General features: G+C 31.5%; 7 protein-coding genes across 37 annotated transcripts; 3 read left to right on the forward strand and 4 right to left on the reverse strand.

The window, feature by feature from the left end:
* Positions 1-10,536: 10,536 nt before the first annotated feature.
* LOC112706516 (NDR1/HIN1-like protein 13) lies at positions 10,537-11,307 on the forward strand. Its single transcript, XM_025757861.3, has one exon. The coding sequence runs from the start codon at positions 10,537-10,539 to the stop codon at positions 11,305-11,307; it is 771 nt and encodes a 256-aa protein (XP_025613646.1).
* Positions 11,308-17,113: 5,806 nt separating this feature from the next.
* LOC112706518 (serine/threonine-protein kinase BLUS1-like) lies at positions 17,114-18,900 on the forward strand. The gene has a single exon (XM_025757865.3). The coding sequence runs from the start codon at positions 17,261-17,263 to the stop codon at positions 18,752-18,754; it is 1,494 nt and encodes a 497-aa protein (XP_025613650.1). The 5' UTR covers positions 17,114-17,260; the 3' UTR covers positions 18,755-18,900.
* Positions 18,885-20,209, reverse strand: LOC112706520 (LOB domain-containing protein 22-like). Its single transcript, XM_025757866.3, has 2 exons — positions 19,259-20,209; positions 18,885-19,170 (listed from the first exon to the last, which is right to left on the reverse strand). The coding sequence occupies exons 1-2, from the start codon at positions 19,929-19,931 to the stop codon at positions 19,124-19,126; spliced, it is 720 nt and encodes a 239-aa protein (XP_025613651.1). The 5' UTR covers positions 19,932-20,209; the 3' UTR covers positions 18,885-19,123.
* Positions 20,210-20,485: 276 nt separating this feature from the next.
* LOC112706517 (beta-galactosidase 17) lies at positions 20,486-25,209 on the reverse strand. 4 transcript variants are annotated; one of them, XM_025757862.3, is made up of 19 exons: positions 24,771-25,209; positions 24,593-24,694; positions 24,290-24,485; positions 24,122-24,210; positions 23,794-23,874; positions 23,589-23,683; positions 23,275-23,345; positions 23,041-23,131; positions 22,852-22,969; positions 22,673-22,768; positions 22,531-22,579; positions 22,235-22,422; positions 22,082-22,153; positions 21,789-21,938; positions 21,595-21,645; positions 21,358-21,511; positions 21,004-21,149; positions 20,849-20,914; positions 20,486-20,711 (listed from the first exon to the last, which is right to left on the reverse strand). In XM_025757862.3, the coding sequence occupies exons 1-19, from the start codon at positions 24,963-24,965 to the stop codon at positions 20,607-20,609; spliced, it is 2,115 nt and encodes a 704-aa protein (XP_025613647.1). In that variant the 5' UTR covers positions 24,966-25,209; the 3' UTR covers positions 20,486-20,606. The 4 variants fall into 4 exon arrangements, with proteins under 4 accessions (XP_025613647.1, XP_025613648.1, XP_072056981.1 ...); XM_025757863.3 differs by having other exon boundaries at positions 21,367-21,511; positions 24,771-25,106; XM_072200880.1 differs by having other exon boundaries at positions 21,367-21,511; positions 24,290-24,492; positions 24,771-25,106.
* Positions 25,210-32,646: 7,437 nt separating this feature from the next.
* Positions 32,647-33,471, reverse strand: LOC112705125 (serine/threonine-protein phosphatase 7 long form homolog). Its single transcript, XM_025755985.1, has 2 exons — positions 32,801-33,471; positions 32,647-32,707 (listed from the first exon to the last, which is right to left on the reverse strand). The coding sequence occupies exons 1-2, from the start codon at positions 33,469-33,471 to the stop codon at positions 32,647-32,649; spliced, it is 732 nt and encodes a 243-aa protein (XP_025611770.1).
* A 13,564-nt stretch (positions 33,472-47,035) lies between these two features.
* On the reverse strand, positions 47,036-50,298 carry LOC112706521 (protein indeterminate-domain 11). The gene is made up of 4 exons (XM_025757867.3): positions 49,273-50,298; positions 48,793-49,192; positions 48,059-48,726; positions 47,036-47,205 (listed from the first exon to the last, which is right to left on the reverse strand). The coding sequence occupies exons 1-4, from the start codon at positions 49,352-49,354 to the stop codon at positions 47,201-47,203; spliced, it is 1,155 nt and encodes a 384-aa protein (XP_025613652.1). The 5' UTR covers positions 49,355-50,298; the 3' UTR covers positions 47,036-47,200.
* A 518-nt stretch (positions 50,299-50,816) lies between these two features.
* On the forward strand, positions 50,817-55,184 carry LOC112706523 (probable serine/threonine protein kinase IREH1). Of its 28 annotated transcripts, none has more exons than XR_011864656.1 (11): positions 50,817-51,402; positions 51,468-51,530; positions 51,675-51,949; positions 52,174-52,251; positions 52,523-52,623; positions 52,880-53,007; positions 53,236-53,326; positions 53,475-53,517; positions 54,115-54,166; positions 54,275-54,331; positions 54,943-55,184. XR_011864656.1 is itself a non-coding variant. In XM_072200885.1 (11 exons), exons 7-10 carry the CDS (start codon positions 53,258-53,260, stop codon positions 54,326-54,328), a joined length of 264 nt encoding a protein of 87 aa, XP_072056986.1. In that variant the 5' UTR covers positions 50,817-51,402; positions 51,468-51,530; positions 51,675-51,949; positions 52,174-52,251; positions 52,523-52,623; positions 52,880-53,007; positions 53,236-53,257; the 3' UTR covers positions 54,329-54,331; positions 54,943-55,184. The 28 variants fall into 28 exon arrangements, 18 of the variants coding, with proteins under 18 accessions (XP_072056986.1, XP_072056994.1, XP_072056991.1 ...); XR_011864653.1 differs by having other exon boundaries at positions 52,523-52,580; positions 53,429-53,517; positions 54,115-54,155; XR_011864654.1 differs by having other exon boundaries at positions 52,523-52,580.
* Positions 55,185-72,089: the final 16,905 nt, after the last annotated feature.

A 72,089-nucleotide genomic window follows, 5' to 3' on the forward strand; every position in this document is an offset into this window, starting at 1 on the left:
CAAAAAAAATATATTTACATAAAGACAATTATAGAATTTTTATTGTAGTATCCATCTTAATTTAATAGGTTATTCTAGAATGGAAATTAAAAGAAGAGTGTAATAAACATAAACATGGGGAAAGAGGCCAACCGGATGAAATCAAATAAGTTAACAGTGGGCATATATATATTGAATGCAAGTTAGGTGTGGATTCATTTCCATTTCCCATCACCTTAAACTTATTATTACTTTATTTTAAATCTTATAATGATTAATAACATGATTATATATTTAGAAAGTTATTTAGATAAAGATGTTAAAAATATTTTTTTAAAGATATTTTTTAAAAATTAAAATTTAACATATATAATCAATTAAATTGTGTTATCTACTTAATATACTAAAATTGGGTTTTCTCCCAACTACTAAAGGTAATGTGTCGATCTCTCATGCATCTGTTTTCCATTCAAAACGAATAAATTTTTTTTCTATTCTAAATTATTTTATTGTAATTATATTATAATTAATACTAAATGAATAATATATAATTATACTAATTTAGTAACATATCTTCATTATAATTATATCAAATCAATATTTAATGCACTATTAAACTACTTATCAATTATCAATTAAAAATACTTTTAATAATTTTAATGATAATAATAATATCAATAATAGTAATAATAATAATAAAAAATCTTTGTTACCCGATTCACGTATATCAAATAATTTTTTTAAATTATTTTATAAAAAATATCTTTAATATAATTATATTGTAATTAATATTTAATGAATAATAAATAATTATACTAATTTAGAAACATATCTTCATTATGATTGTATCAAATCAAAATTTAATGCATTATTAAAAAATTACCTTAATAATAGGTAATTTACATATTTATTTTTGTTTTATTAAAGTCTATATATAGTGTTTTCCTATAGTACATGAATCTAAATTTGAGAGTCAATTCATAATTTTATATTTAGTGTTTTTTTTACTACTTCATAGAATAAGAATGTATTCTTCGTTTTTTATTGAAGTTGATTCTTTTAAGGTACAATTTATAATTTTTATAATATTTTTCATATACTCGTTCTATTATATTATTCTTTTGATAATTTTTTATTTGTTGTTACTCTGAGTTATTCTTATCGTCTAATGTTTCAGTTCGATTGTCTTTTGCCACAATCATTTATAATGCATCACATCCATGAAATACATCATCAAGTTGTCTTAATTGATTCGGGTTCCAACTACATGGATGTAAGCGTTCAAAGAAGAGGCAATAGTTTCTACTTTACCGAAGGATGGTTGGACCTACTCACTTATTATGACCAACCCAATGGAATGTGGTTCAAGTTAGATTTCTTAGGAGGTGCTCGATTTTTGATTGAGGAATTGCATCCACGGAACTTTATAGGGCAAGTTCAAGTTCCATCCCCTCCATGCTTTTTACGTCTGCTCGAAAATCTTCGAAGTGGAGCACATAATGAAATTGAATTCCCTCAGTTTCAATTCAGTTTTGCTAAATTCGTGACAAATTCAGATATGCAATTTCAATTATTGATAATATATTTAAATTTTCTTAGTTTAAGCCGTTCATTATTAGAATAATTTTTTAACATATTTTGATTTTTTTCAAAAATTACCAGCTTTCTTTTGCATGCATGCAATGCCATTGAGGGGAATAAGAGTTAGTTTGGTTTCTCGGTGTGACAATTCTATACCTTGCCGCATTGCATGGATAGCGGATGATGAAGCTTATCTAACAAGAAGATGGTCTGATTTTGCACGAATTCTAAATATTAAAACTTACGATGTTATTTCAGTTGGTTGTCGTTACAAGAATGATTCTATACTATACGTGACTAAGGACTAGAATATGTTCAATATTGTTTAGATAATTTAGTTTTACTATTAGTATTTGATTAAATTATAATTATAGAATTTTAAATTATTGCCTCAATTTATATATTACGATTATTTTTTGTGGATGTGCTATTTTAAAATAATTTAATAAAATAAAGTAGTGTCAGATATTATTAAGTTTATTTTTATCCTTTATTTTTTATTTATATTTTTATTATATTTGACAAAAAATGAACCTACATATATATTAAATCGTTGACCTAAAGACAATTTATTTGCCAATAATCGGTGGATAAAATTAAAATTGCACCCGTGTCATATAATTATAATTGATTAATTGGTATAAAATGAAATTATACCCGTGACATGAGTAATAATCTAAATAATTATATCTTAAAAAAATATAATTTAAAATAATTTATAAACAATTATCTTAACAAAAATAATTATTTAATAATTGATTTAAAAATCAATGCAAAAAATAATTATTAATAATAGTATTATTAACTGGGTAAATAATATAATTTTAAATTATTACTTTAAATATAAATAATATATGAAAATCTATTGAGTAAATCAATGATTTTGTACCTTAATAATTTGATAATTATTACTCAATTAACCAGTTAATTGAATTAGTAATAACAATTTTCAATTTCAAATTTTGTATATTAAGTAGTTATTAAAAACTGGATAATAACAATTTACACAAAAAAATCATTGATAAATCTAATTAACCATATAGAAGATAATATACTAACAGTTTTAGTATATTATTTAAAAGGCAAGCGAAATTATTTCCTCATATTTTCTATTAAAATTGAAATTAGTAATAGTTTAAAAAAGATTTATTAATAAAATTACTAATAGTCACATTTTTATACACAGGATATATGTTTTCTATATATTATTTAAAAAATATAATAAAACATGAATAATGAATGAGTATGTTATTTTTTGACTAGCTAATTAATGCAAAATTGAGTATATTTTTTATTCGATTGATGTCATATTCTGTTTGTTGAAAGTTTCAATCACCTTAATTAAATCATATATTTGTGCCTTAACTTATACAGGTAGTAATATGTTACATATTATTTGGTATATCTAAATAGTTATTTTCCATAGCGAAAATGTAAAAAATCATATTAAGGTTTATTGTCAAATAATTAGTGGATGAATAATAATAGATTATATTATTTTGGGAAAGTATTTTCATTATAATTATATCAAATCAATATTTAATTATGATAAAATATGTTAATTATAATTATATCATAGAATTATAATAATTACGATATTTATGTTATATATTTTAATCATTTATGTACGTAAATAATTAAAAATCAATCAAATCAAATTATCACAGTAAATAATATGTTGTATATTATTACGGAAAATAATCCGTAGATAAAATTAAAATTACAGCCGTGTCATATAATTATAATTGATTAATTGGTATAAAATGAAATTATACACATGTCATGAGTAATAATCTAAGAGTGTGTTTGGTAACATGTTTGAAGGAAAAAAGCACGTTAGAGCTTCTTGAAAGCTTCACTTTTTTGTTTGGCTAATTTTCTTCTCTACAAACGCAGAAGTACTTTTGTTCCTAAACCCACGTTTACAAGAAGCAATAATTTCTAGCTTCTCCGTTGCACTAACGTGCTTTTAGGTAATACCTTCCATATTTATTTTTATTTTACTAACTTTATCCTTTATACATATTATTATATTATTTATAGAATTCTTATTATTCCTCTCTATATGAATTCTTTTTTATTATTTTTTATTAATTTTTTTATTTGACATTATATATTTTTATAGTTATAATTTTTGTGTATTATATTTATTATTATCTTTTTATAATAAAATTTATTGATCCCATTAGATAATAATAATAATAATAGTTAAAAATTATAATGTACTAAAAAAGAGTACTAAGAGTATTAAAAATATACTATATAAAAAATATATAAGAAAAAAATATAAAAAAAATTAAACATGTATAAAAAAATAATATTATAATTTAATGTCATGTTCTTTTAAGTAATTATCTATCTAAAAGTGATTTTAACTAATATTATCCAAACAAAATTTATTTTATCAAAATCAATTTTGGTAAAGAGTTGCCAAACATAAATCATGTTGACACAAACTTACTTCTATCCAAAATCAATTCTATAAAATCACTTTTATTCAAACTCCAATTTGACCAACCACAATCCAAACACACACTAAATAATTATATCTTAACAAAATATAATTTGAAATAATTTATAAACAATTATCTTAACAAAAATAATTATTTAATAATTGATTTAAAAATCAATGCAAAAAATAATTTTTAATAATAGTATTATTAACTGGGTAAATAATATAATTTCAAATTATTACTTGAAATATAAATAATATATGAAAATTAATTGATTAAATCAATGATTTTGCACCTTAATAATTTCACAATTATTACTCAATTAACCAGTTAATTGAATTAATAATAACAATTTTCAATTTCAAATTTTGTATATTAAGTAATTATTAAAAACTGGATAATAACGATTTACACGGAAAAATCATTGATAAATTCAATTAACCATAAAGAAGATAATATACTAACAGTTTTAGTATATTATTTATGGCAAGGAAAATTATTTTCTCAAATTAAATTTTATATAATTATAGTAAGTTTCTATAATTAAAGCAATATAAAACTGTTTCATATATAGTAATAATATTATACATATTTATATATTTTTTTATTTTTTTTTTTAAATATTGGCATATAATTAATGTAGAAAATATATAATATTAAACTATTTTGTTATGCATATATATGAATTTATATAATAACCCGTATAATTTATACGTATGGCATAATACATATGGCAAAAAAAGATTCCATAGTTTTTGAAAACTACTGTTTTGTTATATGAAATTGAAATTAAAATTAAATAATTTTTATTTATATAATTTTTTTATTAGTATCAAGTATCTCCATTAAAAATTCATATCGTTTGTAATTAGTATATTATTTTTCATCTACAAAATTCGTATATTATTTGTATTTCTTTTTCTCTTTATTATTTTCCATACCTAATGGCTACAAGCTATGATTCTATCAACAGTATTATCAGTACTAGATTATGTAATGAAAAGGTTTGAAAAATAAAGGCAAGCATTATAAGGTTATGGAAAATTCCATCCAAATTTGACAAGAGTAAGACAGTTTATCTAGAAATGGTTCTCATGGATGATAAGGTAGGTTGATTAGTCTACATGATTTCTTCGAGTGATACTAGGTCCAGTTTATATATATTTATTGTTCACATTTTAACTTTATTTCATGAGTAAACTCTTGGAGGAATCAACCACACTGCGATTCAATAGAGTTGTAAGTGCTAATAGTCTTCGTTTTTAATTTGTTTTACAGTGTGATAAAATTCATTGTTCAGTGAAGAATTATTTGGCAAAGATGTTTGAGAATGATCTGATCGAGGGAAAAGTTTATGTCTTCTCAAATTTTTTGATTGGAGAATCAAGCGAAATTTATCTTCGGACTACACATGTGTGTAAAATAACCTTTAAGAAGGAGTCACGTATAGTAAATACGATCGATGATCGTAACATTTCTGATAATCATTTCAATTTTCTCGATCATGCTGATATATTGAGACAAACAAATGAAAAAGCTAACTTATTTTGTGCTAGTTAATTTGTATTATTATTATTATTATTATTATTATTATTATTATTATTATTATTATTATTATTATTATTATTATTATTATTATTATTATTATTATTATTATTATTATTATTATTATTACGTTGTTTCATTTATTGCCGGTCAGGTTTCAAAGAAAACGATTCCCAGTTATCATGTTATTTGCAATGACAATAAATAAGTTCCAGAGACAAACTCTATCGAAAGTTAAAATTTATCTTCCAAGGCCAGTTTTCACCCATGGTCAATTGTATGTTGCGTTATCAAGGGTAACGAGTAAAGATAGTCTGCGAGTGCTGTTGCAAGATCATGGACACTTGGAAGATAACTGCACGATGAATATGGTATAAAGAGAAGTTTTTGAGAGCATATAATAAAAAGGTAATAACAAAATGTCTTACTAAATTTATTTATTTATTAAAATTTATTACTATCACTTAAAAAAATTTAGAAATTCTAGGAACTAATAGATGAATTCTTATTGTACATTAATAGTTTGAGAATATTAAAATTATCATAAAAATTCGTATAATTTTATTCTCTTGACAAACAATTTTATAATTACGTTAATCATATAATTTTATATACAAACATTGATACAGTGTTGTTTCATGTATATATTTTGCAGATATCAAAGGATAGCATTGAATTGTTATTCAATAGGTTTAAATTATTTATTGTTTATTACAAAATTTTCTGCATTAGGATTCTCTATTAATTTGTTATTCATTTTGAGCTGATTTTAATATTTTCTTACTTCACAGTAAACCAACATATAAAACTTTGTTAGTAGATTTAAGTATTACTAGATTATTTATGGTCATATTGAGTATATATGCCTGATTTATTGAAAAAAGTAGATTAAATAACTATTTTATAGTTAATACAATTAACACTATATTAAGAAAAGAAAAACAACGCATACAAGTTATTTTTTTATTAATTAAATTATTATAATTAAAATAAAATTTAACATAACAACTTAAAATTATAATTTCAATCTTATCACGTGCATGACACGGGTGATTAAACTTATTTTTATTAAAATTAGACTGAATAAATCAGTTTAATAAAAAATTAATAAATTAAATTTTGAACCAATATAAATTAATATTTTTTACAAAAAATAACTACAATATCCCTATTATAAAAAATAACTAAAATACTTCTATATATATATATATATATATATATATATATATATATATATTGAAAACTCTAAATCCTAACCTCTGTCACGACATAAAAAAAAATTAGAATTTAGGATTTTTAAAATTAATATATAATAAGAATATTTTAGTCATTTTCAATAATAAGAGTATTATAGTCATTTTTTATAAAAAACAATATTAATTTAGACCAATTCAAAATTTGATTCACTATTTTTCAGTTAAATTAATTTGTCTGGCCTAATTTTGACAAAATAATACGATTTAATTGATTATATTTATTAAATTTTAATTATTAAAAAATATTTTAGACATCTTTATTATAATAGCTCCATTTATTTGATGGTTAATATATAAGTTCTTTTGAAAATTGGTCCATCATTTAATTTCATTGATCCTCAATATACTAATAAGGGTTTGATTTTGATGCAATATTAATTATGAAAAGCAAAATATTTTAGAGAGATATTTATGCATTGAGACCTCATAAATAAAGACATTCAACTTTATATGTACTTCTAAAGCTTTTTATATTAATTAATGGCACGTCCGATCCAAATTCATTTGTATTAATAATTTTTTGGTTAATTATATATGTACACATTACAATGAGAATGTTTTACTTAATCATTCATTACTTCTGTCTGTTCTCCAGATTTTTGCGATTGGTTTAAGGAAAACAATAATTATATATAATTAAAAGAAACTCTTTTCTCTTAAAAGGAATTCAGCAGAAAAATTATTTATAAATAAATAAAAGTAAATATTAAAATGATGATGATGTATTTGTGATGGAAACCTAGGAACTTACTAGAGGTAGGTATATGTTAGAGGAAGGTCCTAATCAGGGAGTGTAGGGAATCAAATCATGACCATCTATCATTGCATTCTTTCTAATCAATATAATTTAGGGGATTTGATTTACCATCATGCATTGCATGGCACAATCAACATGGCCATCAATTTCATAGTTCTTTTTCTTTATTCGTAAAAATTTTTGTGTCAGATCTTTTTATTTTTAAAATTTTTTATTAAATTAAAATTTTTTAATTTTATAAAAATAAAGTATAAATTTTTATTTTAGTCAAATTTATTATTTTTTATTTTAACAAATAAATATTAAAAAATACGACGAAAGAATTTAAATATCTTAATTTATAAAAATTAAGAATCTCAATATAATAAAAATTTATTAGAGATGAAAATATTTGATATAATTTTTTAAAAATTTATTTGAATATATATTTTTTTATTTTAATTATTTTTAAGTAATTAAAATTATTAATAATAAAAAAATTTAAATATTTTATTTTAATAAATACACCACGAATACATTGAGAATTTAAATTTTATATTATTTTTTGTAAGAAAAAATTTAATTTGTAACTTTAGACGCAAATTAACTAAATCCTTTTATTTTATATGGGCACGTTGTAGAATATAATTCCATGTTACTAACCATACGATAACTGCATAGGTAATAGGAAGAGAAAGATAGAAGAGGAGGTAGCATCTCACATCAAATTCAAATCACGTTCACATCTCTTTAGAATAATGCTTCAGGAATCAATGAATCATATCATCCACGCGCCGCTCTCTCTCCTCTATTCCAATTCTATCATTAATCTTTACTAATAAAATAGTAGCATATGTAATTCTAGTAGTGCTAAGATATATACATATTTACTTTTTTTTTTGACAGAAAGAAACCATTTTCAATTATAGAAAAGCTAAATGGCACTTATAAATTTAAAAAAAATATCAATTTTACATAAATAATAAAAAGACAGATATCTTATATATTGAACTAAAATTTGGTAAGAAGCCTAATATTTGATTTCTAAAAATCTTTAAAAAAAAACAGAGATCAAACAGAATTTTTTTTATTTCTAAATTTATACATATGTGCTGCAAGCTAATAAGATACATCTTCTTCTTCTCCATATAAATCTGAATATTTTTTAAATTTAAAAGTTTTTCTGTAAACGAAACTATTTCTTCATTGAATTTTTCTTCAAGATCTGAAATGATATGCATCATCAGAACACTACCAGCAACTATAACGGAAACCAAAACGTCACCACAAACAAGAGGAAAAACACCACATATGAGTTATACAATCAGGAACACAGAACTAAGCTCAGGTCTGAAGGAAATTATTTTAGATCTAGATCTGGATCTCAAATCTAGATCTCTAAAAGAGCAGCAGAAATAGAAATTAAAGCAAAAAAAAAGAAAGCAAAGAGAACAAAGAGGAGAAGTTAAAGAGGTGACAGAACAGAATGGGTGAAGGTGAATAAAAACTAAAAACAGAAAAGAAGGAGAAAAGAAGAAGAAGAAGGGATGACAGAAGAGACAAAAAGGGAGAAAAATTAAGTAGACAGGAACAGAGAAAAAGAAATAAGGAGAGATAGGAGCATCGAAGGGCCACCGCAACTTAGATCGAGGCGACGGCGATGGCCCTCAAAAAAAGTTTTAGGGTTTACTTCAACAAGAGAAAAAGAATCAACCAGAGTAGTACGCCCTAATTAATTATTTACTAGTTAGTTACAACTACAAGTGAGATTTTTGTTTCTTTTCATTAATTATACTTAATATGCTTAATATAAATAAAATAAATCTGTCATAGGTACTATACTCGGTTAGGTACTACATTTTCTCTATGCATTATATTGGGATGCCAGCTAATTTTTGACCTAACATTCATAATTAATTTTTGGAGTACAATGACAAATTAAATCCACATTTATTTAGTTTCTTCAAATCTCCGTTTTGAATTAGCTTCATATATTACTAACCTTCATTTCACATGAAACCTTTTTTTTTTTTTGGCAAGAACAACAATTTTCTTTCATTGTTTATAGAAAGGAAATATTATATATTCTAACTTTGTATATATTTTTTTCGTACTTTATAGATTATAAAAATACTTGAGAAAAGTTACAAACATTATTTTCTTATAGAAATATATAATAGTAGTATATAACTATGTATGAAGTAATGTAGTAGCTGAAATTTGAATGAAGAATAATGAAAAATGATCTAGCTGTACCGACTAGTCAATCAATCTATATACATAATTGAAAAATGAATACAACTCACTCCTTTAGCTAAAAGACCCACCATTATCAATCATATAATTTGCATTGGGGTATATATATATATATAACATTTATTTTAAAACGTAGGATTATTCCTCTTTAACCTAAACAAAGAACAAATTCGATGACTCTGAAAGACAGAAACTAGCTAGCTACTTGAATTATTAACTTAATTACATGCATGTTGTAACTTCCTTGTCGGTGAGTAAATACAAAAAAAAAAAACACCATATTATCTATTCAATTAAGGTGGCCCTCACAAACAATAACAAGTTGGTGTAGTTTGTCAAAGAGTTGGAAAATAATTTGCATGTGGGTTAAATACTTAAAAGAAAAAGAAGCTAAATAAGTTGACTTGAAATTAAGTGTGTAGAAACAAGTGAAGATACGCGCCAAGAGTGAGAGCTGGACACAGCTAAAGAAAGAGGAATGGTTAGAACGTTCACATCTTTCCACTTTCATAATACAACACACCTCACCCACTTCCAAATCCTCATTTATCACTTTCTTTAATTAAATCCCATACTTTACTCTAAATACTAGCTATACCCTCTCTTAAATTAAACTCCTATATTTTCTTTCATTTCCTTTCTCTTCTATTCATATCAGTATCAAGTTTCAACACACTCTGGAAATTTAAGTAAAGAAAAAAAAAAAAAGAAAAAAAGAAGGAAGACAGACATGACCGACAGGGTTTACCCTTCCGCCAAGCCCGCCGCCAACGGAGGCGCCGCTGCCGGAGCCAATCCGGCATTTCCAGCTACCAAGGCTCAGCTCTACGGAGCCACCCGTCCAACCTACCGTCCGCAGCCACTCCACCACCGGAGGAGCCGCCGTAGCTGCTGCTGCCGCTTCTGCTTCTGGCTGATCCTCATCGTTCTCATCCTCCTCCTTCTGATCGGTATCGCCGGCGTCGTCGTTTATGTACTCTACCGTCCCCACCGCCCTGACTTCACCGTCACGTCCCTCACACTTTCGTACCTCAACCTCACCGCTTCTTCCACACTCAGCTCGAAATTCGCGATCAGCGTAACCGCTACAAACCCTAACAAACACATCTCATTCTCCTACGATCCTACCTCCGTCTCGATCCTCTCCGGTGACATCGACGTCGGCGACGGCACTGTCCCCGCCTTCGACCACGGCAAGAAGAACACGACGGTGCTGAAGACAACGATTTCGAGTTCCGGCCAGGCGCTGCAGAGCGACGATGCGGCGAAGTTGAAGAGCAGCATGAAGAGTAAGAGCGGGTTGCCGTTGCAGGTGAAGCTGGAGACGAAGGTGAAGGCTGTGATGGGGAATTTGAAGACACCGAAGGTCAGAATCAGGGTTTCTTGTGAAGGTATCAAGGCCACACTTCCCTCCGGGAAGAAACCGGCGACGGCGTCCACCTCGAACGCCAAGTGCAACGTCGATGTCAGATTCAAGATCTGGAAATGGACCGTTGGATGAACAATATTATCACCATCTTTAGAACAAAAAAATTGCAGAGAGGTTTGTTTTTTTTTTAATATATATTTTAGCTTATGTTAATGGTGGACTTTATTTTATTCTATTTGATATATTATTTTTGCTGAATTTGTTTATATTCATAATAACTGGTTGTAAATGGAAGAAAGATTTGATGATGAGGTTTTTTATTTTTATTTTTTTTAGTGGGTGACAGGTGTTTTATCTTGTTGTGTACTACTCTGTTTTTTTCTTCTTCTCTTTGAAAAAGGCTTTGTATTTTTCTAATCTTACGATTTTGTTTGAACTTGTTCTTTCAGTTACGTCATGGTTTCAACTTGTTATAAGTGTAAATCTTCGTCATTGCTAGAAAGACGTAATTAGCAAATGTTTATTGGCAAATTAATTAAAAAATATAAAAATTTTAATCCACACATTAGTACACCGACAAGGAAATTTAATTTGATCATAATATTTCTTAGAGTATTGCTACTGCTGTACTATATATCGTGCCTAGCTACTACTATTATTGTATGGTATAGTAGGTTTAACGTAAATAGCCATTTCATTTAGGTGGATAAGTAAATTTGGGAAATTCAGGTTAACTTGAACATACTTACAATAAAATAATAGAATGAGTAAATATAAAAGAAAAATATTATATATATTATTTTGGTGACGTGTACGGTGGTAGTTGAGTGTAGCAGTGGAAGGAATGATAGGTGTATCAAAAATCGCTATCGCTTTGGAAGAAGCCATAAACTTGTGCATAGTTTTGTTTTCTTGTCTCCTCAAGTAGCCTTCCATTGCTACCTTCCTCTTCTCACTCTCCCTTCTTTGCCACCTTATTATTTTCTTTGCACAATTTCGTATTAAAAGGGTTTTTTTTTTTTTAATGATAGTATAAAGAGTGTATATGCACATTAAAAAGTTAAAGTTAGTTTAAAGATTCTCCTCTTCTTCTTTTTCTCTATTTTTGGGTGGGACCAGATTCTCGTTTTGACTCAGGTCCTTTTTCTTTCGAGCTATAAGACTCCACGGAAAATCCAACACCTTTAACATCATAATAACGTTAGGTCTTTATCACTTATATAGTTTATAAGTATTTTTATTTTATTTTATTTTATACGTTCCTCCATTTACTTTCCTTTTGAACATTTTAAAGGCTTAAAAGTAGTGATCCAAAATACAAAATAAAAAAACTCCGTAAATAAATATCATAGAGAGAGAAATACACATAGTACTTGTTTCAAGTAGTATAGAAATTGGTTTCGATCGAACTGTATAGCCTGATCTACCAGACTATTTTCTCTTCACAAAAAATATTATTTATTCCTAATGTGTTTTTAAAAGACGCTTAATCTTATTACTGGAACAAACAACATATATAAAATAAAGCATATGTAAATGCAACATAAAATATGCAGGATGACATAATTTTTTGGACAATTCACTTGAATAAAATAAATGGATCAAATATTTATCCAAATGCAACAATTAAAAATTGATTACTTATTTATCTTATTTTTTATTGTGTAAACCATGAAATCCCTTTTATAGTTTACAAAGAGAAATTTGTGTGCATAAAACATGGTACCTTTTTACGGTTTATGAAGAACTAAACATATATATAATCCGCAAGACCGAATGATGGATTATATTGTTGGGTGTAAGAGTTGTTGGAGGTGAGAGTATTTGAGAGAAAATTCGAGAGCATAGAGACTCTAGCATGGTGGGGTCATGAAAAATCAAGATTGCATGTATCGATTGAACGGCGTTGTTCACGTAACTGAAAACATCAACTAAGAGGTTAATTTTTTATATGTTAAAATTTCATTAGTAAGGAGTTAATTAGTTTTTGTTAATTTATGTGTTAGAATGTTATGTGTGCTTTGTGTAATTCATAAATAATTTATAGTGTAGTTATTTGTACGTTAAATTTTGATTAGTATCGAATTAATTTTTTCGATAATGAACCATATTTTTTTTTAAAATATGATTAGTGTCGAAATAATTTTTTCTTCCACATGTTGCAACCGACTAAACGTATTTGTAGTGTTAAGAGACAACAGAATATGCCTCTACATGAACAGATCAGGCCGTATTTGAAAACTGCGAGTTTGTATCACTTGGCTAAACTGATCAGTCATTAGTTATGGGTTGATGAGCCTCTACTTAGCGCATTCATTGAGAGGTGGCGTCCTAAGACGCACACCTTCTACATGTCATTTGGAGAATGCACTATCACTCTGCAAGATGTGGGGTATCAGCTGGGTTTGCCTATTGATGAGGAGGCCATTAGTGGATGCCTCACTAACTTTGAGCAGTTCATGGACAACGGAAGACCAGCGTGGGAGTGGTTTCAGAAATTATTCGACGAGCTACCGCCACCGAATAAAGTCAAGTAGATGATGGTTCACTTCACATGGTTCCATGAGAGGTTTCGGATGCTCCCATCAAATGCGAGTGAGGAGACAGTACGTATATACGCGCGTGCTTACATTATGATGTTGTTGTCGACTCAGCTGTTTGAGGACAAGAACGCGAACCGGGTTCACCTTCGATGGTTGCTATTTTTAGCGTCGATGGATGAGTTGGAAAAATCCAGCTGGGGCTCAGCTGCACTGGCCTGGTTGTATATATGTATGTGTCCGGTGACAAACCGAAATGTCGTTAACTTGGCCGGACCACTTCAGCTACTACAGTCCTGGATTTTCTGGAGGTTTCCCATGCTGAGAACATTTGAGGCCCAATTCAGGCGAGAGTGGGTACAACATGCAATGGCGTGACAATATGGGTAATGCAGATTCTGAAAATAGCCACAATTGCATGTATGATCCCTAAGTGAAACTCGATAGTTATCAAGCGAGAAGTTAGTGGTAGGGGTCGTCTCAGCCACGGTATACTCGGACTGATACCTGTCGTACAAAGTGACGGTGAAGCATCTCGAATCTCTCAAGTTGCGTTCTATTGCTTTCACCAATGCCTGACAAAATTCATGCCAAGTCCTCAATTGCGCCTCTGCCGTTTGTTCACGGATAACAAACAGCTTTGCAAGCCTTCCTTAAGTGGACTTCACCAACGCTGTCATCAGGAGATTCCTTGTACCCTTTAACACATAATTGACACATTCACCAATATTGGTTGTCATGTGGCCAAACCGTCTCCTGCTATCCTGATGCTGGGTCTACTTGTCATATTCCATTCGGTTGGCACAATCACACATAGTCGGGTTCTCAGTCCACATAATGTCAAACCAGTAATCAAACTCTGTCTCGGTCTTCGCATATGCAGCATTCTCCAATAGCCTTCTCGCGTCTTGACCTTTGAAGCTCAGGTTAAAATTTGCCGCCACATGATAAATACAGAATGCTCGATAAGCACGTGGAGGTAGCCAACCACTATCAGGGGCCTCAAGGGCAGCCTCAATGCCGTTATGTCTGTCGGAGATAACAAGAATACATTTCTGTGGTGTCACATGCTGTCGTAGATTGGACAAGAAAAGAGACCACACGACTCCGCATTTTCTTCCTCCACAAGTGTGAACACTATCGGCAAGATGTTCGAGTTTTGTCTTGCGCTATAGCCAGCAGCAAAGTACCTCCATACTTGCCATACAAGTGGGTACCATCAATGATCATGAGGGACTTACAATGCCGAAAGGCCTCGTTGCAAGATAGAAATGTCCAGAAAAAACGATGAAAGTAGACTGTAGATTCATCGACTTGATTCCCAACTCTAACCGGAGAAGTCTTCAACACTGCAACCGTGTCGGCCATGGTGGATTGGACCCAAAACATCCAACGTGGCAACTCGGCATACGAGTCTTCCCAATCTCCATATATATGTGCTATTGCCTTCTGCTTTGCCATCCAAACCTTCCTGTAACTAGGTCTAAATCCATAATTTGCTTTTGTTGCTTCTTGCAACATCTTTATCGTAACCGCAGCATCCGTTCTAACTAACGGATAGATCCTCGCACAGATAACGTGGTAATCAAACTGCTGGTGATCGCTCGAAATCGAAGTAGTCAAGCAAGTGTGCGGACCGTTATACCTTCTGACCTCCCAAGTGCCCTTTCGTACACGATGCAAGATGGAAATCAACCAAGTGCATCATTTGTCGAACTCTTTGCATTTTTCATGATACTTTAGATGATCTGACTCTAAGACCTTGTACTCAACACCTCGACGGATGCTATAATCCTTCACACTCAAAATAGCTTCCTCTTTATTCTGGAATAATTGCCTAATCTAAAATTTTGTGGAAGAACCCCCCAACAACAGCATCTCCGTCCGGCTGTTGCCCCATAGCCTCTAAGTTTAGAATTGAAAAGTGCGGAAGGTACTGCTGTGTGCCGGAGATTGATGGGTTATGCTGTGTACATGGATTGGCACCTGCATCATCATCACTGTTTCCAATTATATCAACAGGCTCCTAGTCTGAATCATCCTCCCGCATTGAATTCTCAACTCGATCAGGTTCGCCCAACCCTACAACATCAGTAATAACGCCAAGACCACTAGCCACCTCAACTGTCTGCTGCCGGACCAAACGGTTCTCGAATGGTACAAAACCAACTGCATTCGTACCATCTAAATCAGTCGCAAAGGAAGGAGATACAACGGACAGACGAGCTGGTGCAACCACAACCATCAAACTAAAAGCATCGCCCATGGTAGTCGACTGATGATTCAGAGCTGATGTCCCATAACTGCCGATGTTGACCTCCAACTTCGTATACAGCTCGTGTATTCTGACCTCTGGAAAATTCCTACAACAATGAAACAGAACCCGAAGATCTTCATTGGACGCTATCACAAACGTATCATACTTCCCAACGGTTGGTACAACTGCGATAGGGATCTTATGAAATAACTTCTTCACCCACTTGCTCCCAAATATCTCAAACTTCTGCAATATACTGTTCTTTAGATCTGACAACGTATTCGATGAACTGATAAATACACTCAAAGATTCTCTGTCAGTGAACTTCACACCATATCTCTTGTTTCTATGAATTTTTCCAGAGTAATACACTAGCACTAAAAAACTATGTACTCTCTTTCTCACTTGCCATTGTAAAAATAATACTACTCTTCTGTATAATTGATTTCACCGAGTATATATAGAATTTTTACTCCTCATAAACCATGAAAAAAATAAAACGGATTATGTATGCATGCTTACTATTCATAAACCGTAGAAGAAGTACCACGGTTTATGTTCTACATTTTTCATAAACTGTAAAAAAGTACCACAGTTTACATATTTTTGTAAAAAGTGAAAGAAATTCTACTATTTACATAAAATAAAAATAAGATAATAAGACAAGTATATAAGTAATCAATTTTTAATTATTATATTTAAATAAATATTTAATTCATTTATTTTATTCAGGTGAATTGCCTAACTTTTCATTCAAATTAAATTATCCAATCCTATACGATACATTCTGACCCTATCAAGTAAAAAATAACTGGGATCTTCATGCTGCTTTCCAATATTTATGCCGCAAGTGGAAGACTAGATTGGAAGATTCTGCAAGAAAAAGCTGGGTTGAGGTGATGAGAAAGAAATTTTATACACTTGAGGCAAGACTAAGTTTATAGTTTGCCTTAGTGAGTAATATATTGTTGCAAACTTGGAGGCTGCTAGAAAGATATTCTCTTGTCTGCCCAGATGGATCAGAAACAAATGGTTCTACGTGCCTCCGCTACAATTATTATCTTTTTCAATTAAAGACGAAGATGATTATTTATAAAAACTGTGAATAAATAGAAAAAACTTATTAAAACTTTGTGATTGATTCACATGCATAGTTTGACATCACCGCTACTTTATTTTTGCTTTTCCTCCAAAACCTCACAAGAAAACCGCCATAACGTAACCCACCCTCCACTTTCGTGGCACTTATTAATACCTTGTTGATTATCCATGGCCATGCACACCAACTATGCATCTTCTTCCAATTCACTCAGCTACTCAAATCATGGCGACAAAGGACTCATCATCGGAATTAGAATCACCAAGAAGACTTCAATACCCACTCGACTCCACCTCATACAAGCTCCTCGACGAGATCGGTTCCGGCGTCAGCGCCGTCGTCTACAAGGCTATCTGCATCCCCATCAACTCCTCCCTCGTCGCCATCAAATCCATCGACCTCGACGGCTCCCGTCCCGACTTCGATGACGTCCGCCGCGAAGTCAAAACTCTCTCCCTCCTCTCCCACCCCAACATCCTCAACGCACACTGCTGCTTCACCGTCGACCACCGTCTCTGGGTGGTCATGCCCTTCATGGCCGGCGGATCCTTCCAATCCATCATCTCTCATTCCTTCCCGGACGGATTCTCAGAGCCATGCATCGCATTCATCCTCAGAGAAACTCTCAACGCTTTGTCTTACCTCCATAGCCAGGGACATCTCCACAGAGACATCAAAGCCGGTAACATTCTCGTCGATTCCAACGGATCCGTCAAGCTCGCCGATTTCGGCGTCTCCGCTTCCATCTACGAGTCAATCATGAGCTCCTCTTCTTCCTCTTCTTCTTCTTCAAGTGTTCCTGGTTGTTGTTCGTGTTCTTCTCTCATGCTCAAAGATGTTGCCGGAACACCGTATTGGATGGCGCCGGAAGTGATCCACTCCCACGTCGGTTACAGTTTCAAGGCTGATATATGGTCGTTTGGGATCACGGCGTTGGAGTTGGCCCATGGAAGGCCTCCACTCTCTCACCTTCCTCCTTCTAAGTCCATGATTCTCAAGATCACCAAGCGCTTTCGCTTTTCCGATCTGGACAAGTTTGGCGGCGGTTCCACCTCCCATGGTAAAAAATTCTCCAAGAACTTCAAGGACATGGTGGCTTCTTGCCTGGATCAGGATCCGGCTAAGAGGCCTACGGCGGAGAAGCTTCTGAAGCATCCGTTCTTTAGAAACTGTAAGGGCTCTGAGTTTTTGGTGAAGAACGTGCTGCATGGGTTGCCTAGTGTTGAGAAGAGGTACAAGGAAATCAGCAAGGCTTCTTCTATGAATAATAATAATAATGATGATGATGATGATGATGATGAAGTGAAGCATGGGAAGTTGATGAAGCAAAGAAGGATAAGTGGGTGGAATTTCAATGAAGATGGATTGGAACTTGAACCTGTGTTCCCAAATGATGAAGATGATGAGGCCAAGGCAACAAGAGAAGCTAAAGGTGAAGAAGGTGAGAATGAGAATAATAATGAAAGGTTAAAGGGTATTGAAGGAGTAGCCATGAATGTGAACAACCGTGATGCCATGTTAGCCACACTCAATGTTCTCAAAGGGAGCTTGGAACAAGAGCTAGCACAAGTCAAGGCCTTGATCAACATCTTACGTGCAGATCGTAATCATCATCACGATCTTGATCATGATCAGCAGCAGTTGGAGTCACAACTAGACACCTTCAAGCTTCACCTTTCTTGAAATTTTATTGATTCAACCTAAAGTTTCTTATATATATTTCATATTTCATTTGTGTTGCCATTCTTGTGTGTTGGAGAGAAGCTCAAGAGCTAACAAAATTTATTGATCCAATTTAATCCAACAATATACGTTTATTTTATAGGTAATGATGATAGTCGCTATATTGCTGCAAAAATTTATCAAAATACATAATAAACAAAAAGCTGGTGTAATGTTTGAACTTTGAACTTAATAATCAAAGGCAATACCTAGCTAGTGATGATTACAAAATTGATCTTATGCCATCTTCTCTACAATCTATGTTAAGTTGTAAAACTTTGCTAGCCTAATATTTTGTGAGAGAATAAAAAAAAGTTGCTACAGCTTTTTTTAATCTTTCTGTTCCTGATCTTGAAAATTGTAAATTTGCTTCATCCCTGCATATTTGAGAATAATATGGTATCATATTAACATCAATGAAAGAACAGAGTATAATATATAATCAACAGTATGATGCTTACAAACCTGAATAATGCATGCCCTCCACTGGTGTTTGATGATTTGATTTGGTTTCTTTAAAACCAAGGTCAAGCATAGGCTTCTGATCATAAATATAGCCATTATTATCATCAACTCCAACATTGCCATTTTCATTCTCATTGGTTAATGTCAAAGGTGATAACAACGCAGGTGATTGCAAGTTTTGCATCATCCATGCATTAAGATCCACTTCATGCGTAATGGAGCTATTGCTATCCATGTTAGTAGCTTCATAATATTGATCCGGTTGAAATGGAATCCCTTCAACATTATTAACTTGGTTGCAACTCGAAGATTGCTGCTGCGCTTGAGCTTTGAAGAGGGCGAGACGATGAAGAACAAGTTGAAGCTCAGCTTGACGGTACTCAATCTCAGATTGAAGCTGTTGAATCATTGTACAACAACCGTTAACAGGATCATAGGCTCGCATCTCAGATTCGTAGATGATGGTTTCCATGGCAATGTTTCTCTCGGTAGGACCCAGTGGTTTGATGAGATCAGTCATTCTTCCAACTCCAAACAATTTATGAGCGTTAAGGAATTGTTTTTGGCGATCGTGAGGAAAATATGGTGCGAGAATGCAGTTGGGACCACACTTCCTACGTTGGTGCTTACAAGCAGCGCAAGCCTGTGAGGTTGTGCTGATCTTTTTGCTCATTTCTCAAGAAAAAATAGGGGAGATTCCGGAGGAGATGCAATTAAAATTTTTTGCTGGGTTTCCCTTTATTTTCTGTTCCTTATTTGCAGGAATCAACAAAGTGTTACAGCAAAGATTTTGATAAGAATCTATTGTTATCACCGATGTTTTCGGCCACGTAACTAAATTCTGTTCTGTACAACGTTATTTTCGGATCGTGGAATGAACAAGCTTCTTTTTTTAGAAAACCTCTTTTCAAAGTTTGTTGTTGGAAAAAAAAAATAAAAAGAAATAGAAGAAATGCTAGCTTCATTTTCTTATTTTAAATTATTTTCTAATTGCTTAAGAAAGAGATACACTAGTGTAACAAAATTTAGATTATCAGAATGATTTAATTTTTGAAAGTCAAGTCAAAAACTCAAGATAGAATGATCTAGAATAATGACTTTGGCCAATGACGATTTATTTCTCTCATTTTCTATTTCTAACTTCTATTTCTCTTTTCTGTTATCTTTCGAATTTGAATCTAACGGGAATGTGATATAATAAACTTAAAAGAGAATTATTAAGAGATATCGTCATAACAAAAGCATATTTATACCATATAGCATAAAATCATTACTATGCCAAAAGATAGTTTTTATGAACTAAGCAAAAGCAGCTCATTTTTGTCATGTAATCTTCTATTATTAAAACTTAAAGCTGATGGAGATTCATATTACCAAAACTGCACGTGAAGTCTGGCTCATCAACACTGTGTACAACAAGTTCAGGGTCTGGAGATTCCAACTCCAGGATGACCTGCATCATCGTTGTCGTCGTCGTCGTCATAATCATAATTATAGTTATTGATTTAAATGATGTTTGACAGTAATGAAGCCCATATAATTGGATATAATGTGTGCTAGAGATAAACAATAGTCGGTGCCAAGTCGTACCAGATAATTATTTCCTTGCTTAAGAACTGGAGCAGGAACATAGAGGTTGCACTGTGGTCCTCTCAACTATCAAGAACAATAATCAGTTATCAGTCACATAGTTATAATGACGTATATATAATAATTCACTGAAGAGGGAAAGGAGACTATTTTACCGGCCAATATCTTCCTATATCAAAGTCATTAACAAATGCAATGCCTTTGCCCCAGTTGTTGAATGATATGTATGTATCCTTGACCTCACTTGATTTGTCAATTGAGAAATGACCTGAATAGAATGCAGGCTCTCTTGAAGTATTCTCTGCAAACAAAATGGAGCAACTTCATTACGGATTTTAGATTATCATTTCATAACCCCATCATCAAGTCGAGATAAAATAAAATAAAATAAAGAAGCTGTTTCACTGGGTGATACAAGTTACATGAATCAAGTGACATCATTGCAGGTAGAAGTGACAGGAAAAAAAAGGCATGAAATTTGTTGTTTGCTGCATACTTTTAGTACATACCATACTTACTCGTCAATCTTTTTCCACGTGCAGAATATGCAACCTGCATGATGCCATTGTGGGTTGGCACTTCATTGAGATTGTGCAAAGGAATAGGGAACATTTTCCACCTGTGTAATATTTCCCCGTCCAGATAAACAGAGGAAAGAATGCCCTGTAAGAGTTCTTACAAATATCAGCAAAACTACGATTGAATTCTCAGAGCAGCAACATCATCATCATTATAATGGCCTTTACCTTTCCATCAAAGATGTAAGGTCCATAATTTACACGACCCATGTTTTCCACCTACAACAATGGGGAAGAAAGCTTTATGCAGAAAAGCTCATGGATCATAGATATCCTTTGGAAGTTTATCAGTAAGCAACTATGTAATACTTCAAATGTATATTTTTATTTTATTTTTTCTATATATAAAAGCAGGTATATACCAGAATCAATAAGTTGATGTTAGAATGGCATTTAAGATTAGGAAGGTTGAGTTTGTTATTTGACCATCTTTCTATGGCACCAACATAAGATGGCCTTGCACCAGTTACGTCAGAAGGGCATGATATAAATACTTGAGCTCTGTCATGCAACTGCACATCATAATTGATAATATTAGAGGAGTTAAGTTCTTCCAGTGCAAAATACGGTAGAGTTTCTAGCAAGTAAAAAAAAAGATGATAATATGTGGAAAAAAGTTGCCAGGAAACAATAATGAGAAGAACTCAAATAGCACCTTTGGTATAAGCAAAGTTTTTATGCCTCCATTCGCTTTGTACTGGGTGACATATAACAAGAATCCAAACAACTGTACACAAAGAACATTAAGCTTGGATGATATATCATTTAGGAATAATAATGCATAATTATGAAAAACAATCACTTTTACCTGGCCCACAGACTCCATTGACATTGGTTGTTCAGATTCAAAGACATTGGTGGAACTGGTAAAATTAAATTCATCAAATAAGAAAGTTTTCCGCTGCAAGTGAATTGGTCCATATGCTGTCTTTTGAATATTAGATGGAACAGATGGAAGGGGCACTGAGCTATATCGTGCTATAACCTTCCGAATAGCTGAAACATTTACAAAACAAGAACCAACTTCAATTCTTTCTTGGGCATCATAGTTTAAATTGCATAAATGCAATACTGTGCTTCAAAACAAGAGAACACAACACAAACCATTATATTTTGAGTTGTCAACATCTCCATCTTCTCTAATTGGCGCATCCTGGGAAAGAGTTAATCAGTTCAGTCTGCAACATGCATAATAAAATTCACAATGTAAGGTGAGGTGCAACAGATGGGTCAAAAGATTGCTCACATAATCATATGAAGTTAGGTCAGGCTGGTAATCAGCCTCAGCAGAACCAGTATTTGCTCCACTATAAAACCCAAAGTTTGTACCTCCATGTGCCATCTGAAAATCAGAAAACGTGATCAAAATGGATCACTTGAAATGCTATTCTCAAATATAGTACAAAGCTGGAAGTTCAGACATACATATAAGACTGCCGAACCATTTTTTTGCAGAATTTTCTCAAGGGAAGCTGCTGTAAAATCAGCATCAGTCTTGGCAATTTTCTCCCCCCAATGTGTAAGCCACCCAGTGTAAAATTCACTGATATGACAAGAGCTTTTTGTATTTACCATATCATGAACAAAAGCAATATTCAATAACAATACACATACGCTGACAATGGCGGTGATTTTCCAGGGGCATTGTACTTCTTTTGTAACTCGAATATAGGCCAAGGATCATCACCAGTACTGAAGTCAACAGCTACAGGAGGATAATATGGACAACCAATGTGAGTAGAATATATTCAAGTGAATGATATGTGTTTATGGTAGGGGAGGGAGAAACAGAGGAGGATGGAAAGAAAAATATGTGCAAAAACAGCATGTATAGTATTGGGTTCTCACCTGAATAGACTGCATCCCCACGAATAGTTCCTTTCTCAAGATTTTCCCTAGCCCCCCCATCTGTAGTGTATCTGTACAAGGTGAATATAAGAAAGATAATAAACAAACGAGATATTCCTCAGGTAAACACAGATGTTGTAATTCAATATCATCGTTCAGCTTTAATTGCCTGAAAGATAGAGCATGTACATTTAGAAAAATTCAACAGTTTTAATAAATAACATTGTAACACCATCTTCGAAAACACCCTCCACACAAGGATACGTTAATTTTAGAATAAAGAAAATATGGTTCAAAAACATAAAACTTCATACAAAATGATATCGGGTCCGAGATGACTTCTAGCCAGCACGACAAGGTGTTGGAGATATGCTTTGTCATTTCCATATGAACCATACTCATTTTCAATCTGTGTCAAACAGTGCCACAGAAATCAATCTAATTTTTCTTTCATAAGGTAAGTAGTTTAAGTCCAAAATAGAAGATTTCCATAAATCTCCAGTTAAGGTAACTTCATACCTGAACCATTATTATTGGACCTCCATTTTGATATAGGAGAGGAACCAATTTTGGAAGCAGGTTACCCCACCATCTTTCAACCTTGAACAGGAAACTATAGTAAGTTGAAACTTCAATAACAGCTACACTTAAGCACAGAGACAGATACAGAAAAAGACCACAACCCACAAGTACCTAGATGTTTTAATGAAACCAAAAATGATAGAGAAACAATGTAGGGTTGATTGTTCATAGAGATTATCAGCTCAGTGTTGTATTCCCCAAAAGTAAAAGTGGAATAATCAAGGGTCTATAAGTCTATTAAACATAATCCATGTTGAAAGCATACCAGATGAAGAAAAGTAGGATCGGATGACCTTAGCTTGGGGGATGGGCTCATGGAAGAGAACCAAGCAGGGAAACCACCCCAATCCCACTCTGAAACAAAATCAACAGAAACTGTATGTCATCATCTAAAAAGAATTATATAAAAGAGAAAGGAGGTTTTTACAGCAACCTGCACATATGTATGGACCAGGTCTAAGCATGACAAGTAGACCTAGTTTGTTACAGAGTTTGAGGAAAGATTCAATGTCAGCAAAACCCTCAAAAACATGGCGTCCAGGGCTTGGTTCATGTAAATTCCAGGGAACATAAGTTTGAATTGTGTTCAATCCCAATGCCTTGGCTTTTAAGAGTCTATCTTCCCAGTACTGCAAACTAGAACACAAAACACATCACCGTTTGATTTGAAATGAGTCCAGAGTGCTACAGTTCCCCTAAGCTAACCTAATTACCAAATTTTCAGATTCATATGTACCTGTGGATGCACTCGAAAATAGTGCAAGTCACCGCCAATGATCTGAAAGGGTTGAGAATCTTTCCAGAACATATCGCGGGAAATCTCAAAGTTTCTGTTAACCTGCATGAAAACAAGGTTGAATAGGTGGTAGTTGGTGTGAAGTGGAAATTGAAATTGTAAGAGTGAAGGAAGTTACTTTGTTGTGGTGAGAGGAGGAGGAGAGAGAAGGAAGAGGAGCCAAGACAGGAAGGAAAGCATAGAGAGCTGTGAAGGAGATGAAGATGAGTAAAAGCGTAGCTTTAGAGCTTCGTTTCTTCGCCATTGCCAACAGTTTCGAAGCTGAGGAAGCTGATGCAGCGTTCACGTTTCTCTTCTTCACTCCGATTATCATTATTCTTAAAAACTATTATTTACAATGTTAAACTTTTTTTATTAGTTAGCTAAATTTCTATTTGACTTTGACTTTGACTTTGATTTTGAGCTTTGCGTTCATTTGTCATTACCAACCCTTCTTTTACTCTCTAACTAGTGCAGAGCCCGTAGGGGGAATGCTAAACCAATTTATAAGTCAATACTAGTTTTAAGACCGTGCTAAGCACGGAGACATAGAAGCAACGACTTTGAACCATGAATCTAAATATGCTGGTGTGGTCATACTGAACAATATCACATTCGCAAGCAATAAAGACAGCTTTAAGGAAACGAAATGCAAACAACACCTTGAAAAGATGATAAAAAAGCCAAACAACAAACATAACAGTCACGTGAAATGGCATGAAGGAAATTGACAAAAATATCTCTGTATACAACATTAATAGTGTGATTTGAGACTATGCCATTAGAGTCAACAACTAACATCTTCAGACCAGAGGAACTATTGACTTGAGAGAGTGCAACATAAAACTGTCTATGTGTAAAAATAGGTCTTAAAAGATACACGCCAACAGTTGAGAGTGTTTGTCCCTGAGACTTGTTTATGGTGATTACAAAGCAAAGCGCAATTGGAAACTATCTCCGGGTAAACCTGATTGGTAATTTTTCATTATTAAGGACCATATTTAGCCTCGGAATAAATACAACTTCATCAACATTACGACCTGCTAATATGACGCGCTCAATAACATGATCACCAAGTCGCCTAACTTGCATTTGCATATCGTTGCATAATCCATTAGATTGGTCAATATTGCGAAGAAGCATGACAGGAATACCAATTTTAAAAACTAACATGTGTTGAGGAATTCCAAAACAATTCAACGCATTCAACTGATTTTGTGCTCATTGTGTATAATTCGGATTCTAAGTGACCATCTTCATTAAGCAGTATGTAAGTGCTCAAATAAACCTTTTCATTGCCAGGGAGCAAAGATATCACATGATTGTTAACTTCGATCACAACATCAAGTGTTGGTGCCAATATACTCCTGTCCTTAAAATAATCCACGCTAGAAGTACGTAGTAAAATGTCAGGATAAACAAACAACACCAAATCGTGAAGACCTAGGGACTCAATATCCAATAGCAAGTTTTCTGGTATTTTAATCACCGATTCGCCATCAGTACTGTCTCCCAATAACCCATCACCTATCTGAAGCAGCCAGTCGGCAAATTTCTCTAACTGTACATTGTGAATATCTTGCAGACCACGACTCAGCCTCATGTTTTCGGTCAATTGCAACACCTGGCAAGATTGCCACAGGTACGAAGCATTAATACACGCATGAACAATCTTCTCCCGAGAACCACGAGGAATCACAGGCAACATCTGACGAAAATCACCTCATAGAACAACAACTTTTCTACCAAACGGAGCATCGGGATTAGAGCCATGATTAAAACGAAAGACATCCTTAAGGCACTTGTCGAGCGCTTCATAGCAAAATTTGTTTAACACTTAGTGGAACTTTAAATCGTGAATGAGCAGTTCGCCCATTAGGTAACAATAATTCTGCAATGCCACTGGATACAACGTTAAAAACAATTTGACCTTCTGACTTTATTGAAGCGGATAGCGCATTCCACAGTAAAGTCTTCCCAATTCCACCATATCGATAAACAAAGAAAAAACCACCCATACCACGACTAACTACATTGAATATTGTGTCGTACGCGACACGCTGTTATCGATTCAAGCAGGAAACTAAATCAACAAAAATACTTACCAACTTGGTCTTATTAAAATTGAGCTCATCGAAGAATTTAATTTTAATGATTAAGTTTAAGTCAAATTCGACCAAAAAAGTCTAATTTCCAATTCTATTCTCATGAGTTATGATATAAGCAAAATTATTCTCACTAAAAAAGATTAATGGCAATAATAAAAAGACAAAATAATTATTTCAAACACACACTACATATTCTATTTCAATTCTATTGTTTTGATTCCTAATCAAAGAATTCTCTCTAAAATTAATTCAATTCTCTCAAACATTCTATTTAAGTCTAACTTATTAAAAACTTCCTAACACACTCAAACTAATTTCATTCTTTAAACATTGTTGTTCAACATACTCTTCCTTCTAGTCACTTGGTAACTCGGAACCAAAGGACAAAATTCACGGGATATAAAATTATACACAAACTGAACAAAAAAACATCCTTAATGCCGTATCTCCCAAGTGATGTCTCCATTTTAATTACACCAATGATGAATGCACTAATTGCTTCTCTAAACTGAAGTCATCATAAAAAAAAATTAAGCATTAGCGTGTATCTCTGAAAATACAAAAAAACAAATGTAAGAAGGAGAAGAAAGAAACAAAAAGAAAGAACAAACTTGCAATATTTACCTAAGGCTCATTGGAAGCATCATGTGGACTTTAATCCGGCAGTTGTTTGGCCTCCGAGTTCTTTGGATAAAGAAGCACATATTCTTATGAAGCCATTAGATTTACCAAGTAAAGATCATCCTCTGTAGCTAGCAACTAAACCATGAAACCAACCAAACAATATTTTCTGTGGAATTTGTAATTTGCTTTGGCCACTTAAACAATACTTTCAGAGGCCATAACTCCAAACCATAACAAAGTGAACAGTGTAGAAAGCATTTTCATCAAACATGTCTTGCAAGATGAGGTTCATTACCACTTAAGGCTCAACCTGACAAAGTTGGGTCATTAATCACACTAGTCATTTGAAACCAATCAAAAACAACAATAAATAAACTGATATTTAAGAAGTTCAAAAAAGATAAAAAAAACCTTGAACGCGGCCATGAGATTTGAAAATTGCATCAGTCACAATGGCAATTAGCAATGTTCAATGTAGATGGGATGGAAAGGGACCTTAGGTAAATAATATAATTCAACTATTTTAAACTCTATATCACCTCACTTACCTTATTATCAGTCTAGACATATAATATATGTAAATAACATACAATCAGATTACAATTCTCTTTTATGCATAAAACAAACATTATAAAAGAATAGGTGCGCCAAAGACAAAACTGCATCAAAAGTTCCCAATCAAATTTTTCTTGTTTTGACTTTGTGACAACTCAGTTCTTGCTTTAAACAGAATGAATTGTAAAATAGAAGTTTTGGTTATTAATTAGACTTGGCGTATGATTGGAGGGGGAAAAATGCCTTGACATATCTCTCATATCTTCAGTCAACACACATTAGAATTTTATATGTGAACTACCATAGGTAAGAAATCAGATGAAATCAATAACTTTGATGCACACAATCAAAAGCAGAAAGAATTATTAGGGGTAGATGTGGCATAATAAGCACGAATTAAAGAAGGAATAATGAATTTTCTAATTATATATATGAAATCCAAAATGAAATGAAATAAATACCTGTGTATCATAGCCAAAAAGCATGCCACCAATTCAAGCAGTTTCACTATCAAAGAGACAGAATAATTAAAGTACTTACCTAATAAAGTAATGATGAACAAATGCAAATTCAATAGATCATGCCTCTTAAATAGAAAATATATATATCAACTGAAATCTAAAAGAATAGCAAAGGCTTTGAAATTACTTTAAGATTAGACTCTTCTAAATCAAAATATTGCATAATTTCTTCCCCGTAGGAACAAAAAATGCAGCAAGAATTTTTGAATTGACAAATGAACCAATAGAAGATGCACCTAATAGGCAGAAAAGGTTAAAAACAATCAATGCTATCATCTTAACTTCAACTAATGAAAAATAAACAATGAAACAAAATAGTAGCCACATTGTGCCGTTTCAAGTTCTGAGTTCAATTGTTGCAACAACATCATCAGTTACAAAGTATTCTTCCATATTGACTGTTGCTTTTTCTTTGTAATCCACCAAATCAGGTGGTGGTGTTTACTTTTTCTTTTCATTTGAATGCTCATATTCCTATAGAAATCATATGCACGTGAATGCTCAATTTCTTTACATTCTTTACCTCAGTGCTGTATTAGTTTGGGTCATTGGGATCAAAAGTAAATCTCTTTCAAGCAGTCCACCCCAAGTACTTCTCCCTTGAGCACAACCTGCACAATGATAGTATTAGCCTAAAAGAGTTATTCTTTTATTATTAAAATGATCCACTTGATAAACTATATGAACAATTTAACTATTTAAGACATATAAGACATAATTAACATTTAAACTGTTTCGAAATATAATTTACCAAGATATAATCATTCTATGGTATGTATATAGATTTAGAATACATGTTTAATGCATTTGTCAACTATGATGAATATGTATGATATGGAGTTTAACCCACTAAACAATGGTCCTTTCAAAGTTCTCCCCAAAAAAAATAGAAAACAGACCAAATGATACAAAGGGTTCAGTTCCTAAACCAACTGTTGTCGCTTGACCTGATCCCTATACATGAGAAAGCTATAATTAGATTCACAAAAAAGTTTACTTGGAACGTGAAGGAATTATGATATTAACATCAATTACAAATAACACCTCATTTGGAGCTCCTAAATAATCAGCATAGTTTCCAACCTCTGATGCATATCCTAAATCTCCAACCTAATAAATAAAGATTATATTAGTCACCAAAATTACTACTAAGAGTCAACCTGTTAAGAAAAACTATTTTACAGCCAGTATTGAAGCAAATCCATAGAATTTGCAAATTATAGTATTAGCATATATAACACTTGTAACACAGTAATGCACCCTTAAAATAGAAGATAAAAATTAAAGTAATATTATGTGCTATAGTATATAGACTAATAAATCTTAATCTTTTTAGGACATAGTAAGTGATTCATAATTCTTAATAGCTATGGTCATATACTTTGATAAGCTACATTTCCATACTAATAAATCAATATAGCAATGATTTCAAAAGGGAACAGGAAAATATCACATTTTGTAAACTTGGAAAGAGGAAGGGAATTCAAATGTCAAACCTGGCTGTTTTCATCTTGACAATGATCCCTTTGTAAAGCCTTCACTATCTCATTAAGTGTCTCAGCAGGCTTACTGTGTAATAGCAGCCCTGTCTCTATTTCATCAGCAAGATCTTTCTTCAAAGCACTAATTGCAACATCCAGCCAATTGATTCTTTCGGTCAAAGCACTACAACATATTTCAGGCCATTTCTCATGCTCAGCGCAGGCCAATTCATTTTGAAGGGACGATAGATCCTTTTCAAGTACCTTGATTTCAGTATCTGCCTTGGTGATCAAAATCCTTAAAACCTGAACACAGTACTCCTCATTCAAGGCATCTTCCTCTATCACATCTACAAATTCAATAAAGATATAAAGTAAATCAATACAGTAACAGTGATGCAAACAAAGAAGATTGGATAAATGCAGGATAAAGTAAAATTGAAAGAATACCAGGGTCACAGCCAAAGAAGAAGCCATATAGCCACTCAGGATGATCAAGCAATTATCTTTGTAGGAAATTGAAACAAATAAATTATGTACAAAAGCAAAAACATCATTCAAAAGGAAGCAAAGAGAAAGGGGCAAATTCCATGCAACCCAGTAAATTTAACTGTACATAGCATCATTGAGCATACAGAAATTAATTACAGAGAGATGATAATGAGAGAAAACAAGAAACCTTGGTCGTATGAAGAACCCCATAGATCCCAAGCCATGAATTGAATCTATATCCTGAAACGAAAGCACAAAATGGTGACAAAAAACATCAAAGGTGAGAACAGCAAAAACTCTACAGCAAGTTACAATAAGAAGATCACTTCCAACAACAACAACAACAACATCAATAAACTTCAATTTCGATTGAGAAGAGGAATTACTGCGCACCACCTTGGATATCGGCAGCTAATTAAATGTGGCATCAAGAACGATCGTCACATCAAACTATCATGTCAACCCGTAACCCTATTAACCCAACGCTTCAGTCCAGGAACATAAGTTCTTTCATCTCTGCTCTGTGCTTTGTTCGTTGCTATGAACAGCAAAACATGAAGTTTAATAAGAACATAAATACTCAGTTTAATAAGAATACATGTACATATTAGCAAGATGTGCCAAAAATGAAAGAGGAGGATTGGACATTGGTGATGAGCTCCTTATGGGGCTCTTTTATCTCCTGAGTGCCAGTGTTAAGGACGAACCTTGCGGGTTTTTTGGCGAGCTTCTGCTCCTTCCACTGCTGACCAGTGGAGGCAAAGAAAGGATTCATCTGCTTCTTCATGCTCCCGTACCTGATTGGAAACTGAACGCACCCCATCTGTCGCCACCAGCTACGCTGCCGTCATCAGCTGCAGAAACCTTTCCTTCTAAAATCAAATTTGGGGAATTGCTGCACGCCTGCACCAACATCTTCTTTCAATCTGCTGGCTAAAACACCCCTCTCTTTATTACCTGGATAAAAGGGTACCTCAAAATTTAGGGAGAAAATTACGGCTCATTAATTTGAATATGGAAAGTATTTTGGTGTATTGAGTAAATATGGAGCAGCAGTGTGTATTACAAATGGATGGACGTGTCAGAAGAAGGGGTAACACGCAGGGGGCGTGGTGCCTTCAACACGTGGGGGGCGTGGAGAGCCACCTAAGCAGCACGCAGGGGGCGTGGAGACTAGGTGGCATGCTGCCGTTGAGCCACCCAAGCAGCACGCAGGGGGCGTGCTGATGTGGCGCAGTTTGATAGGCCAGGAGGTGCAGCACGTGGGGCGTGGTGAGTCAGCACGTGGGAGGCGTGCTGACGTGGAGAAGAATGATTGGTCCAAGTATGCAACACGTGGGGGGCGTGATGACTCAGCACGTGGGGGCGTTCTGACACGTGTCAAAGCGTGATTGGTTGAGGCAGGCAGCAATGCTCTATATAAGGTGGAGCTCGAGAGTGTTTTTCATATTGAGTGAGATTTGAGTGTGTTGTGAGGATTCTTTGAGGCTGTTGTTGGTGTAATGGAGGGCACCGCAAATTTGGTGGTGTATCGCAACGGTGAGATAGTACGTAATACTCATGAGGGAGTGAGGTTTGTGTCCCATAATCCGTTTTCGTTTGTGGTTCCATGCACGATGACGTTAATGGAGCTGCAGAACGGCCTCTGTCAAAGCATGGATAATGGTACGTTAATGAGAGTGAGCAGAATTCTGTACCGGAATCCGGTTGTGGTTTTTGGTGGTCTAATACAGTTTGATGCCATGCCGATCACTGATGATGCGAGTATGCAGAGGATGTTTCAAATTCACCGGGAGACTCAGATGCGACACCCACAGATTGAGGTGTATGTTGATTTTGAAACTGTAGAGGCAGTGGCGGTTCAGAATGATATAGATATACATGATGATAGAGCTGCAGTGTACCAAGGAATGAATAGTGACAGCGAAGAAGACTTCGAAGCCACTTATGAGGCCGGCGACGAAGATGAGGATGGTAATGTGGGAGTTGAGGCAGCAGCAGAGAATGTAGTGGTGGGTCCGCCGAGCAGTCAACCGATGGACGTTCCACCTTTTATGCGTGAGTTGGATCTCGAGGCCATGAATGCCCCCGAGTTTCCGGAATATACAAACATAGGTACGTGGTGACGAAATAATATTTTTTTGTCAGTTTATACGTTCGTTTGAGTAATTAACAGTGTTGTCTTTACCGTACCGGACCGAACATAACTATTTACCTCCTGCATGTAGTCTATATCATGCCTGAATGTCTCTACGGTCTTCGATGACCATTGTGGTCCGTTCCGAATGACTCCATCTGAAACATAGTTAATTCAAAACATTTAAATAACTCATCATATGTCAAACATCCACCATGAATATAACACATAACTAAAATAAGACTTATTACCTCTTGGCGACTGGTATCTCGGCCGGTGGAAGCGTTTGTCTCGGTACGGGAGCAAGACACGGCATTCGCTCCCATGCCCAAACAAACAACAGATTCAGAGGGCCATCCATCTCCTTTGTATCATATCGTGATGCACGACATAGTGCTCTGTAAAGATGTGCCAGACATGCTGACCCCCAACTATAAGTATGGATCCGCTCGAAATCGCGAAGTAATGGTAGATATTTCGCATGGGCATATGCGGTCGACTTGTCCGTGAATAGAGTCGATCCTAACAAACAGAAGATCTGACATCTGACGTATCGCCTGATGGACTCCTCAGTGTCCAACAGCTCTGCGTCTCTAATACGTCGAACCCAACCCAGCTTTATATAAGACTTCGCATTCTGACTGACTGATGGCACACGACCGAACACCGCTATGCCCTGACTTTGAACGAAGTCGTTACTACTGTCTGTCCATCCACTGACAGGCTCTCCATCAATGGGTAGGCCGAATATATTAGCGACATCCTCTAATGTCACTGTAACCTCACCGATCGGCAACATAAAGGTGTGGGTCTCAGGCCTCCACCTTTCAACCAGAGCAGCTAACATGGGGTGAAATCCTCTTATGACTCCAATTCTTGAGACGTGGTAGAATCCCGTGGCGCGTAAGTAGTTCTCCACCATCGGATTCCCGTCTGTGGCGGATCCAGTTTACGCACCAACAAATTCCTATTAGGCTGCATCAACAAAGATATCTGTTACATTAATTAAATAATAATCCTTATAAATATATTAATAAACATTCACATATTTATTTTAATATCTTATTTATTAAAATATTCAACATCATAGCTTATATATTTATTTATTTATTAAAAATGTAAATTCCTTATTTATTATAATCTTTATTTATGTTAAAAAAGTCAACACATTTTTTTTAATATTCATAACAACAAAAATTACAGAAAAAATTAATTAAAAAATTACATATTATAAAATAAATATTTATAATATTATTAAATATTATTAAATATTTATAATATTTTATTAAATATTATTAAATATTATTAAAATATTTATAATATTATTTTATTACGTCGGAACGAGTAGTAGTAATAGTAGTACTAAAGTTTATTTTATAAAAATTATTATTATATTATTAAATAATTATAAAATATTTATAAAATACGCACAATAATATTATTATTCTCATTACAAAATATACATATACATAAAAATAGAAATACATAAAAAATAAATAAACTTTAAACACAGAAAAAAAATTAAAATCTACCAACTTACATAAATGGGATGATCCAAATAGTTGATAATATACTCTTCTGGCGTCAAATAATTACGTACCATTTTTTTTAAACCCTTAAACTAAATTTTTTTTTTCTTTCACCGTATAGCTCACTAATATACTCACTATTCCTCTTCAATACTGATCACTATCACTCACACTCTTCTACACGATACACTTCTTTCTCACCTTCTCTCTTGTTTTCTACTTTCTGTGTGAAGCCATGGGAGAAGAACAATGACTATATATATGCCCATGGAGGAGGACACTTGTGCTGGTTCCCGGAGGAGGGGGGGCTGTCCCCTGCATGCAGGCAGGCTGCACCACGCCCCCTGCGTGCTGCGTCAGCAGCATTAGAACTCCGCGGGCGTCACGGGCTTCCAGGCAGCACGCCCCCCCCCCCCCCCCCGGTCGTGACTCACCACGCCCCTGGTGTGTTGCCACGTCCCTCGCCAGCTAGGTCACCACGCCCCGGGCGTGTTGCATGGGCGCAAGCCACGTCCCTCTCCGCATAGCCACCACGCCCCCCGCGTGTTGAGGGTGACCTCCACCCATCGAAAATTCTCCTCCATGGCCAATATCCGGCCAAAACACCATCCATACAACCATAAGAAAAATAATTTCTGGAAAATTACTACTGCTTTTCTTCTTCTTCATAGACCGGTGGCAGAAAAGAGTGGGTGTTGAACTACCAGGTATTTAATTTGGTGTTGAAAGTTGAAACTTCCATCCATAAACAACACGTGGTAAGACTTTGGGGCTTCTATATTTCATAGTTTCATCACGTTTGATGACTTTTTAACACCAATAGAAAAAAGTAAACAAAATTTTCTTTCAAAAGGATATTGTGACACGTGGAGTTTGAAACCGAAATTAGGATATTAACTTAGGATAAGTCACATTTACATCATAATGACGTATATATTATTTTTTATAATTTTATTATAAATATATCACACATAATTATATATTTTATATTAAATCATTAAATTAAAGAAAGGAGAATTACCAAATCAGTCTCCAAGAATTTTAGAATCGGATATATTAGTCTCCAAGAAAAATTAATACGCAAATCAATTCATAAAGTTTTATTTCGGCAGACAAATCAGTCTTCAGTTTATTTTTTGGCAAAGTAATTACCCAGATCAGTCCCAAAAGATTTTAAAAACGGACATTTTAGTCCATAAAAACTAATGTACAAATTAATCCCTAACGTTTTTCTCTATTAGACATAATAGTCTTTCGTTCAAAAATAAAATAAAATAAAATTATTATTATTATTAATTACACAATAATATTGTACTATATTTTTTGTATTTTTTGGACAAAAATAATAAAAAATTTATTCATTAAATTCTTATATATATATATAGTCACTCAATAATAATAATAATAATAATAATAATAATAATAATAATAATAATAATAATTATGGTACAATATTTTATGTAATTAATAATAATAATAATAACAACAACAATAATAATAAAATTATTAAAAATAATTTTACAAGAAATTCAAGGTTAAAACTATTTGATATTTTTGTATTTAATATAATCAAAAGATGTACTATTTTAAAAAATATGTTTGTATTAAAAAATATGTATTTAATATAAATTCAAATTAAAATATTTTTTTTAATACATATTTTTTAATACAAACATATATTTTTTCTTTACATAGGACATCTTTTGATTATATTAAATACAAAAATATTAAATAGTTTTAACCTTGAGTTTTTTATAAAATAATCTCTAATTATTATTATTATTATTATTATTATTATTATTATTATTATTATTATTATTGAGTGACTATATATATATATAAGAATTTAATAAATAAATTTTTTATTATTTTTGTCCAAAAAATACAAAAAAATATAGTATAATATTATTGTGCAATTAATAATAATAATTATTTTATTTTATTTTATTTTTGGACGGAGGACTATTATGTCTAATAGAGAGAAACGTTGGGTATTGATTTGTACATTAGTTTTTTTGGGACTAAAATGTCCGTTTTTAAAATCTTTAAGGACTGATTTGAGTAATTACTCTGCTAGAAAATAAACTGGGATTGACTTGTCTGTTGGAGTAAAACCTTAGAAATTGATCTGTGTATTAATTTTTTTTAGGGACTAAAATGTCCGATCCTAAAATCCTTGAGACTAATTTGGGTAATTACTCTTAAACAAATCAAGATCTCTATTTATAAATAAAAAGCAAGTTTTATGGTATAGATAATAACTAAGTATCTATATGTGTAGATAATCGGTGACAAACTGTGATTACGACAGATGGTATAAATAGAGGACAAATTGTTCAGTGTTTTAGAGAGGTTACAGGAAAAGTTTATAGAATCACACGATGGGAGTCATAATTAGGTTGGATAATAAAATATTATAATAAATAATTAATTTTGGCTAATTAAGGGCCCAAATCTTTGGCTTTTTTTGTTCTTGGACAAAAACGGTTTTTTGTGTCATAGGCAAAAAAGTATAGCATACATTAACATTATTTTTACTTAATATCCAAAAAATCCAAACACCGCTCCAACTATGATTACTCACAGAAAAGATAAAAAAGGACCTTGCCGCCTCTACTAACTCCTACCAAGTTTGGGCTTTCATCCAATCAGCATAATCCATATGCAGAAATTTAATATTGAAACAAGTAATTTTGTCGCATCAAAAAAAAAAAAAGGTAATAATAATAATAATAATAATAATACAGTTAGTTAGGAATAATTTTAATAAAATAGTTTATAGTTAATGTTTAATAATATTAATTTAACAAATCATTTTAAATTAAAATAAAAATACTATAATAGTGAATCAAATAATAAAGTTTGATTTGTTTTGTATTTATTTGGATATCTAAAAACACCAAAATATATAACACGTCCACAAAAAGAATGATTCTTCTCTTATAAAATTACAAATTATATATTTTATTAAATATTATATGAACACATTATTATGTATAAGCAAAAGGAAAAATAAAAAAGAAAATACATAATAGTAAATACATACTAAAATATTATCAAAATATATTGTTGTTAAGATATAATATAAATGAAAAATTATGTATGTATAAATAAATACTAAATGTATACACTTAAACATTATCTTGATGAAATTGGTTACATAATTTAAATTATAAATATTAATTTATTTTTTATAAAAATTTAATTTATAAAAAAATTATTTAAAAATATCTATACACTATACCCAACCAAAAATTTAAAGACGAAAAAGTTATTAAAAAATTGTTATAAAAAAATATTTATTGTTATCAAGTGTTAACGTAGACAAAAAATTGTAATAATAGACTAATAATTACAGTATTTATATTTGTAGCCTGAAATTGTTATTATAGCACATGCTCGAATGGAGAAGTTTAGATATAATAAAGAATCCTTTTAGGCATACTTAAAATTAAAAGGCATATTTATACAAAATTTTGATGATATATTTAATAGAAGCTAATTTTAATCTGCGTGTAGTTATTTTGCACGTGCGATTAATTATGTAATGCTACAAGAGGAAAAAGCTAATTTTTAAAGTAACCACGTAAATGTCATTTAAAATAACAGATATGATTGCACGACTGTATAAAATATTTTGCATTGTAGTTAGTTGAAAATTAAACTGATGTTTCATGAGAACCATGCTTCCTGGGGTAAGCAATAGCTGAAAATTAGGAATGGGTTTCACTCACTAAAATGGCGGATCAACTATTTTTTCTATGAGTCGGGTTTATTTTTTCTTTGTCATAGTGGTTTCAATAACGTTATTCTCCTTGTGTATTTTGGTTACCATAGTTACAATGATTTCTGAATTTTTGGATGTTTACTATAAAGGCCTATGACACAAAAATATATTTTTGTCCAAGAACGAAAAAAGGGCCAAGACTTAAGTCCCTAATCAGCCAAAATTAATTACTCATTATAACATTTTATTATCCAACCTAATTATGACTCCCCTCAGGTAATTCTATAAACTTTTCCTGCAACCTCTTTGAAATACTGAACAATTTATTTCCTATTTATACCACCTGTCATAACCACAGCTTGTCATCGATTATCTACACATATAGATACTAAGTTACTATCCATACCATATAACTTGTCTAAATAAAAGTAATGAATTTTTTATGGTTAATATTAAAATATTAATGTAAAGAACTTCTGTCATGCTAAAATTAATTCCCAACAATAAAAAGGAAATTCAAAAAACTCATAATTATAAGTTAAAACTTAAAATTGAGTAATACATAAATAAAAATATTACAAATATTTAAAAAATCAATTCATTATAAAAATACACATTTAAACACATATTGATTATGTTTTTATTAAGCCATTTCTATTCAATTTTCAATTTTTTATATTAAATGTTGCTTTAGAATAATATTGTTTTTTCGTACATACATTTTTCTACGCAGGAGTATCACAAACTATCATATATTTTACATTTGTGTTTTTTTATGTTTTTTTTTTCATTATTCTTTAATTCATTAGCTGACACACAAAATTTTGTTACAGATAAATTTGTTGAAAGAATATTCTTAACTTATTATTCAAGTTGTCCAACTTCATTTATTAATCTATATTTTATTAGCAATTATAACAATATCACAATGCAAATAGCCACTTTGATAATAAAAAATCTATATTTAATTTGTTTAGGATTTGCTAAGTGTGAAATTACTACTATATTTGGCAATGATAAGAGTTTATTTAGAAAAGTATGTCTACAATCAAAGACATGTTGAGTTCCAGATAATGTTATTATTTTTCGCCTAAAGAAACTTTGTAATTTAACTAGAGCCTCTAGGAGAATAGTGAGGAAATTTGATTTATTTAAATTGTTGATTTGGTAGAAATGTTCAATTTGAGATTTTTTGTGTCTTTTATATATTAGGCTCAACAATACTGAATTTCTTGCATCAAAGATCAAACACAACTCTCTTTTTTGTTTTTTTGTTTTACTAATTTAAATACTTTGGCTCTTTTTTCTTCTTCTAAATTTAATAGCGTTCGTGTACGATGGAATGAAAAAATTAAAAAAAATGTAAAATGTAGTATTAATTTTAATGGTATTCACATGTTCATTATTAATTGAAACTGAGACTTTAGTGTCCTATAATTTACTTTTACGATGTCTTTATCTTTTAAATGGGTTCCTAAAAATTTCTTACTTTTTTAAGATGTTTTACAATTCTTAAGTTTATTATTATTATTATTATTATTATTATTATTATTATTATTATTATTATTATTATTATTATTAGTTACAATGCTAAATTTTGATTTTATTATTTTATTTTATTTTTTTTAGTAGATGTTGTCAGATTTTATTTAGAAGGCCAAAAAAATTAGTTTGAATGTTATTCAGACTCGTGTAAAAATATATTTTTTGTTTTTTTTATATATTTTTTTATTTTTTATTTTTTTTAATTGGATAATAAATTAATTAGTTAAAAATTTAATTATGATTGTATTATGTCTCTTATGTTTGTTCTTGTAGGCTGTAGTTAATCTAAGCCAATTTTAGTTCATCCCTTAAAGATCTCAAAACTTCACAGTTTGAAAATTATTAGTTGTATAAGATCACTAATTTCTTTTTATAAGTTCATTGCTTTCATTTTTTTCAATCTTTTCTCGATTTTTTTTAATTCTTTATTTATTGTTCCTCCCAATCAATTATAAAAGCGGAGCTCCTTTTTGTTGGAAATTGGGATAAATTTCATTCTAAGCAACATGATCATTATTTTTTTGTTTAATTTAAAAAGAAGTTGGGGTTGTATTAAATATTTTTATAATTGTCTCCATTAAAAGAACATCTATAATATTAAGTAGATACACAATTTGATATTATACTAATTGTCTTAATTTGCTATTTTCATGTTTTTAACATTTTAAACGATTTAGTTTTCTTATCATTCTCTATTCTCCTGATTTTTTAGCTAAGGATTATTTTCGAACTCATGAACATGTATATTATTTAGTCGTACATACCTCCACTTGTTGAGTAATAATTTGAAATCTTATACCCTGAATAATCTAATACCAAAAGCAATTATTTATCATATACTATTTTTTTATTCTCTTCTCATTTTGCTGCAAATAAAACGATCATCTATTTAATTGCGTGTTGAATTGTTATTAGAACTCTGAGGGGTCTCAGAAGTAGAACAAGACCTAAAAAATCTTAAAAAACAATTGAATGAAAATTTTTCGATTATACCATTGATTAAGAAGTTTTGTACATTGGATTATATTTGTAATTTGTTCTAAAGTATGTGCTTCTTTTGTTGTTATTTAATGATAAATACTATTCTAAGTCATGAAGTATGCAATGTATTTTAAATTATGTAGTAGCACATTTAACAATGATTCACTAAATGACGATTATACTTTGAATGTGGTGGACAGAAAATTTTTTTCATAATGTATAATACGTATGTTTAAATGTGTATTTTTTTTTTTTTTTACAATGGAATGATTTTTTAAGTATTTGTAATATTTTTATTTATGTATTAATCAATTTCAACTTATAACTACGAGCTCTTTGATTTTTTTTATTGTTGAGAATTAATTTTAGCATATGAAAATTTTTAATGTTAATATTTTTTAATATTAACCATAAGAAATTTATTATTTTTATTTATAAATAGAGATTTTGGTTTCTTAAATTTGGTGACTTAATGTGAAGTGTATAATTATGTGTGATATATTTGTAATAAAATTATAAAAAATAGTGTATGCGTCATTATGATATAAATGTGACTTATATTAACTCATGAATTGGTAGTTTAGCATTTTTCGTACATCGCATGGACTCTACTGGTCCCATAACAAAACATGTTTTTTAAATTTTGTTAACAACTGCTAAATAGTTCTTTTCTAATTTTAATTATAAATTAACCCCATATATTTTATTTAATTATAAAAACTATTTTTTATTTTATAAATTTTTATTTTATCATTTATTTATTATGTTTATTAACAATCAAAATAAAAAATAATAACTAATTAGATCTTCCATTGATCGTAATAAATTTTTTTGCCATTCCAATCGATTAAAAGTTTATATTTGATCCGTGACGTTCATCCAAAGCTGTGAAATCGTGTTTATTTGAAAATCAATCGATTGAATTATCAAAACAATCGATTGAATTTCAAATTTCCCATAACTCAATCGATTGGACTACAGGTTATCACAAAACAATCGATTGAAAGTTGCAAGGTAGCATGATTTTCGTAAAAATCAATCGATTGGTCATATTATCCAATCGATCTAAAACGTTGGTTTTTTAAAATTCAATCGATTTCTTATATTACCCAATCGATTGAATGCTCCAAAACAACTTGAGGTCTCACAATTCAATCGATTGGTTATGTTATCCAATCGATTGAAGTCATCAAAGCAATATGGATTTGCTCAATTCAATCGATTGGTTGTGTTACCCGATCGATTGAATTGTGTATTACGCCGTTTTCAATTTTCTTATCATTTTTATAAATTATTATCTTATTATTCATCTATCTTAACTTTAAAATTTTATCTTCAATTTTTAAGACTTTATTTTGATTTAGATACACTAATCTTATATTTTCTTTAATATTAACATTATAAATTGGTGAATAATCTATCACCCAATTATTCAATCTCACCATTAGAATCGTATATCAATCTCCTTATGTATCATGAGAGAGTGGTGCATCGTGTATCAATCTCCTTATGTATCATGAGAGAGTGGTACAGGCTTATGACTCGATGCCTGGTTAGTTATAATGTCTCTTAACTTACCCTTTTTCAAAATCATGTATTTGACTGGTAATGAATGTTCTTATTTTTTACAGGAAATTCGTTGCTTAAAATGTTCCTCTTTTTTGAGAAATTCATATCAAATACCCCCAACTGAAAATATCGGTAGTGTATGGGATATCGGCGGTGCATGAAATATTCAATATTCTTTCGTTTTAATTGCTTTTTATATCTGCTCAAATATTTTGTATTAAAATCTAATTATCCTTTTGTGCTTTTCATCGTGCAGAATGGCGAATTGCCGAGTAAATGCTGGTGTCATCTCCAGAGCTATGGAACAGATGTTCGATATATTGGAGGCTCAGAATGCAGAGCACAACATGAAAGTACCGTTGTTATTAGAGCTTTAGAATGAGGAAATAACGGATCGTGTGCCTACTGAGAAAACTGTAAAATCTGAAGATGATAAGTCTAAAAGTTCTATCGCTCTAATGGAGGATTGGAAAGAGGGCTTCCATTATTAATCTAGGAAGAATTGATTAAAAATTTGTAATATATATACTTCATATATGTCTTAGCAATATATAAACAAATTATTAAAATGCTTTGATATATATTGTATGGTATTTTTTTTCTAGTCAAAATTCAATAGAGAGGTCAAATCTTGAACAAATGAAAAGAATAAAATAGAATACAAACAAATAAAAAGATATGAAATTTTTTTACATAAATTAATTATATAAAATAAAATATAATTCACAAGACATAAAATTTGTATGACATTATTGTTGAAATAATAAATGAAAATGGCATTACTTCATCATAAAAATATGAGTTTTTTAAACTAAAATATCTTAGAACGCATAGAAATAGAAAAAAATTGTAAAAGTTTTCAATCGACTGAGTAACACAACCAATCGATTGAATTGGGCAAATCCATATTGTTTTGATGACTTCAATCGATTGAATTGTGAGACCTCAGGTTGTTTTGAAGCATTCAATCGATTGGGTAGTATAAGCAATCGATGGAATTTTAAAAATCCCTCATTTTAATCATCGTTCAATCGATTGATTTTTGCGAAAATCACGATGCCTTGCAATTTTCAATCGATTGTTTTATGATAACCTTAGTTCAATCGATTGAGTTATGGGAACCTGAAATTCAATCGATTGTTTTGATAATCCAATCGATTAATTTTCAAAGAAACACAATTTTACAGCCCTGGACGAACATCACGGATCAAATATAAACTTTTAATTATTGGAATGGTTAAAAAGTTTATTACGATCAATGGAAGATCTAATTCGTTATTGTTTTTTATTTTGATTTTTAATAAACATAATAGATGAATGATAAAATAATAATTTATAAAATAAAAAATAATTTTTATAATTAAATAAAATATATGGAATTAATTTATAATTAAAATTAGAAAAGGACTATTTAGCCGTTATTAAAAAAACTTAAAAAATATGTTTTGTTTTGTTATGGGACCATTTAATAGTCCAAACGTTATGGGACCATCAAATCCTTAGCCTACTTAGTACTACTACTAATTTATAGTTTAGATGTTAATATGTATTCTATAAAATAAATTAATTAAATATATTAAATAATTAATAATTTTATTATTTTAATAAAGACATTTTTAATTATATTTTTATATCATATATAATTGGGATATAAAAAAAATTAGTCTACGACTTTCTTTTATAAATTATTTTTTATTATGTATAATTTATAAAAAAACATTTTTTATTATTTTCAAGATTTAGATCTAAAGTCTTGAAGTTATAAGTAATTTGTTATCTCAAATAATTCTAATTTTATTACTTTTATTTGTCATCTATTGATACACTAGTGTGAGTAATTACGTTTTTTCTTCAACTAGACTGGGATTAGCTAGTGATTATTAAACTAAATAATCAAACTTTTCTTTGGGTTCCAAACAAGCCTTAAGGACAGACCCAATCAATGATCCAATCTAAGGTGTCAGTTCATGGATAAGGTGGACCATTGGATCCATCGAAAACGTGTATAATTTCTGTCAATATTAGCAGAAAAAAAAAAAGAAAAGAATCACAAATCATTTTGATAGCAAAGTTCTTCATTAGTTGTAACTTGTAAGTTGAAACCAGAAAAAATTGTTTAAATTAGTTAATAACATATTGCTAAACACTACGTTGTTTAATAGCATGTTAATTGATTTACCAAATAAAATTATTGAGTAGCTATTTGTTGCTTTTTGCATGTACACATTTTTTTTTCCTTTTATTTTTTTGGTTGATTAAAAAAACCACGATTATATATTCAATATGATGGTGTTGATATTGAGTAGCTATTTGTTGCTTTTTGCATGTACACATTTTTTTTCCTTTTATTTTTTTGGTTGATTAAAAAAAACCACGATTATATATTCAATATGATGGTGTTGATAAACCCTTTGATGATGAAAAAATAAGTACTAAAATTACATTGAAGGGACCATGGTATTTGTACCACCAAAGTAGTGTAGAATTCGGAAATCACATCATCACTATGCGACACGATTTGGGATGAAAAACTCTAAGCACTCATCAACATGATACATTATTGATAAGTTACTTTTATAAAAAGTTGATATTTAAAAATTATTAAATAATTTAATAAATTTGATTAAATTATTATCTAACAATATTTAACTATAAATTTCACGTAAAAACAACTAATCTCCTTTGTGAATGACAGGATGAGGATCGATTACGATGGTAAAGAGTAAAGACACACAAATTATTAAAAGAGAGATTTATTGATTCCATAGCAATGTGCATAATGTATGGGTTGGGAGAGGAAGCAAGAAAGTGATGGAGGCTCTCCCTTATTAACTTGGCTTAGTTTAATTAGCTTGACTAAAACAAGAAAAGGTTGAATTATTTCTAGGCAAAGTAGGGAATATCAATAGGCGTTAGCTTTTATAATGACAAGTCAACTTAGATTATGGCTAGATTCTAATAAAACAACACATGTATATAACAAACAAAAATCCATTTCATCATTCTGCCAACTCACTCAGCTTTTTAGAGCTACCAACAGCATTGTCTTAAACATTATTCCCCCTTTTTTTTGTTCTGAAAATAAACATTACTATTCCCTTTTTCTTCTTCTAAATGAATTGATTAGACTTGCCAGACAAAAAGCAACCCTGCATCTAAAGCCAATGTAAATTCATGCTCTATATATTTAGCTAGCTAGGCCATTTCCATTTCCCTTTACGTGTTTTTTTTAGCTGTCTCTCTACATCTATGCCCCACAGCACTTGCATAAAATGACAAATGTGCAATGATATATCTTATCATTAAAAATAAGATTTAATTTGTCAAAAAAAATTAAAAATTAATATTTAATTTAAAAATAAAAAAATAAATCATTTTTAAATATTTAAAATTTGTTATAAAAAATAAATTAAATACTAAGTAATAGACATAATAAAATTTACTTAAAAGTAATTACTATTTAATAACATTTTAATATATTCATTAATTATACTTTATTGGTATTCTGAAAAAAATTGTCAACAAGAACTACTCAACCTAGAGCTATATATCTAGCTAATAGATCTTTTGTTAAATATGTTTGGTCATCATCGCGTGGTTTAATTAATAATATGTTAGTTGTTATTTATTTTATGCTTTCGTTTTCATGAGTAAGATGAAGGCTCACAAGTCATCACAAGAGCATCTCGGGATTCAGAGAGGAATCTTTGGGTGCAGAAATGTTTTGCCTCTGCAAACCAATGAAAAGAGAGGTGCCAACGCCACTTTCAAAACTTTCTTATTATATGAATATATCTACATACACATACACTATTACTGACCTAGCCATTATATAGCATATAGCTAATAATCTTATTAGGGTAACAAGAATATATATGCATAACTTTCTTGAAGTTCTATATTTAAATGAAACTCTAAATTCTTAGCTTGAGTTGAGTTTAACATGTTTAAATAGTGACACTTGAAATGGTGTTGCTTCAATTTGCTCATGGTAAATATTTATAAAGGTAAAATGACAAATTAATCCGCATTGTCAACCACAAAACAACTGAGAGGAAAAAAAAAAAAAAAATAAAGTATATATGTACAATTAATAGGTGTATGCGCGAAAAAGAAATATCGTAGGAACCTTTTTTAATTAACATTTATTTTGTTAGAAAGTATAATATATAAAAGAAAAAATAGGGCAAATGGATTCAAAGGATCAACGCGAGCATCTTTTTTTTTTTAATATATATGTATATTAATTTTTTTTAATTCTCCAAAAAATGAGAAAAACAAATTCAGATAGCAAGCTAACATGCATTATTTCATATAGTCACGGATGCTCCCTAAAATAAAGAATCCAATGCATTTTATGTGTACACATCATATCATATCCTTCCATACACATAAACTAGTCGCAGCATGCATATTATGATTGTATCATTGATCTTTGTGATTATATGATAATGATCATGCTAATAATAATAGTGCTTGTCATTATCTTATTATACTAAGAGATAATTATATATATTTTACTATCAACATCGGTCCACGTGATAATAATGAGAGGATTAATCAAAAAGGTTAATGATTAAGATAAAGATGGTAGGTAGGACAAATTTTTCATGAAGATTCAAAGCTCTCTATCATGAGAAGTCATATATAACTGACGAGTTCAAAAAGATAGAAACGAATCATCGATCCATATGGTAAAAAAATCGGCAGATTTGATCGTTGACTGGCCCACATGATGGATAATAACATTATTAACACGATGCATTATACTGAAACATATAATAGATCTTCTAAAGAAAGTGTTAGCAGATTATAACATAGAAACTCAATCATATATATCTCTCGTTTTTCTTAAGATTTAATGCAACAACACGTATACTCCATTTAATCAGTTTAATGAATATAATGCGTGCATTTGAAATTCTATATAGGTGAAGCCATAGTCCTATAAATTTTTGGTCAATTGGATTATCATTTCAACTTGATTATTCTTTGGATCTTCACGTGAAAACTCTAAATACTTTTTATGTTATATAATAAAGGGGTTTAATTTAACCAGAAGGACAAACAAAAAGGGGGGAGGGGGTTAATTATATTGTTTATGCAGTCAACTTAAAATTAGAAAGAGGAAAAGATTTAGAAAAAGAATATAATAATCGACAGAACTTAATTTACCCATATGATCTTTTCATGTGCTTAAGGCTTAAGCTCAACAAAGGTTCATGGACTAAACAATAGAGAATGTAAAGTAAGTGTGTAAGGACCGACCATGTTATCACAACTAATTCTTCCATTTGAATTTAATCTGAACAAGACATAAAAGACAAAATTTTGTCAGATAACGAATATTGAGGCAACTTTCAATACATATTCTAGAAAAGGTTTCACTCCTTATATCCACTGTTATATCATAGATAAATTATTTATTACACTCTATACCACAGTACAAATATACCTCTCAATCTCACACTTTATTTTTTTATTAATTTGGAGGGAGGGGGTGGAGGTAATAATAATTAATTCATATATATGTAACAATTAAAAAAATATAGATACTTGTCTAAAAGAAATAAATATTAATGTCTAGATCCTCTTCTTAGTTTTAGATATATTTTGAAACAATTATTTGATGGTTCACTTAAGATCAATATCATCAAATTTGATGGGTTTTTCCAACAATGAACTAGTTGAAATTAATCAGCATTTATTTTTCTTAAGATCTTATATTCAAGTTTTGTAGTTACTAGTAAACAAAAAATTTGGCGGTGTGAGAATTTTACGCCTATAGTATATCTAGCGTGATGCATGAAGAGTAAGGTAGCTTTATAAAATTTATAAAACTCAAGACTAACCTTTTCGTTGAATTATTTGAATTTTTGAAAGATTATTAATTAGATGAAAGTGTTTTTATATAAAGCATTTTCACATAAGTAATCCATCTTTTTTCTAATTCAAAGTGCTAATACATAAGCACACAAATTAACACTGCGTGTGTCAGTGTGTGTTCTCAAAATATTGGGATTGGGAAGAAGATTAACGAAGACAACAAGTGAACAACAACAACATCTCATAAACAAAAGTTGTTGAATTAAAATTGGAAATTATACTTTACGGAAAAGGAAGAATAATTAGGAAAGAAAACTAGCAGATAAGCTAACCTTGCCATGGCTTTTGGTGATGATGATGCGGGGAAGAAGAAGAAGTAGAGTTGATGCAGTTACTGATACCAGCAATGGTGAGGATATCGCTATGAGAGAGAGGCCTAAGCCCCAAGAAATCCCTGGTCAATCCCTCGCCACCACCGTCGTTGGCGCCAAAAGCGTCGTCAAAAGAGTTGATGACGTGGTGGAGGAGAGACGGAGAAGAAGCAGGAGGCGGGAAGAAGCCATGGTGAGCGAAAGCAGTAGGGTCGTCACGTGAGGACAAATTCAAACCAAAAGTGTCAGACACGTGACCCTGCGGGTGGGTCCTGATGAGCTGTGACTGTGAGTGTTGTGCGGATGAGCTGACGGTGGTGGTGGTGGTGGTTGCACCCATCTGCGCTGCTTTCTGAAGCAACGCAGTGGCTGACATGTGCGCTGTGGGTCCAATTACACCGCTAGGGTTAGGGTTTCGATTTGGGACTTGTTCATCCAGATCCAACCTTGGAGTAACTGACGAGAAATCAAGCCACGGTGGCATGGTGCTGAAACTACTTTGCTGCTCTTGCTTCAGTGGGAATCCATGGATTTCATGAGATTGAGACTGAGATACAGCTGTCACAGCTCTCGCGCTTTCTTCTGCAAGCGCATCACAAAACGCTCTGTGCGTGATAAAACTGTCCCTCCTGAAATTCAATTCATCAAGACACCAAAGTCGAAGAAACGGTTAGTTAGTTAGTTAGTTAACCAACCTTGAGAAGAGGGTGCCGCAGTCGCATCGGTACTCGCGAGTGCCGCAGGTTTTGGAGTGAGCTTTCCAGTCGGATTGAACGGCGTACTTCTTAGAGCACTTGTCGCATTTCCACTTCTTCTCGCCGTGCTTCCTGCTGAAGTGCTTCTTGATTCCGGTGAGGTCTCCCAGTGCTCTGCCGGGATCGTGGTGCACGCAACTTGGCTCCGGGCACACGTACACCTTCTTCCTCACCACCTCCGTCTTCGTTCTCTGCTTCAGCTTCCACGGCAAGTTGTGGCCTCTTCTGTGCAGCTGCAGATTCTGATCCCTCTGAAACCCCTTCCCACAGATCTCGCATAAGAATCTGTTTGTCGCCATCAGAGTCTTCGGTGACAAGGCTATCACTTCAGCATCAGGGTCTATATACATAACATACCATGTTTAATTTAATTAAGTAGCTGCAGAATTTAATTAATTAATCAAACTTATATATATATACCTGGGTTACCAGGGAGGCTTCTCTTCTTCTTATTAACTTGGCCATGAGTTTGAGTTGGTGGTGGTGGAGTGAAGTTTGACATGTTCTCTTGAGTTATTACTCCTGTGTTGTTGTAACATATGAGCCCCTTCAATTCAACATCTTGTCGGTCCCTATAAGGCTGTTCTATAATTCTGGGATCTATGTATATAAGCTTCGATAAGGAATTACTAAACTCCTCACTCCTTACCTTAATTAGAAAAAATTGGAAAACAAACAACAGAACAGAACAAAGTAAAGCAAAGCAAAGAGAAGTCTTGATTAGAAAAATGTTTGTTAAATATGAATATGAACCAAAATAATATAATTAAAATTGGATGGTTGCCTTGCTATTATTATAGCTACTTCATTGTTTAGTTTTGGAACCAACCCAAGAGACAATTTTCTGTTTTTACTTCTTAGCTTCTTCTCTATCTTATTTTAGGAAAACAAAAGAAGAAAGTGTTGACAAAGAGAACTAGTTGAAGTAGTGAAACCAGATATATATGGTACAGCAACTTCAAGCTTCCAAAATCATAATCACGCAACAAAAACACAGTAATTGCACCACACACACACAAGTATGAACAAAAATGTAGACCCAGTTGTTGAAACTCAGAGAGAGAAAGAGATGTGGATGAGGGAAGGGGATTCTCCACAAAACCCAAGAAGAGAAAGAGAAGGGAGAAGGCAACCCTACCCTACAACCAAAGGACTCTGACGTAGCACTTTCTGTCTTTTCCTCTCTTCTCTCTTTCTCAACTCTCAAACCAATTTTTTCTCTTGTTTCTTTTTGTGTTATTTTCTCAATTTAACAGATTAATAACTAATTCATTATGAATCTAAATTTTATTTAAAAGTATGTCATTAGTTAATAAATATCTAACACTTATCTAGCAAATAAGTAAACTGATTGTCGCCCAACCCAAATTATTTTTCTTTTATTATTTATTCATTCATTTTGCTTGCTTTCCTAACAAAGCTCAATTCTTTTCTCTCTAAAACCTTTTTAACAGAGAGAAAGAAGGTCCATGCCACTTGTATTATTTATTTATTTAACATAACATGATGGATGCTTTCTACGTTTTACAGTGACATGATTGATCCATTGATTCAATTCTAACCGGCAAGGCTAAAAGCCTTACACCCTAAATTCTTCTTTATTTTATCATTATTCAAATTATTTCTGACAATTTTGTATCTCTTGCATGCTCCATAACATGCCAATTAAATTCTAAACAAAAAGATCTTGTTAGGCTCCGGATCTACAACGCAACACAAATTTTGTCGCCCTTGTCATTTTCATTTTCAAAATTTGTCATTACACTACAAGAAAAATATCCATTCAGCCACACTTTTTTAAGCTACATTTGAAAAGCGTAGCCTATTCATAGAATAGGCTATGCTTTTCTCTGTGTTGCCTTTTTATATGAGGAAAGGATATACAATTGTGACATCATTTAAAAAGTGTAGCCTTAAATATTTTAGAAATCACTTATAAAGCGTAGCCTTATCTAAATATCTATGAATACACTTTTCTCATCTAAGGAAACGTTTTTAAAGAGTAGCTTATTTATTCTGGTTCAGGTGCGCTTTTAAAATGTCTCCTAATATGATCCTCAATAAACACTTACTAAAATCCCCCTCACTCACGCAGCAGTGCAGCACACACTCTCATCCTCACTCAACATACACAAACACGAAAGAGTGAAGAAATCAGAGGGAGAAGGAAAGGAAAGAAAGAGAGGACGACGCCGTCTAGGGCTCCGCCGCCGTCGCCGTTGTCGTCGAGCGCCAGTGAGAGAGAGAGCTCGAGGATGAGAGGAAACGCGATGGAGGAGAGAAAAAGGAGGTGCTCTGTCGCCGCTGAAACTCCACCACCACTGCTAGGGCTTGTTTCAGTCGCCGTTCTGCCACCGTCGGGCTTCTGTGCCCCCGCCGAGGAGCTCGAAGGGAGGAAGGATGGATGTATCGCCGCCTTTGTGCTCTGTCGCAGCGCTGCCGTCAACTGGAGCTCGCCGCTGAGCTGCTGCACCACCTCCAAGCCGTTGCGTCGCCGCTCATCTCTTCACTGTCACTGCTCAACACCATCGTCGTATCCTCTGTCACCAGGTAAGCATTCTCTGTTCTGCATCCTCTCTTTCTTGCTCATTCTCTAACTCGCTCTCACTTTGTAGTTCAAAGGTGTGTATGATTTTGATAGTGATGATGAACTGCAATGGCTAATTGAGATACAGAAGGTATGTATCAATTTTCAATTGGTTCTGTGAATTTTTGGGGGGTTTTGGGTTCTAATTTTAGGTTTTCTAATTTTGGGGGTTTCGCCTTTTGATTCTCAATTCGTTATGATTACTTTCTGTGTTTGGCATAAACGGAAGCAATAGGTGCTGGAAATTTCATACGTGCATGCTAAACTAGGGAAATCATTCTGTAGGAAAGTGTCGATTTCTCTGCTTCTTTTCTTCCTTCTTAATACCTTTCATTGATTGTAATTATGTAGATTTCGATTTTCAATTTTGCAGTTTATCTTCTTTTGTTTTTCAGCAAATCGTTGATCAAACAATCAAGGAATCGGATCAATGTGATAAGGAGAAAGAGAAATTCAGCAAAGAAGTTTCTTAAGCAAGACACCATTGATCTGCTTGCGAATCATTTACAGGTTGCTTACAATAGAGTAATTGATTTATTTTTTCTGCTTTTGTTTCATGAAATTTAGAAAACCTGTATGCATAAACTAGCGATTTTATTTTTTAATTGTAATTACTTTCGCATACAATTAGTAAACTACATGTTTGATATATGAATTACTATAGTTGTTATTATACTGAGCTAGGACCAAATACAAAGTCTGAGTCTATTTTAACATTTTTAATCAATTTTCAGTATTGAAACTGTTCAAGTGGATTTGGCATGTTATCACACAAGGCTGTGCACCTGATTCAAGGCATAAACGAGCAAAAGGCAAGGTTTCTGATTCACAATGCTTAATTGCTCAGATAATTGTTGTTGCTGGATTAATTTCTTTATTTTGAAATATGAACTGGTTTCTAGTCTTCCACATAGTCCAGCTAAGAAAGCCTATGTTACTGATTAAGAACTAAGAACACTATTCCATTTAATTGTAGCGAAAGAGAGAAAATCCTAATGAACCAGGTTCACCAATTTTTACTATGTACTTATGTACTATCCCTTATTTACTATCCCTTATTTACTCTGTGATGTCCCTCATTAGGTTCATAGTATCTTTTGTAGCAGCAATGCCCTCTGGATCCCTTGCCACAACAAGGAAGGTATCAACTTGGCCTCCTTTCTCTCAGAGAATAAAGCAAACAGGTGCTTTTCATTAATATGTACCAAGTTTGTACCAGATTTTGTGGGCTTAACCCAAAAACTATATATTTCAAGTGTTTATGTTCATGGAAAACTTGATATACAACTCTAAACTGAAATGCTAATGAAGTAGTATGTTTCATCATTAGAACATGCATATCTATTATCTCATTGTTTCCATCTTAAATAGTAGTTTGTTATTCTTTCTTAAACAAGTTTTAAGATCACTTTTGCAGTTTCTAATTCTTCACTTTTATAGTTATGCTTCACTTTTACTCCGCTAATTTGATGCGTGACGCCTCGCTCAACGACCGAGTGGAGCTCCGAATTTTGGGTGACGTTGGTGCCAAGATCCTAGTCATAAACTTTGATACCCCTGGTGTTCAGGTGCCTAATTTCTTATGCCCATTCCCTTTTTCTCTTCAATTTTTTTATTTTTCCTACTCGGTAGTTGACGAATCTTGCCATGGTTGCCTCTAGTTACAGCTTACAGTTTATAATACAACTTTTCCAATTTAGCTTCGCTTTTTTTCTTTTCTTTACCTTTTTGTTTTGGCTTACGGATTAAGCTTCCTTGTCGGTGGTTTCGATTTTGATTCTTAAATGTGATTGTAGTTTAGGGAGAGACGGAGAGAGAATGAGAGTGGCGGAGGCCGGAGAGACGGTGCTTGTTGGTCTTCCACCTTTTAATGCAGAGCATCCTCAGGTTTAATAGCATACCTTTTGCCATGATTTTTGCGTTTCTGTTCTTGTTTGCTGTATGGTTTAGCTCTTACTGACAGATATTTCTTTTTGGGGGTGTTTGTAGACTATATTTGATAATATTCTTAATCGTAAGATACCTTGGCCTGCAGTTCCTGAAGAAATGAGTCCTGAAGCTCAAGATCTTATTGATCGGTAATAATCATGTTATCTTCATGTTATATGTATCTGGCAATTGCAAACTGTTTATTCTGGTCAGCATTTTAGAATATCAATGCTTTGTTTATGTTTCCAATACTGAGCATGCTTCCATTAATTTGGATATTTTAGCTTGACTGCTTAAGCCGAAGATAGCATTTGTGAATGTATATTGTTTAGCAATCCTGGTGCCATATCTGCTAAATATGAACTTTATGTTAATAATCTTGTGACAGTGACCACTACTGTCTCACCTTTCACATGGCATTATCCTTAAACCATGAGAACAGCAATCCCATTGTATTTGGTGTTCTGAATTATTTGACTGTTGTCAACTACATAACAAGCCCATGTTTCGTTTTTTACCCCCCTCTTAACTGTGGCTTTGTGTAAAAATGAAAATATAATTATAGTTTGTACAAAATCTAAGTTTTATTCTATCTAAAGCTTTTTCTTTATGCTCCCTTTGCTGGATGCCGATCTGTTATAAATTATGGTTTTTTGTCCTGCGTTATTGTGCTAAGTTGAAGTCACGATTAGGATAGAAAAATGAATATTTTCTTGGATTAGTACCTGAGATGTGTTTATTTACAGATTATTGACTGAAGATCCTAACCAAAGACTTGGAGCTAGAGGTGCATCAGAGGTGATTTAATTTCTTATTAGCATACAGATGCTTGTTCCCCATTTTTATGATCATATTTCATTTTACTTGCACTTCAAACGTCACATTGATAGATGCTTAATTATCCAGGTGAAAGAACATGTTTTCTTTAAGGATATAAATTGGGACACACTTACTAGATAGAAGGTATGTAATGCTTCTCAAGTCATAATTAAGTACTGTTAATTTCATCACTTCAATGCAATATGCGTTTCAATTAAAATTATAATTATTCCCTAATATAATGAATTATATTTCATCACTTCAATGCAATGGTTTATGGTTTGGATTTGTCAGTTTTATTTTTCTGTTTCGATAGTTAAGTCTTTATTTGTCAGAGAGGTCTATTCAAGAGTCAGGATTATTCTGTGAACATATTGCATTATTTTCTGAATTGAAGAATCTTAGTCTCATCTATCTAATTGCTCATTTTGATTTTGAGAGGTCTATTTCCAAAGTCAGCAGATTTTTGTTTGTTATGAAGTAGTCTCTGACCTATTTTGGCACCTTATATATCTATAACAATTTAGGTGCAAAATGTAATATCATATTTGTTAGTCATTACTCATTATTATGTATTCTTGAAATGTTAGCTCCAACTCTTTTAAGTGTCTATAGCTTTTGAGAACCTTGTGTTTCTTTGGTGATAAATCGAGTTAAAATTAAGATTAAAAAAAGGTGATTTCTTTGGTGGTCTTTTTATAATTACGAATGTTATTATGAATATTTTTTAACTACTTTTCTATATAATTATGCAGGATAACAATGAAGATTAAGCTGACTATTATTGTGGTTTATTGGCTAAGATAGAGTGCTATTTAGAATCTTTACATGTATGGTTGACTAATGATTTTTATTAGAAGATATTTTTATTGGCTAAGTGATATTATGGTTTTGATATGGCTATGCTTACTTTAGTTTGAGATGTATAAATTTTTACAGTTAACTTTATTCTTGTACTTTTGGATCAATATTATAAATATATTTTGGTTAGAGATAATTTTTATTATATAAAGAAATTATTTAGTATAATTATGTATTATTTTTATTTTGTAATATTCAACTCATTTAAATAAAAATACAGAATTATTATATATGTAATCATATTAATAATTATTATATATATATAGAAAAAATAGTATACAAAAAAAAAACGAGACCTAAGGCTACATTTATATACAGTAGCTATAGTATATAAAAAAAAAAGGGACCTAAGGCTACGCTTATAAAAAGTAGCTATGATATACAATGTGGCTACGCTTTACAAGTGATGCAGTAGTATTGAAAATCGTAGCCTATTCTGGGAAAATAAAAGCTGAAAAGCGTAGCCTTTGATCCTAGATAGCATCACTTGAAAAGCGTAGTCTATTCTCAAAGGTCAAAAGCGTAGCTCTTGGTGCAGAAAAGCGTAGTCTTTGAGAATAGGCAACGGCCAAATAGGAATCACTCCAAAAAGCGTAGCCGTAGCCCAAAAAGCGTAGCCATAATCTAAGGCATCATTTTTTTTCACTTTTGGCTACACTATACACTACACTTTTCAATATTTATATTATAATTATCATGATAAATTATCTAGTAATAATTATATGATAATATTTATAATTTTATATAATAATTAGAAGGTATAGTGTAGTGTATAGGAAGAAGCTATAGTTAGAAGCGTGTCAAATTGCGTGGCTGACACTACTTAGAGCAACTCCAATGCTAAGAAATAGAGTTCCTCTTCTGACATATGGGGACTCAATTACCATTGGAGTGAAAAGGGAAAGAGAGCTCTTCACGGGGATCAAGGTTGAGAGTCCCTCTAAACAGGGACTTGCAACAACCAATAAAATCATGCCATGTGGTAAGTTAATAAAAAAATAAAAAATATATTAAATATATATTAAATACTTATATATCTATTTAATTAATTATTTATATTAATTATTTAATAATTAGTTATATTAAATTATAATTAATATAAATAATTATGTTAAATCAATATCAAATATTATTTATATTGTTATATTAAATCATAATTAATAAATTTATTTTACATAAAAAATAAATTTAATTTTTATATATTATAAAATAATTTTTAGTTGAATTATTTATTTTTATTTATAAAATTTAAAATACTAATCAAATTTAAGTTATTTATTTTAATATTTTATAATATTGAATTATTTTGAATTTATAAATTTAAATAATATTATTAAAAAATAATAATTATTATATTAATTTTAATTACTTAATTAATTAATTAGGTGGGACCACAATAGGGATTAAAGTTAGTTCCTTCTAATGGAGAAGAGAGAGATTTATTGAGTTCCTATTTATTGGTTATAACACAAAATCTGATGTGGAGTCACTTTTTATGACAAGTGGGCCATAAATAGGAATTGAGATGAGTTCCCTACTGGAGATGGTCTTATGTTGTTGACTCCACAGTCAATAATTACACTGCAAAACTAGTGAACCCTTTCAGCGGAATTTTTGACTTCCATGTGCTCTCGGTACTCAGTATTTGACTCAACATTTAATAAACTAACCCCGTTTTATATATGACAACTATTCAAATGAAAATAGCAAAAATATCTTTTCATAAAAATATTTTGTTTAAAAATATGATTTATTTATTTAGTTATATTTTAAATAAAAATAATATTTTTATAAATATTAAAATCTAACTATCTAATTCATTATCTAAATATTAAAATAGAATATTTTTATATAAAAATAATTATAAAGTCTTCATATTGTAGTATTTACCTTTATATATTCCTTGTATTTACATTAATTTTTTCCAATTATTGAACATCGGACTTTTCAACTTTATATCTCTCGGTTTATCTTTAAGAATATAAAATAACGTGAACCATATACTATATATATGTTAGGTTCCAATTAAATGGCTACTATCAATTGCCAAATCTTAATTAAAGAGTCGTAGTATATATATAGTGACGACAATTATGAATGCTTGTAAATGTATTTAGACTGGAATGTTAGGTAAATAATAATTATTTTAAATAATATATATAATTACTAATTAAATAAAAATATATTATACTTTAATTTAATATTATTAATTAAATTTATTTTTTTAATTTTATTAATTCATATTATTTACACATTGTTTAAAAAAATTGTTGATTATCTATATTTTTTCATTTAGATTTTGACAAATTAATGAAAGAAATATAAATATTTTTAATGGGGTATGTGGGTAGAGCAGAACTGGATTTGTTTTTGTTTATGTTAGTTCAGCTTTCGAGATGCCTGCACCATATGTCCGAGCTTTATAAAAATAAATTTAGAAAAATAGTTATTGTTATTATTGGGCATAGAAATTAGAAAAACATATTTGTTTTGTCATTATCTTGTTTTATTCTTCAATGATTAAGGTTTTGAAAATATGATCTTGCTCGACTCAAGTCTCAATGTGCTCTACCAGCTCATCTCTGATCTGCCATTAAAAAACACAAAGGAACAAAGGTTATTAATGCAACGGTATATCAATTATTATATGATAATAAAATCAAAAGGGTACGGTGTCATGGTAAAAAGACAATATTAGAAGTTAGAACAATTTACTCAAAAGAAATTTGCTGCTTCCTAGTAATGTAGGTCAAATTTGCTGCTTCTTATATATGAATTAGGGTGTACATGGTCCGATCCGACTTAAATTTTTGGTCCGGATTTAAATATTATAGAAATTAATTTTGTGTGATTTTATCAATTTTAAAATTAGATACGGATCTCAAAAATAGATTCGACTATTATTTAGAGTTGGGTTTGGATCAAGACAAACTCTGTTTCATCTGATCTATGTGCATTCTAAGAAAATTAAAAAAGTATATATATTTTAAATTAATTTTAATATTATGTTATATTAATTATAAATTTATTTCTTTTATTTTTAATTATATTTATTGAATTAGAAAATAAATTAAAAAACATCAAATTAAAATTTATGGATAAATTAAATTTAAATATAGATATTAACTTCTCGATAACAAGTTTTTTCTTTATAAATAAGTATATCATAAATAATTTTTTTTTTTATAAATTATTGTTAAAATTTTAAAAGCCCATTTTTTATTCGGTTTAGACTCGGTATAAATTGTGATCCAAAAATATTTAAGTTTATCGGGTATAGACTTCGGATTAGAATCTAAAAAATAGATCTAGTATATATTTAGCGTCAGATTTAAATTAGGAAAAACTCGATCTTACCGACCATATACACCTCTAATATGAATATGATGTTGGACATGCATCTATTATTATTATTATTATTATTATTATTATTATTATTATTGCATAATTCATTTTTATACTATATTTAGGTTGTTTATTTTTGATTTCCCACGGTATCCCTCAACCCGACAGGTTAAGGACTAATTCGTCGCGGTCCTAAGATCCATTATTATTTTTGATATATTTAGGTTGTTTATGCTTCACTATTAGAATATATATATGGAATTTTTTAGGTAAACAATAATTTTTGTGAATAATATGAATAATAGATTTTAAAATTGATTTACTAAAGTAAAAATACACTAGTTTTTCAAATTATCCACGTAAATCTTAATATTAGGATAACGATTAGAACACTTAATAAATTGAACATTCGATATATTTATTATTCACATTATTTAATATTTTTATTGCCAAACCTATACTTTTTTAATATATATATATATATATGAACACAATTATTGCTCCCGAGTAATGCAATGCAAGCATCATTGAACCAGGAGTACACGGGTCTGCATGCGTATAAAATTCAAATTGAATATTACCAAATTAAAGCAACGTATTTATCTTTAATTTATAATTGCAATCATGGTCCATGTATACTACTTGTTAATGTTAGAATTTTATACGGTGGATTGGATCTAATCACTTCCTTTTGTTCATTAACTGGGTAATCATGCCAATAACACATATCAGACTTCGTTTCTGGAATATATATATGATTCCATAAATTAATAAGTTAATATTAACTATATAAATCTATGATAAACATTATTTGGCACGAAAAACAACACCGAAAAAGCGTGACACTGTTATTTGACACTCATTGCTATTGCATCATTCCAAAAAAGATCGATGCTGGGCATTAGAGATGAGATGTACTTTAAAAGCAGAGAAATATTATTAGTAAAATTATTAGAAATGTAATAATTACTTTTAATTCTAATTAATCAGTGGACAGCGGTGCTTATCATGTTATCCAAATCCTTCAATTATGCAAAACCTTATCTATCTACAATTCAAAGCTCGGATTTCGATTAAGATTTCCATACTTTCAATTGGAACCTTTTTCCCTTTTAAGCAAACCCAATATCTCGTTTTATGGTCCACTCCACTCCTTCGTGGGTCACAACTCACAAGCTGCTCTTTTCATTAGTTTTGCATTCCTCTAATTATTTTAAAATAATATATATGATTCGGTTTATTCTGGTTAAACAACTTAATTAATTTTTTTAAAAAATAATTTAAATAATAAATAATTATATTAAAAATAATTTATAAATAAATTATTTTATATTTAAATTTTTAGTTTTAAAAGTGTTTAGTTTATAAAAATGTGATAAAAAATAATAGTATTATGAGAGAAGTTATTTTTTTAGTTTCTCTTTAAATTTTTAAATAACTTCTTAAAAAATTATAATTTAATTTTAAAAATTACACCAAACATTAATACTACTACTTTTTATAAATAAAAAATTCAAAAAAATTATTTTTAAAATTTTTTAAATGAACTCATAATTTTTTACACCAATAATTATTTTAAAATTTTTTAATACGAAAATAAAAGTGATGTTTTGTTTAAATATTGATATATAAATATATTATAATATCATAAATGTGCAAAAAAATGTCAATATAACATGCACGAATGTGTTGCTGTAGTTTGATACGTGTTTAATATAGATTCTGTGTATCAATCATAATATTGATACGTGATACGACTGTTAAAACCTCGATGTCATAATTCGGCATTATATACAATAACTCGGCATTATGTACTATAACTCGACACTTTACGTTATAACTCAGACTCAACGACTATATTCTGGAATAAAAACGTCTGATCAGACATTATCACTTATTAAAACTTATTAATTGTTCTTCAATTCAGATGATCAATAGGAACGTAACCGACCTATTTTATCTCACCTATAAAGGTATGATATTTTGTCTTCAAAGGATACATTGAATTCTCAATACTGACTTAAGCTTCGGAGTGCCTTTACAGGTACACTCCCCGCTGTTTCTTGCTCAAAGCTCTACGCGATTGGACATCCTCTTGGAGTAAAGCTCGGATTACCACAAAGTTCAAAGATTGGCACCGAAGATAACAACTCGGCGTCGATTTTCAGAGACCGAACTCTCCCTCCAGGTATCCATACAAGAACAATACGTATTCAACGAACATTTTATTTGTTGCAAGAATATTGATATATGTCTAATATAAATACACATTTTATGTATTGACTCTCTACCTATAAAATTTATTTAATTTATAATTACATAAAATAATCTAATTTTCAAAAAAAATACTAATATTTTTCTATATAAAAAAATTAGCCTGCATATGCTTTAGATTAATATAATAAGAACCATATAGGTCTCACAATCACAATAACAACAAATTAGAGGTGGGTTATATAGAACCCAGCATTAACTTTCATCATCTCATGTAATTCTGATAGCAAAATAAAATTATGTAAATTACAACTTGATTGATGATTATTAATTATTCCTGTCCCACTTAATTATTTTTAGATTTGCCACCAATACCGACACACCATGAATATGTCATTTTCTGCAAGTATTATTAGTGAGAAACGTTAATACATAGGTTGCTGAAATTAAATTAGGATAGAAGCTGAGATGGCATGTGGTTATTAGAAGCTAGAAGGATATGGATCATATATATCCCTTAGCTTATATAACGACATAAGGCACTTTATGAAATTACGCCTCCAAACAACATAACATCACCATTTATACATGTGAATCTGTGATGATCTTCCTCCTATTCTCTGTTCTTTCTTTATGCCTTTTCTGAATATGGGACATGTTGAGGTAACTTGAATAAGCTAAGTTTTTCTATATATTATGTTATGGTATATAGCTAGTAAATTTTTAATTTAAGGGGTCAAATAAAACCGACAGATATGAAAAGCGGCACATTAAGTAGCTAAGCTAGGTTGTTAAATGTTAAATAAATGCAGGTGTTTATGTAGTAACAGAGTTCGTACTATGATAACCACGTGTACGGACACGATGCGGTTGTCATGGAGATCGTCACAGGCTGATTCCCACACACCCGTGACAATGACAATACACGTGGCCTCGCCTCATTCATCATCTTATGCGCACATCAAAATATCTTCTTGTAAGAGTCTTAAGATTAATTTTGGTATACTAAAAAGGTCAAATGACTTAAATTTTAAAATAGTTCTTGAATTTATAAATGAGTTTTGAATTTGATTTTAAATTTAAAATTATCTTAAATTTATTTTTGAATTTAATAATAGTCGTTTTTGAAATATTTTTCATTTATTATTTGTCATTGAAAAGTTGAGCTATACTAATTTTTATTATGCTAGTATTAAAATAATGTCGTTTTGTATTTATAAAAAAAAATCTTTAATAACTTTTGAGACTCTTTCCTACTTCTTTTTCATTCTCTTCTATATTCTAACTTTTTAAATTTAATTATTACTGCAACAATAGCAACATCATCAGAAAAGATTAGAACCAACAAAAAATATATAGAATAAACAAAATTAGCAGTCACAAAAGATCTCAAAAATAAAAAAAACCAACAACAACAAAAAATCAACAGCACTATCTCCTTCAACTTCGCCTTCACCTTTGGCTTCACTAACAATGATACCATTTTTGACACCTTCAGCCTTAATCTGCTCATTTCTTTTCGCATTCTTACTTGCAAGTTTATCCCCCTCTCTCTCCAAAGTTTGGATTCTCAATTGTTTATCAAAACTATTAAAAAAATTATCTTCCACCATTGTTTCAACTATCTATCTTTGCAGACACAAAAAATAAAAAAAAATCTGAGGTAAACAACACAGAAAGAGAGAACTAAGTCAAAGGAGAGAAGAGAGAGGTAGAGGGAGACAGAGAGGAGATAAGAGAAGAGTACATGCGTACGAGCAATGACAGCGTCAGGTAGAGAAAGAGAGGCTTAAATGAGTGATGGGTAGTGAGCACGACGAGTAGAGAGGGAGGCAGCAGCGAGCAGTGATGACGAGAAATAAAATGACACGGTGACATAGAATGACCGTCGACAGAGAGGATTGAGGAAAGCCTTGCCTTTGTCATGTTGTTAGTGATGTGAGTGTGAGAGAGTAGGGTTGGGGATGGGCCTCGAAGGCTATTAGGGATTTTTTTTAATAAATACAAAACGACGTCGTTTTAGTGCTAACGTGGCAGGAATCAGTCCATCTCAGCTTTTCAATGATAACCGATGTACGAAAAGTGCTTCAAGGACGACCATTGTTAAGTTCAAGGACAAATTTGAGACAATTTTAAGTTCAGGAACAAGTTCGAAGCTCCATTATAAGTTTAAGGGCCACTTTAAAATTTAACTCGGATAAAATTTTATACCACCCTTTAGTTATATACATGTTTTTTAGATGATTATTAATATAATAAATAAATTATTTTTATTGATATGATAATATAGGTGCAAATAAAAAATGATGTTAAACTATGTATAAAATTAAATTTAAAAAAATTGTATGTAATTTTTTTAAAAATTATACACTAATTATTGTTTATATTTGTATAAAAATATGATTATTATTAACAAATAGAATATAAAATATATATTTAATTGTTAAAAAATACCAATGTCAAGTTTATTATAAAGAAAGACATGTAGCAGAATTGAATTTTCTTTTGTATTGTATATTAAATCCTAAATTAATATTAAATTGTATATTTAAAAATGACTATTTGCACAAAATTATTTTTCTTTACATTGAGGAGTGTTGATGATCAATTATTCTATCTCAATTTTATTTGGGTCTGCTGACTTGATTATCAAATTTTAATTAGTTTGGATAACAATTGCAAGGGACAATATATATATATATATATATATATATATATATATAGAGTTTGTGAGAAGAGAGAAGATTTAGTAAAAATTGGAATCGAATTTCAATGGTTGTAACAATTAAAAATATTATGAATGAGAAATAACATTGGTATGGTGGTAGTTGTTTCCAGTTTCCAGCAGTGAGGCATATAGCATATATCATACACTCATTAAATGGATGATTGTCAGCATCAATATACTTTGTATATAACTTTTAGTGCCCTAATTAGCTGCTATACAATTCCGAATTCTGTTTAAGATATGTATGAGTATGACCCATCATCAACCAATTATGTTTGGTGGCTATGTATAACACAAATTTTTTTTTGGTGATTGAATAAACTAAACAAAAAAAAAAACAAACAAAATAAAGGAATTGTTTAAATAAAGGGACAGTATTGTTTAACACTACTCTTAAACTCCTCCCAAGGTAAAAAGTTGTAACTTCATCGTTATCTTTTTCATAGTATCTGTCACTGTGTTTGTATTTCTCATAATCAAACGAAAGTCAACACGCCAATTCTAATGCATGATATCTTTTATTTTGACCATCAATGAATCAATAAACCCAAAACCATCTTGAGTAACAAGATTAAATGCTTCCGCACAATCCGTCTCACGAATAACATCTCGTTGACCCACATCTCAAACTAAGAGATATCATCTCCAAATAACAAACAATTCTCCTTGAAGAATACTATTACTCTTAATCATTCCCAAACACCCCCTTTGCCAACTACCATTACAATCTCTAATAACACAAGCAAAACCAACACTATCACCTGAACCAAAATAACTAGCATCACAATTAATCTTAAAAGTACCAATGGATGGGGAATTCCAAAAACCATTTAGAGTAAAGGGAAGGGACATACGTTGTAATTCAAAAATATTCCTAAGCTCCTTTTCTGAAGTTAATGCCAGACAAATCACTTTTTTTGGAGGCCAAGTTTCATAAGAATTAAAGATGTCATTATTCTTTGCTCGCCGTATCCACCAAAGTCCCAAAAAGAACTTGAACGGATGCTCTCTGCTATGATACAAGAACCAGTTCTTCAAATCCAAAGGATGACAAGAAATATCCAACATATGCCAGACAAGTTGAGCTTTTGGACAATCCCGAATACAATGTAAAACCGATTCATGGCTAGAAAAACATCTTGGACACCTATCCGATGACGACATCCCTCTTCTAAAGCAAAAACTTGCAGTAGGAAGAGCCTTCTTAAGACACAACCAAGCCAAAAACTTGTGCTTTTCTAAAACAAGCTGACGCCAAAGCCAAAGCCAATTCTCCCTCTCCTCCCAACCAAACAGCTGCTTACACAACCACAAGTAACCATTGCGTGAGTCATAGACTTTGGCAGCAGACCCACACCAATACCAAACCACTTCGGGACCTGCTTGTTCATTTGGATTGTAAGAGAGAATATTACCTTTCAGATTTTAAGATAAAGGAGAATAAAGAATATCCAAATGCCACCTACCAACCGACCAAATATCCTGTATCTGGAGATTCGAATCAGAAATGTGAACATAATCTATCTCATTAGATAACCGTCCTTTTCTCCTCCAGCTAGAAAACCAAAAATTCTGGTTCAAAGCTCTAATACACCAAGCAAACCCATCCTTCAACACTTCCCAAGCTTTGTAAAGACTCCTTCAAATGGAATAGTCCTTGTTCTTAGGATAACTAAAATAGTCATATAGAGATGATCGGTATTTGGCATCCAACAATTGGACCCATAACTTGTTTGGCTGCTGAAAAAAAGTCCAAACTAGCTTCTCAATAAAAGCAATATTTACACAATAAGGATCTCTAATCCCCAAACCTCCATATTTTTTTGGAGTAACCAGTACCTTCCAACTAACAAGATTCAATCCTCTTCCATCAACTTGTCATTTCCAAAGAAAATTCCTCATCATAGACTCCAATTTACTAATGATTTCTTTGGGAAAAATAGAGACCTGCATCTGGTACATGGGAATAGTGGCTGCAACAGAATTAACCAAGCAGAGTCTACTAGCCCGATTGAGTAAACTCCCTTTCCAGCTTGCTAGCCTACTGCAAATCTTATCCAGGACACCATTGAAAACTGAACGGGTCACTCTAGAATGGCTAAGGGTAACTCCAAGATACTTGCCCAAATCATGGACAAATCTGATAGAGGATACCCCAGTGAAAACCTTTTTCCTTGTTGCAGAGACATTCTTGGAGTAAAGCGCTTTAGACTTCTCTACATTAATCTTCATCCCAGATGCTTTGCAAAAAGTCTCTAAAACCAACATCACATTTTGCACTTGTCTCTTTGTAGCTTTACAAAATAGAAGCAAGTCATCCGCAAACATTAAGTGGGATATTCTTGGTCCCCCTCTAGAAATAGCAACCGGCTCCCACAAGCCCAAATCAACGTGAAGACTAATAAAGCATGCCAATCGCTCCATACACAACACAAAAAGAAAAGGGTGACATAGGGTCTCCTTGTCTAAGACCTCGGCTAGGAGAAAAGTCATTCAGACAATTCTCATTCCAAAGAATAGATAAGGAGGAAGCACTGACACAATTCATAATCAAATTAATTGTAGGAATAGGAAAACCAAAGCTCTTAACGGTATGAGTTAAAAACCTCCAGTCAACTCTGTCATAAGCTTTCTCCATATCAATCTTAAAGGCCAGTGTGCCTTTCTTTGATTTAGTCTTTTTCATAAAGTGGAGGACTTCTTGAGCAATAATGATGTTGTCAGGAGTTTCTCATTCCGGAATAAATCCTCCTTGAAGCGGGCCAACAATCTCCGCAAGATGAGGACGAAGCCTATTAACAAGGACCTTTGTGATGATCTTGTAAACTACATTGTAGAGACTAATTGGCCTGAAATCTTTCATAGATACCGGTGATTCAACCTTTGAAATAACAACCAGTAAAGTCTCCATCATTCTCAGATCAGGAGTAACACCGGAAAATACATGCTTAACCATCTTCCAAACATCAAGACCAAGGATCTTCCAATATTCTTTGAAGAAGAAAGGTTGAAACCTATCAAGACCCGGAGCTTTAAAAGTGTTCATGTGAAAACAGCTGTTCTGACTTCCTACATAGTAACTGGTGCCGTAAGATTATTGCAAGCTTTCTCATTCGGAGAAGGAAGAGACACATCACCAAGGCAACCCAAATCAATATCATCCAAACGACAGAATAAGCTTTTATAGAAAGACTCTGCTTCTTGACTCAGAACCTCTGGATCAGTTTTCCACACTCCATCCTTGAGAAAAAGGCCATGAATCTTATTATGCTTCCTTCGCACAAGAGTTTGAATATGAAAGAATCTTGTATTCATATCCCTGAACCTTACCCACTGCTCTCTGGACTTTTGGAACTATAGGAGCTCTTCTTTCACTAGAGTATTATTATAATCATCAAGCAACTGTTTCTTTTTCTGACGCAAATAAATACTATCCACCACTTCCAAACGCTTTTATAAATAATTAATCTGCTGCTCTAATTCACATTTCTTAACAAAAATATTACCAAATACATTTGAGTTAAACTCTAGTGAATTCTTCTGTCCTTCTGAAAGCTTGCCATGAATCCATCAATTACCAAACTACCATGACTGATTCACAATATCCCTATACCCATGATGAGTAGCCCAAGCAGCAACAAATCGGAAAGGTCGATTATCTTTAGGCTGAGGACGACCTTTACAACGCATCAGAATAGGGCAATGATCAGACTGAAGCCTATTTAAAACTTCTACATAAGCCTCTTTAAAGATAGATAACCAACTACTATTTATATAGACTCGGTCAAGCTTTTTTGCCACGTCAACATAATTTTTCACCCTCCTGTACCAAGAAAACCGCCTCCTAATAGTCTTCAGATCAAACAAACCACTATCCCTCAATGAAGTAGCAAACATGTCTGCTCTTTGATGAGAAAATTGACAGCCCTTAGATTCATGAGAAAATTTGACTTCATTAAAATTACCAAGAACAATCCAAGGTCCTTGAAAAACCATGGATTGTGCAACAAGATAATCTAAAAATGAACCCTTTTATTAAATTGAGGACTGCCATAAATACCACTACACCTCCAAATTAAATTATCAAATTGAACTTCAACAGTAATACCCTGATCAAAAGCATCAATGAACTTACAACAAACACTCTTCATAAAGGATATAAACCAAATACCTCCCTTATGCCCCTCTGCTTCTACTATACCAACAGAGTGATACTCCAACCTTTTCCAAAACAATTTTAAATGCTGAAAAGGGGAGTGAGTTTCAACCACAATAAAGAAAACAGTTCTAAAATTCCTAAAAAGTTCCTTACAATGCACCTGGGCTAACTTATTAGAAGCACCCATAATATTCCAAACAATCATATTTAAACTATCCTTAAATAATATGGACAGAATAAATAAGAGCATAAACTCTAAATAGAATCACCAACCTCAATAGGTGATTTGTCCTGCGATACTGGCACACTCTGATCCTCAATAATTGCCACATTCGGACCCCTAACACTGCATCTGTCATGCTTCCATCTACTAAGGTTTTCTCCGTTGTGCAATCATTTTTATCAACTGGCGAGTTCTGCAGGGAGGAAGGCCGAGGACACTTCCGTAGAGAAATTTCACGACGTGCAGGAGTTCTGCACGATGGAGATGGTGCAATTTCATGTTTTTCTCGCTTTCCCATCCTAATGCCAATTGATTTACCTCCATCACCATGCAAATTGGGCCTTAGAACCCTTCTCGAACTATACTTGTGCTGCTTTTCATCTTGGTCCTTCAAACCTGATGGCTGGCCCATTGTGAATTTTTCCTTACGCAGCACTTGTTGCCAGCCCTCTCCATCATCCATGCATGCCTCGTTAACATGACCATCAGGCACGTGAGGAGCCAATGATTCCGTAACCACATCCTTCCCTTTAATAACTCCTAATTTCTCACCCAAATTACGAGAATTCTCACCCAAATCACGAGCTTCCGATTCAGCCTCTTTTTGAATCTCATGATTGTTGTGTGGTACTAGTGTCGGGGCTTCATTATTTTTTCTATCACCAAAAGAATCATCGTTTCCTTCCAAAGATTCCTTCTCCATGCACAACGATTTATCATGTCCATACCGTGCACAAGTAGCACAAATCAGTTGTAAACTCTCGTACTCCACTTCATGAGTCACACCTTCCACTATAATATGTTTGATTACAAGCAACCCAAGATTAATTTGAACACAAGCTCGGGCATATTTTTCTCTTTCTGCAAGTTTAGTGGCCAAATCTACTTTCACCGGAACCCCTATTGCAGAAGCAATTCACAGCATTGCTTGTCCCTGGTAGCACCAAATTAGAAGTCTCGAGACTCGAATCCATACCAACGTTGATCCGAAGGATTTTTTGCATGGCCTAAAATCCACATCCCATGACTTTACTGTAACATAATGACCGTCTATCACGGGCCTCCAAGAATAACTTTCTCACGATCCGCAGCAATATCAAATTTAACCAAAAAATACCAAAACCTCACATCCAACAAATCAAACCCTCCTTTAATGTGCCATACTATCCGAAGCTTATGCATAAGAGCCGTGTAGCCATAATGCTTATCCAGCACCTTGATCACGATAACTTCCTTATAAGGTTAAGCTAAACAACTCTTTGCCTCCTTGGTAAAACTGACACTTGGTGGACAAGAATCACCCTACTTACCTGTCACCGTCGCGATACCATCCCAGATAAAGACCCTACTAATACAAAGGCCTTAGACTTTTCTGCACCAATGACCTTATCTCTAAAAGAGACATTAGATGATTTTTCTAAACCCTCTCGAGAAGAACTCACTTTAACACCGGATACACACCCACTCTTGCTCTCCCCTTTATCTCTTCCGATGGCATGGCTATCTTCTTCCTCACCGTATTTTACCTTCAACCGCTTGCCTTCACTCTCTCCTTCTCTCATTCTCCTTGAGTATAGAGTACGTACTCTGCTAAGATTTTTTTATGTATAACACTAATTGATACCTCATTATATTAACAAAACAAAAGAAAATACGTCTTAGTTGTGTTAAAATAATACTATCTATTATAAAGAGTATTGAAGTAGCAGAATTGAGTAGTATCTATTAATAATAATATTTCCGGTATAAGAGTAAGTGAGTAACTAGCTGTTTTGTATCGAAAAAAAAAAGGTGCGTAATTAGCTGGGACAATCATTTTGGACCTGAATTGGACTTATTCTATGAATAGTTCTTTGTGGGTCTTTTTTTGACAGTTTTTTGGGTTTATGGGTGGTACTGATCATGAATGAAAAGGCCCATTTTACTGTTTAAAATTCCATGTCCAATGAAATTGGGTCAAAATAAAATATGTTAGCCCATTGAAATACGTTAGCAAAAAAATGGAAAATAAAATATTAAGTGTCCATTCAAAATTACTAAATAAAAATCTCATATTTTTTCAATATTTAATTAATGCAAGCTGTTCCTCAAAAAGAAAAAAAATAAAAAATAAAATAAAATAACAATAATTGATATGACTGTTATAATTCGATAAAATGTTATAATTTGACTTTATACGTTATAATTTAGTCAAATGTTATAACTTAGTTTTATACACCACAAAGAATATCATAACATCTTGATATGATATTATTCTTTAATATAAATTATTTTTGAAACATAACTATTAATATCTCACCTCACATATAAAGAAGGTAAGACATTTTATAAAATAAGAAAAAAAGACATAATTTTGTACACACTCACTTAGTTGAGCATTAGAATGTCTTTTACATGTATCTTTTCATTTGTTTTTTTTTTTTTTGTACCAAGATATAACTCTTTCTAAAAAAGAAGTTTAGAGTTAATTGCTGGAGGACGAGCTACACCCCAACCATTCGCACTAAAACAATAATAAATAATTAATTATAATCATATTAAATATATACTAAAATTAACTACTAATATAAAATACATATTAAAATATAAAATATAAATTAAAAATAAGTTAAACAATATATATAATTATATATAAATATAAAAATAACTTATTTTAATATACAAATAATATTTTTAAATTAATTAATACAAGTCTACCTTAAAATGAGAAAAGAAAAAGAGTGAATCCCTTACCTTATGCTAACGAAATCAGAATATTTCCGATTAAGCTTCTTGTATTCCATGGATCTACAAGTTCAACGTGTAATTAACTAGTCAACTAGTCAAAATTTAACTGCTTGGAATCTAAATAAAATTATAGAATCCAATTTGTAAATATCATCTGACTATTTCTATAAAAATGCCTTTTCTGTAAAATAATGTTAATCACGGGTCTTACAAAGTGCAAAAATCAAACTTAAAATAGCGGCAAATGCCACTTAATTTCTAAATTAACATTAATCCACATAAAACATGAATCTACATATATGAGCACTCATTAGCAGCACTAATATAGTAGATTTAACAAGATCAATTAATTACTACGTACACTTTCTCCAGCTTTCTGTTTTATCAACCCACTGCTTTAACATCCATCTCCAACGTATTCTAATAACAAATACTCCTAGTATTCCATTAATTAATAATCCCCGTAGTTTAATTCACATTAGTATTTTTACTCGTAATAACATTGCGAAAATATACATTTTTTTAAAATTATAGTCCATTTTATTCTGATAGTATAGATTATACATGACAAAAAAAATTTATAAAATTAAATTATTTTTACAAAAAAAAAGTCATAAGTTGACAAAAATTTCTGACTAAAAAGACCAAGATATCTATAGATAAAAAATCAAATAATAAGATTTTTAGTTATTATTTTTATATAAAATGTATAATTTTTTAACAATTAATTTTAATATTCGTTATCTAAAATTTGAAACAATTTAACGTGTATACTTTTATATTTAATTAGATGTTAAGTCTGTTGCACAAATAGAAATAATTAATTTTTATACTTGTTATTTAAAAATAATATTTTTTCTCTCTATGTATATAAAAATATAATTAGATATTAGTATAAAAAAATTATATTGATAGTTATAAATTAATTCAAAATTAATTTTTTTAAAACAATTAAATTTTGATTCTAACTTTTAATTATATTAGTATTCTCTCCAAATTATATGTAATAAATATTTGAAAGAAAAGAAATGAAAATATAGATTAGAAAGATAAGTAGTGAATATTTAAAACTAAAAAAATATGTATATAATAATAATAAATTTTATTTAAATTATATTATTTTGTTAATTTTGTTTTCTGTAGAACAGAAAGGTAGAAAAAATAGAGAATGAAAGAAAAGAGAGAGAAAGATAAAGATGAAGAATGAGAGTGAGAGGGAGAGTTTGTTAATTTTGGAAGAAAAATTTTTTATTTTAATTGTAATAAAAAATATCGGATTACATATTTTGATTTGTCAAAATTACTAATTAATATAAAATATAAATTATATATAGAATAAAAATGGTAGAGAGAAATAGAAAAATTGAAAGAGGTAGATGAGAGAATTTAGGAAGGGAGTTTATTGATTTTGGAAAAGAATATTTTCGCTTAATTTTAATAAGAGAGTGTTATGTGACACATTTGATTATTAAATTAGATAGTAATATATGATACATAATATAGGTATATTTCAATTTCAATTTCAATATTTTAATTTAAATACAATTAAAGAATGTCATGTTGTACATTTTGATTGTCAAATTAGTAATTAGTCATTGATATTAATAATGATATATAAAATAGATAGAGTGGTTGAAGGAATAAA

This window comes from Arachis hypogaea, chromosome 8 (assembly GCF_003086295.3).
Source record: "Arachis hypogaea cultivar Tifrunner chromosome 8, arahy.Tifrunner.gnm2.J5K5, whole genome shotgun sequence".
Classification (NCBI taxonomy): Eukaryota; Viridiplantae; Streptophyta; class Magnoliopsida; order Fabales; family Fabaceae; genus Arachis; species Arachis hypogaea.

Bases quoted from the DNA above. Each gene is read 5' to 3' on its own strand.
- LOC112706516 (XM_025757861.3), top strand. From the start codon at position 10,537: ATGACCGACAGGGTTTACCCTTCCGCCAAGCCCGCCGCCAACGGAGGC.
- LOC112706518 (XM_025757865.3), top strand. From the start codon at position 17,261: ATGCATCTTCTTCCAATTCACTCAGCTACTCAAATCATGGCGACAAAG.
- LOC112706520 (XM_025757866.3), bottom strand. From the start codon at position 19,931: ATGAGCAAAAAGATCAGCACAACCTCACAGGCTTGCGCTGCTTGTAAG. The intron at 19,171-19,258 runs GTTTGTAAGCAT...TCAAATATGCAG, and splicing joins GGAGGGCATGCATTATTCAG to GGATGAAGCAAATTTACAAT.
- LOC112706517 (XM_025757862.3), bottom strand. From the start codon at position 24,965: ATGATAATCGGAGTGAAGAAGAGAAACGTGAACGCTGCATCAGCTTCC. The intron at 24,486-24,592 runs GTACATATGAAT...TCTAGTTTGCAG, and splicing joins ATTTTCGAGTGCATCCACAG to TACTGGGAAGATAGACTCTT. The intron at 22,423-22,530 runs GTTTGTGTTGTG...TAAATGTTTCAG, and splicing joins TGACAACTCAAAATATAATG to CTATTCGGAAGGTTATAGCA.
- LOC112705125 (XM_025755985.1), bottom strand. From the start codon at position 33,471: ATGGTGGAGAACTACTTACGCGCCACGGGATTCTACCACGTCTCAAGA. The intron at 32,708-32,800 runs GTAATAAGTCTT...ACTATGTTTCAG, and splicing joins GAGATACCAGTCGCCAAGAG to ATGGAGTCATTCGGAACGGA.
- LOC112706521 (XM_025757867.3), bottom strand. From the start codon at position 49,354: ATGTCAAACTTCACTCCACCACCACCAACTCAAACTCATGGCCAAGTT. The intron at 49,193-49,272 runs GTATATATATAT...TTATGTATATAG, and splicing joins AAGCCTCCCTGGTAACCCAG to ACCCTGATGCTGAAGTGATA. The intron at 48,727-48,792 runs GTTGGTTAACTA...ATTGAATTTCAG, and splicing joins TGCGGCACCCTCTTCTCAAG to GAGGGACAGTTTTATCACGC.
- LOC112706523 (XM_072200885.1), top strand. From the start codon at position 53,258: ATGAGAGTGGCGGAGGCCGGAGAGACGGTGCTTGTTGGTCTTCCACCT. The intron at 53,327-53,428 runs GTTTAATAGCAT...GGGTGTTTGTAG, and splicing joins TTAATGCAGAGCATCCTCAG to ACTATATTTGATAATATTCT. The intron at 54,167-54,274 runs GTGATTTAATTT...TTAATTATCCAG, and splicing joins GAGCTAGAGGTGCATCAGAG to GTGAAAGAACATGTTTTCTT.